Genomic DNA, 72089 nt, shown 5'->3' on the forward strand with positions numbered 1-72089 from the left:
AACAATTTACTGTTGTTTTTCTCCTCGATAAACTCGATAAACAAAAAAAAAATGCTGTCGTTTTGATACAAACAGTGATATATCCAACCTCTAATCTTCTTGCTAAATCGATTAATCTTTTGTTTGATATTTTTGCTCAATCTTTCCCTAAACGGTCCCATAAATTTAAATGCATGGAGAGACGATTGTTGCATATTGAAATAAATAAAAATATGTTAGATATTAAACTTCATATAAATATTGCCAATGTGTTGCCGTATGCCTCTAGCCTATAGTCCTATAGTTCCATTTTTTTGTAAGTTTAATTCATCCTCCGATACCTACAATTTATTTTATATGTATTTTTTCCAGCATATTATTTATTTTATTTTTTTTGTTAACAGTTGAACTTTATTACAAAACATTCTTCCAGATTTGATATTTTTGTGTACCATTAATAGACCATTAATAAAAAAAATTGATGGTGAAATGGTATTGAAATATGTATAAAATGAAGATTTTATGTTACATATAAACTGAATTATTTTACTTCTATAGCGATTCTGTTATTTCATGTTAAATATTAAAAAAAATCAAAACTAATGTTATGTGCCCTTTCAGACAACTAGAAACGCTTTGATTTTTTTCAGTTTTTAAGTTTATCTTCATTGGATTTTTCTGTGAGCAAAAATTTCTTTTTAAATATCTATTGCATTAAAAACTAATTCTAATTATTTTTTTTTGGATCATTTTTGTGCTGCCATTTTTTAAGGAAATTTGTAATAGTCGAAATTTAGAGTCATATTTTTTTAACGAATCCAATTAAATGAAAAAAATAGGCGTGGAAAAGAAGTATGCAACTAACGTTTTTTTTTATTTACAAAAAATATTTGAAATATTTTGAACTGATTCGAAACACAAACCCAAAATTAAAAACAAGGCTAACAATATGTGTTGAAATAATTTTATTTTGATCACTTAAAAAAACTAAACTTTTCATTCTTTATATGTGAACGTCTTAAGTTATCTATACATTAGACAAAATCATACATGATTTTTTTCTTTTACATCTATTGTTTTTTTTTAAAAAGGTTCTATAAGCTATTGTCTTTCATAGTTTTATAGGGCCTTTTCGAAAAAAAAAAATTCTAGATATGTATTGTAATACAAACAGTAAAGAAGAAAGTGCTACAAATTCATTAGTAAAAGTGACCTTTTTAGCTGTGTATACATAATCGCTATAATTTAGCCTGTCTGACTTTTTCGCATTTAATGAATTGATTAAAATTTGAGTTTTTGGATGACTCAACGGCCTAACAACAACTAAGACCGAGACCAAAGTTTTACTACTGAGAACTACATTAAAAATTTTGTATAACTTCGCACATATTTTTTTGTTTTTTTTTTAATATAAACAGAGGTAGACTTAATACTTAATTAATACATAATTATTTCAAAACACGAAGAAAATAATATGAAAAATGCCAGAACTCAAATAAAATTTATTTATGTTTCCTAGGGTTAATTCAAATTCGAGCTTCTTCGGAACTACTCCCTGAAATCAAAGATTGACACATGGATATATTCCAAATTTGAGCTCATTCTGACCACGGGTTCCTAAAAATATGGTGTCTTGAGGGAAGTAAAATTAATGAAAGTTCTACATCTGAGAAATGGTTAGAATCGGATAACTATTGCGCCCTCCACGGGTAAAAAAGTGAAACAGTTGCCATTCTCTATACATTTTGACGATTTCTCCCATACAAACTTCATACGATTAGATGGAGGTGGTCAGAATGAGCTCATATTTGGAATAAGGGACAGCGTTTTTTAACAATAGTCAAAACCTTGGTAAACAAGCACCTTCAACCTTTTGAACACCTATTTGTAATGTTTTTGCGACAATTCTTAAGTGATTAAAAAGAATAGTTGGTAAAATATTTGCATATTTTGACAGTAATCAAACTTGATGTAGGTCTAAGAAGATTAATTCTGAATTTGTAAAATGCTATGTACAGTTGGGTTACTCATATTATTCAAAGAAACCGTCACAGAAGGATTATTTTTTTTTTTTTTGCAAACCTCACCGGTAAAATATCTGCAAAAATCTGCAACAAAAAAGTTGTCTGCAACAAATTTCGGAAATCTTCAAATTTGCAGAGAAATCTGCAAATCTGGCATCCCTGCTATGTAGGTCCCTAATATCTCGGCATTAGTACAAGGGAGCGTTCTTTTATTAAGTAACGCAAAAAATCGGATTTTTAGACCCCCCCCCCTCGTAACAAAATTTCCATACAAATTTTAACAATTTTGTATGGAGCGTAACACCCCCCCCCCCTATCTGCGTTACGTAATGAAAGAACGCTCCACAACTGTGCTCATACCAACCCTTGACATTTTTGCCGATTTTGCAAAATAGTAATAATAATAATTATGCTAACTGGATAGGACTCCCAATGAGCTTAGTACAAGAGAGCACAGAAGCATCGACAGGTTTTTCCAGGAAACGTTTTACGTATCGTAATTCATTTACTTTTACTAGAGAGTGACGAGCGGATATTCCCGGGAAATCGACCATTTTTGGACCTCTCGTTTCTCTTGAAATTTGGTCGAGAGTCCCGGAAAATTGTATACTTATAAATATCGAAGCAAAATTTTATAAACTAATCAGAAAAACATTCGAAAAATTCGAAATGGTTTAAAACATTGGATGTTAACTTGTCGAATGTTCGAATGTAACTAAAATTGAGAGAAGCCCAAAAAATGTTAACCCTAAAATTTACCTTAAAGCATACTTAGCAGCATACTTAGCAGAGGGTGTTTCGGCTGCTGCGGGAATTGATTTGTCAAGTCCCAAGCCTCCCCAAAACCTATCCCATCCAATCTCTTGGACGATCTGTTGGCGACTGAGTCTGAGCGTTGAAGAACTCTGGCACAATACGCAGAGAAGAGCTTCAAATGCTACTTTCGACTCGGTCACATGCTCTCAGGCAAAATTCTAGCTGAAGATTGGGCTATATGATCGGTAACGATCTCTAGATGGGTCAAAAATAAACGAGATTTCCCCTCAATCTCGCTCATCTCCACGTCCTCGGATCGGTCTCTCGTGCTCGTGAGGCATGGCATTGGGAGATTGGTTTGGGGAATGAGAGGGGGCAACTGCTCGAATAATTCGTCAAAAACAGTCTCGCTCAAACAATAGCGCTACGGAAGACGATCGTTCGGCAGGCTGTGTATTAGGTTTTACAGCGTGACGTCACGAGCGCACACGCACAGCCAAGCTGTCAAATTTCTAACCTAAAAACCGAGTCGGCGTAAAACCTAATAGTTAGCAGCAAAACAGAAAACCTGAGAACAGATCATACTACAATAGATACGCAAGTGTCGCAGTGGTCCGTGTATGTCCACAGTAAAAAAATAGGAAAACCCTTTTCTAAAAGTTCAATTTCCATATCCTCTCTCGAGCATAACAATTTTATTTTTGATGTCAATAAGTCATTTGGTGTTTCGCATCAACCTCAATATTAGAATATATATTGTGAGAAAAATGTCTGGCAATTTGTAAAGATGTGAATTGTGAACATTCGGGGTTACCTGATAAATGTTAACATTTCTTCAAAGAATAACTTTTGAAAAATCACTCTGTGCGAATTAAGACTCGTAAACATTTTAAACTACAATTTAGAGTCCCAAAAAGCTCAAAAAACGATCTTGTATTTGCAGATTCAGAAAAAAATCTAAAGGTTGAAATAGTTCCTTGGAATAATGAGACTACTTAAATAAACGTTTCTTTTAATAAGTATGAATAAATTGTAACTGAATTCATTGTAAAGAAACAAATTTATGACCTTTCCTTTTAAATTGTTAGCACTATTGGCATACTCGGAAAAAAACTCCTGGGTCCAGGAATTCCGGAAATGGCCAAATTCAACTCTCGATCCCCGGGAAATTCAAAATCTCGAGAATCGTCACCCTCTTTTTACTAATTCTGGGCACTGTTTTCAGAAGTTTCACTAAGAGTAATTGCATCAAAAGTAAATGACACAATATAGGTCCTTTATGATTGTTTAATCATTTCAAGCATTATGCACATTTGCTAGGACATGTGTCGAGCAAAGATGCGAACGGGTAGCAGCGGGAGCGAAAACAAGCCAGTTTGTAAAGCTATGCTTTCACCCCATTTCTTTGGAGGTGCGCACTATGCCTCATGGAATAAGCGATATTTCCGTAGTAACTTTTCAATAGGGCGAAATCATGATTGTTAACAAGCTGATTACGGATTTTTTAAGGAGCCGACTGATGTTAAAAGAAAAGACTAATATTCTGCTTTGAAAATTCGAGCGAAAAACCATGTCAATGATGGAAGTCCTTAAACTTGAATAGGTAAAACTCTTTTCAAGTTTATCAGTACAAATGTTGCTAACTAACATAAAAAAATATTTTGAGAATAGATTTGTGTCCAAAAAGTTTGTCTGCTGGCTCACTGTTTGATGTGATGCAAGAAAAGCGTGGGGTTAGACTTGAATGTTTTCAGCCAGCTCAGGGTGGATCCAGAAGGGGTGGATGGTCGGTGTTTGGCCGTCCAGCAACATTCGGTGGAAAGCCGCCCAAGGAAGGGTGATGCTGTAAAATATCAGTTGGGATGGGGTGAGGGGAACGTAAAGGCCAAGGAAGGGGTGCCAAGCAACTGGGCAGAAGGATACTGGAACGATTTTGTGGACCAAGACAAAACTAGAAGGACATAAAATAAGCAAGTAAAATGCTAACGAACGGGTGAGGAAGTGTGCGTATATGATGAGTGGAAAAGAATTTCCCAGTGTCCTAGAGAGCGCAGATAAAGCTGAAGAGAATTTATAATGTTTAGGTAACTGTATATTCTGTACATAGCCCTGGGTGATGTTTTCTCTATACTTTCGAACGAGAGTTAGTTCACATTCTCGACCATCATGTGTGAGTACTTTTAAGAGGATGGTGAGTTTTCGCATTTTAGATTTTGGTATATGTGGGAACGGATATTACACACTCATGTCGCTTTTGCAAAGCATTTGAGCAAAGTAAGAAGCTAAAGTCTATCAAACTGGTACTTTTTTTGCCATTGTAGAGCATGTTAACGATATCAACTCTGAAAATCCACTGTGCATAATTTATACTTCAATTAGATAGTAATTTCAGCGTTAATTAAAAATTCACGATTAAGTGTATCAAAGGGCATAGCGCTGACTGTGACAGTCTTGACAAGTTTGTATAGTTTATAATTAAGTCACCTAGCACAATGTTGTACCCAATCGGCTCGCGTTTGATTAATGTAAATATATAGCACGGAGAAAACAATATGCCAGAGGCGCGTCAATCCTAATTTATATCCGTGCCTGTGAATGATTAACACTTTATCTAAAAGGGTTGAACGGAAGGTAATTGACTTTGCCTGTTGGATTCAGTTTGATAATTTATATCAATGAATTTTCTGTGATAAAAAAGAATAAAATTGTTCGATTGCTCTAATTTTTTTTTCATCATCCTTATTATGTTTATACCAACAAACTGTCGACTGTCGAAAAAATAAATATATAAAACAAGTTTGAATTTCGCTGAGGATTGTTTTGAATGTATCTAACATTACAGAATAACTGTACATCTTATTTCGCGACGCGATACCGGTAGTGATTCCTGCTATCGTAAAACAGATTTCATCTCGAAATTGCAGCCGGTCACAAAGAGACCACCTCCGTAGGGACCATGTCATACGAGGCGGCTACATAAAAACCTGTGTCCTTACATTCAATCATAAGTGTTTGCGTAGTAAACTTTTACGTCCCTTAATTCGCGCAGTTTATTTCGATTGAAAAGGACATACATTCCCAAGCAAAATGCCTTGTCGCATGCGATGTTACGTGTCACACCTTTAACCCTGCAAATATTCCAATATGGGTCTATTAAAACGGTCATAAAATGGATCAATCAGTGAGGAAAACAGAAAAAAGACGTAATTTCCGTATAAAAATTCCATATTTATGGCCGAGGCTGTAAAAGGGCGCGGACACAAATTGTGGCATGTGAAGGCGTGTTTTAGCGAGGGCGAGTTGGAAGTTATTTTTTCATATAAATCATATTTTATTGTGGTTTTACCCTCGTAAGGAGAGCAAACTCGAAACTGATCGAAAACCACCAAAGGCAATAGCGAACGAATATGAGTGCAATGTAAATCCAACCTGTCAACTGTCCATCACTGGCGTAGAGTTAATAATAGCTATCAAATTAACCCACTATTCGATTAGAAGTTGATTTTTCAAGTTATGCCCTGAATGCGCTCTTCGCAAAGTGTGAGTTATCATGGGAATGCCCGATTGCCCCTTGCCAGCTCAGTAGAGGCATTTATAGCAGTTTAATCTCCTGTTTATAACTTTGTTCTAGGCACCTCGGCTATGAACAACCAATAAAAACAGTCACGCGAGTTCAAATAGCTGCTAAACACGCGATACGCCCAAGGCGTCGTAGAACTGGTGATGGTGGAGTGTGGCTCTATGGAAATACTCATGTGTGGTGAGCATAATCGAGAAATCTTTCTGCGGGGGATGCTCAAATCCTGATTGATTCAAGTAAATCAGATGCAAATAGAAAAACAACAAAACGAATTGTGCTTGAAACAAGGCGAGTTCAAAATTTATTTAATGCTTTGTCGATGGGCTCATAGGCAATAAAACATCCGAGTTGAAGCTTTTTTTTTACAAAATTTAAGTGGCCTCAAAAAAACGAACAAACAAGAACTAAGATCCATGAGGTGAACTTGGACAACTGTTTTAGCCACGGTTCTTGCACTATATTTTTTATATTTTTGAATGATTTAAGATTGAACATCAACTGAACTATTAGGGTAGAATAGTCATCAATGAGACACGGGGAACAATGATAAAATGGCTTTCACAAGTCGTAGTTTTAACCAATCAGGCTCATATTTGGGGGAAAGTTGTGTGTACTGAATATACCTCTGCCATAATAGTGGCTTTGGTTATGGACGCTTCTTCGAAAAGTTATTCATAAATGTTTGATTCTAGTATAAAAAAAATTATGGACAAAAATTACTTTTTCGCTCGTAGGCTGCCATTGCCTCCAAAATTAATATTTCTTCAGATTTTTTCGACATTCCATAGGGAATAAGTTGGGCTACAATATCCTTTCATTAGGTTTGACCAAAATTAAAAATACACCCAGAATCCAAGGTTGCCTCATTGTTCCCCAATTATTTCAGCCCATGGGTAACAATGAGACACTTTGGTTTTTCTTCATTAAACTTTTCAAAATCTATGTAAATCTCTTAAAACATGAATTGAAAGTGATTTTTGACATACTTATGGAGTTACGTAAGATCGATCTCATAGTTTGGTCAATGTTAGAATACATAAAAATATATACATTAGGATGTAACAAAAATGACTTTTTGGCGGGCATTCAGGGGTTTGTTCCGGTGGGCATACTGAGCCTAAATCCCAAATATGAGCTTGATTGGACGTAACAGGAGCTGGCGCTCCGCCCTTCAATTTTAAATGGGATTTAACCCGTAAAAAAAGATTTTTTCAAAAATGTCACTTTTTGAGGCATTTTGGCCACCAATGAGTTTACCAAAAACATCACTGGCGTGTAGGCCAGATCCTTGCGCATCTTTTGGTATATATAACATTGAAGTTTGGAGCATCCTGGAGCTCGGTACAGACCTTCAAAGTTTGGCATATTTTCGAAAAATCGGTCCCAGCAAAATCAAATGGCGTCTCGGGCGTCGCGAGGTGCGACGCATATCTTTTTTGCCGGGGCCGATTTTTCGAAAAAATGACAAACTTTGAAGGTCTGTATCGAGCTCCAGGATGCTCCAAACTTCAATGTTATATATACAAAAATATGCGCAAGGATCTGGCCTACATGCCAGTGATGTTTTTGGTAAACGCATTGGTGGCCAAAGTGCCTCAAAAAGTGACATTTTTGAAAAAAATCTTTTTTACGGGTTAAATCCCATTTAAAATTGAAGGGCGGAGCGCCAGCTCCTGTTACGTCCAATCAAGCTCATATTTGGGATTTAGGCTCAGTATGCCCACCTGAACAAATCCATGAATGCCCGCCAAAAAGTCATTTTTGTTACACTCTAATATACATACAGAAAGCTCATTAAAACATGCTGCAAAAACAATACAAAAATCGTTGAAAGTGTCTCATTGATGACTATCCTTCCCTACATTCATTTCCTACGTTCAAACTTTTAAGTGCGTTAAAAACTGTTGTCCCGATTCACCCCTGTTGGTGGTACCCTACATGATAAAAAAAAAACAGAATATAACATTAGGGATTCAAACAAAAATACAATTGGGATCACAGATCTGAAAAAGAAGTTAAATCCCTTCCCCCTCTCCCAACATAACTTCACAAAATCAAATTATTAATTAAATTTGTACTTAATAGGTACATTTGAAAAAAAAAAAATACTTTGCTACTACAATGTTACCATAAACGAGACAATAATAATGGAAAACGTGCAAGATTTTACTCAAATGCTCTCTGTCTTGTTCCATATTCTAGAATAAAATTTGAATGTTTGTTCTAGAGAAAAAATGTATTGAATAAAATTTTTAAATAGCTTTAACTCAGCATAAATACTTTTTTTCTTGGCACCATAATGTTCAACAAACATCCCTAAATCGCTTGCACATTGCATGCAGCAAAACTTCACCCTCCAAAAAGTGTTAACGTTAGTTCAAACAATGATTATTTCACAAACAAACTGCAAACTGTTATCGCATGCAACGTTAATTAATGTGCTGCGCTTTTGTGATGAATTAGTGCAATGATATAGCATTATGCGTTGCCTGTGCCACAATCCAGGTCCCTTTTAATCACTGTGGACAGTAGTTAGCCTTTGTGGTAAGCAAAAAGTGGTTAAATCTATGCCACAGTCGCATGTTTGATTTAAATTATGCAATCACAGTTCCTCGGTGCGAAGACAGTTCCACACATAAGAGGGTCCCGCAGAGTCTCTCTTAAAAAATCATCACCATATGCTCTCCACTTGTTTCCGACTTTACGCCTGAACGGAACACACTTGTTACTCATGTTTATATAATAGACACCGATTTTCAAGTCAGCGCTTCTAGCTGGTTCCTTGGCTTTCTTTTTTTCAAATATTGAAATGAATGGATTTCCATAATAGAATATTGCAAATCTTGCACCATGTACCGCTTTATACTACAACCCTCCTACCATCACTTTTTGCTCACGATTGCTGAAGGGGAAGAAAACGGGAAAAATGGATCGACCCTATAGAACACTTTTCTGTATTGCCGGCTGTCTGGAACAAATAAACGGATGAATAATTTAATGCAGTCATGCTGGGATTTGTGCGAGACTGTGTCTTTCTTCTTGCCACCCAACATATGGGCGAGCAATGTGGGGCATCCTCCGGCCTGTTGTTGTGGGAGTTTTAAACACGGATAAGGAAATCCTTTCAATCGTCAGTATAATCTAGGCGATTGAGTTTTTTTAAGGCAAGCAAATCGACAAGTCAATTTTGAAAATATGTACGTTTGGCAGCTTCAGAGCTAAGGAGAAATTCTTTCGAATATTGGGATATTTTAGCAAAATATTAATATCAATCAATTTGAATGTAATGGACATGTTTGTGTAAATGTTAATTTGTGTAGGCTTCTAAAATAAGTTGAAAATTGATTTCAAAGTGCCTGTTCTTCTGCACCAAACCAAACATCCTCATTTAGTTTGCATGTCGATTTTCGATTCATCCGAACCCATGACAAGCTCTGCTGTAATATGCTTTATGAATATTTACTCGACTAATTTTCATCTAAGCTAATATGTGTGAAATTGATTTTCTTTATTTGCGTAACTGATAAAAGAATCCAACAAGTAACAATAAAAAAGCAATTAGTTTATCACAAGCAAAGCCCGTTCATATGATGTTACATATCATGTTCGCTGTATGAAAAATATTCTATTAATTTTCGAAAAGGAGGGGAATAGAAAACGAAAGCAGTTATTCAAAATAGGCCAAACGAGTCGGTCCTTGCCGATATTTTTTTAGGCAAGCAGTCAAGTGGCTGGTTGAGTGACGGCTTGAACCTATTTTCAAATTTATTGATTATTTTTGACCGCGTTCAAAGCACTATCCAGCTGTTCCTAGGCCGAGGTTTGTGTTTTAAGGTATGTACTGTTTGTACATAGTTATTTTCACTGCACTAGCAGCACCGTTGATGCATTCAGTTGGTTATCCTTTCCTTTCATGAAGCATAATCGCGTTTCCTCACTTCGTATACCAGTGTTCTCCAGTTCATTATGCATAGTGCCTGCAGAAACAGCACCTGATGTTGAACCTTCAGCGATATGCTTGTATCAGGGAATGTACAAAAATTCTCGATCCGATTTTTTCAGCACAAGTCGTACATTTACCCAAAGAGGTTTACCGAGTTGGGTAAATAAGACGAGTGCTGAAAAATTCAATATTTTTTTGCAATTCCGAAAAACGATTTTTCAATGGATTTGTATAATTGTATCTATGTATAATTGGACTTTTTTGTTTAATTTTCCATCGAAAAATAATACAAGAATAATTTAAAAACCTCTGTCCTTTCTTCCTTTTTTTGTTGATTCATGTGTATTTTAGACGATGGCTTGAATTAATTTTCTAAACAACTTCGCACAGTTTGGGAACGATTGATTTTGTCCTCACTGTGCGCAAAGCAATTGAATTGTGAATGAGAATTAATATGGGAATAACTTTTTTTTTATTTTGCTGTTAAAAAATAACGTATCTATACTAATACCGGGTCGGGAACCGTGGTATAGGGGTAAGCGTGATTGCCTCTCACCCAGCCGGCCTGGGTTTAATCCCAGATGGACCCGGTGGCATTTTTCGAGACGAAATTTGTCTGATCACGCCTTCCGTCGGACGGGAAGTAAATGTTGGCCCCGGTCTAACCTAGAGGGTTAGGTCGTTAGCTCAATCCAGGTGTAGGTGTCGTTTCCTGGGTCCTGTCTCGGTGGAGTCGCTGGTAGGCAGTTGGACTAACAATCCTAAGGTCGTCAGTACGAATCCCGAGGTGGATGGAAGCTAAGGTGTAAAAAGAGGTTTGCAATTGCCTCAACAATCAAGCCTTCGAACACTTAGTTTCGAGTAGGAATCTCCCAATCGAGAACGCCAAGGCAATGCTGTAGAGCGAATAATTTGATTTGATTTTGATACTAATACCGGACTTGTATTCCGTTGCTCTAGAACAGGTGTTACCGTTGCGGCTATATGCTCTACTTTGCCCCTTAATCAGTCATGGGCAAATAGGAGGATTTGGCAAGCTTTACATTAAAATTAGGGTATCACAGATTAGAGAGTTTGTGTAGTCTTTAAATTAAATATTGTCAAGTAAATAAAAGTAAAATAAATATCACAAACAATATAAAATCAGAGCACAGCTAGGAATCATAACTATAAAACACACTGTTATTGCAAACCGCAGGAACAAAGTTTGTTAACACACTGTACAAACCTACATTGCGGGATTGCTACCAGAAAAGTACGAAGTAGTACTGTAAGGAGAGGACTAGAAGAAAAAAGGGAATAAAGGGGCTAACAAGAAGCGAGAGAGTACTCTACTGAGGGTCAGCGTTGACTAGGAAGATCTTTTCCACATTGACCAGCCCGCTAGCAAGACCTTCAAACCAAAGAGCCAGCAAGTATCAGTGCCCTTGAACTTGTACAGTATTCAATAGTGGAAAACTATAACACGCAAGCAAAGATCGGCGAATCAGGTACAACTCGAGTGAAATCGATAGTGAAGCCCTCTAAGCTGCCCCAGTAGTACTCTAACCCCCCCCCCTTTCCCCCTGTGTTCTCACTCGAAGGACCCAAGGTTTCCGCTCAAGAACCAGATCACGGCGACCGCGAACGATCGCCACCAGCACGCCGAAGTGACGGACTTGACGCCGAAGGCAATCCGGCGAATGTCCATCCAAGAACCGCCTGAAGACTCGGCACGTGACCACGTGGCCTGGTCTAACCCACACCCAAGATGTCGGCCTGCAAGGCCGGAGATACGAGCGCCCCCTTCGTGCGTGGCGTGGGCTTACCTGCAAAGAGCATGCCAGAAGTTCCAGAACCAGGTTCCGGACGCGGTCGAGGGCGATCGTGGACCTCCGGAGCAAGCCAGCCACGAGAGTGTCATCGGAGGTGACCAACAGCAGCAGATGTAGCAGCCAACCTGCCCCGCACTAACACACACACATACACAGCGTGAGTCCAAGAAATACAGTGCTTAATTTAACTAAATAGTGCCTTGATTCCTTGAGCTTCGAGCCGACCCTTGAAAGAAAGAGCTCTTGCTTGACTAACCCCGCCAGCGCGAAAAGAGGCCCTGAGCCCACCCCAGTCCGGCCGTGGCTCTAAGACCAACCGGCTGGGGCGTTGTCAGGGTCCTTCAGACCAAGTATGGGGAAAGCCCGTAGTAACACAGGCCTGCCCAAGCTTTTTGGCTTAATTTTCACATTTTGTATTGTCAAAATAACAATTGTTCAATTTTTCATGGTTTATTTGATGAAATTTGTTCTCTGATGACCAGTAAACATAACTCTGCCAAAAGCTTCACAGCTAAAAAAGTAGTAATCCAGCTGCGTGTAAAAGACCTGGGTGTAAAATAAATATTGCATTATTTTACATTTTCAGGGTGTTTGCAAAAATGTACATGCAGTGTATAATTTTATGTGTTTATTTTGACGAATGCGATTCTACCATCGGATTTTTTGCTGTGTTGGATAAATATTTTTTCTAGTCGTTTTTTTTTGTAAGTATTAACTAAAAAAGTGGTCCAGCCCGAAAGCCGGATTAATTTTTGACGTAAATGTAGATTACAACGATTTTTATAAATATATTTTTCAAACTTATGGCAAAGATGACCAATGAGGTCATCTTAGAACCGATTCCATCAAATAAACCAAAAAAAAAATGTTATTTTGAAGATCAAAAATGTGAAAATTGATCCAAGAAGGTTGGGCAGGCCTGCTCTAGAAGGTGCTCTACAAATTTCCCAACTAGATTATGGTGCTAATTAGCTCCTAAAAAAAGATACAGCGTTTTCAAAACTGGCCAAAAACGCGTTTTTTTTGCTCGAAAATCACGTTTTAAACCAGTTTTCAAATCGCTGTATCGATTCTCGACATTTTTATTTCCCGGTAATGGAGTGTTGAATTTGGCCATTTCCGGGAATTCTCGGTCCAGGAGTTTTTGACTATGCCAATAGTGCCAAAAATTTAAAATGAAAAGTAATAAATTTGTTTCTGTTAAAATAATTCAGTTTCAATTAACCCATACTAATTCTATAAAACGTTAATTTAAGTAGACTCACTATTTTGAGGAACTAGGTGTATGAAACCTTTTGATTTTTTCCTGAATCTGCAAAAACAAAATCGTTTCCTGAGTTTTTCAAGACTTAAAATTGTAGTTTAAAAAAATTACGAATCTTAATTCGCACTGAGTGATTTTTCAAAAGCTGCACAAACTTGTTATTAGATTTTTGTAAAAAGATAGCTAATATAGCTAATATATTTCCCATAATTATAGTAAAACAACGACTCAAAACAATGAATTAAACTTTTGTTTTGTAATGGGTAAACTGTAAATAATAATTGAAAAAATATTTATATTTTTAAAAGTTTATATGCCTCAACTCTGATGAATGTCGAGGGAGGGGGCAAAAAAAAAAAAAGTGAAAAATTTAAATAACATGCCATGGTTTCAACATTTCAATAAAAAAAGTGTTTCAAAATGCATCATACACCTGTCCAGTTGTTATGTAACCATTCATTTCAAAAAATTCAAAGAATTGACGATTTTTTTTTGCGGTGCTGTACGTTGTAATTTCATAAAAGTTCAAAATATTTTTCAACCAGTCCAAACATGCTAAATATGATTTTCAATGCAGAAAAAGGCATTTTAGATTGTTCTCAGTTGATTAGACTCCCCCCCCCCCCCCCTGATGGCGACATAAACTTACAGTTATCAGGAAAACCCAAATGATCACAAAAAACTAGATTATGAGGATTGCTATGCTCGAGAGAAGATATGAAAATTGAACTGAACTTGAAAAAGCTTTTCCCTCTTAGAAATAATTTTAAAATAATATTTGAAATTAAAACATTTGTTTTCATTTCTGGAGTGTAACTGGTAAACTTTTTTCAAGGTAAATTTTGGGGTCCACATTGTTTTTGGCTTCTCTCAATCAAAGTTATTGGAATTTTTGTCAAGTTGAAATTTACACTTTCTGAAAAAGAAGATTAGAGAAGCATTGCTTAATTCCAACTTGAACATCGAACATTGAACATTCAATGTTCTAAACAATTTTGAATTTGTCAAATGTTTTTCTTATTAGTTTATACTTTTTTGCTCCGATATTTATTAGTTTTAAATTTCCCGGGAGTCTCGACCGAATTTTCCGGGAATCGGGAGGTCCAGTAATGGTCGATTTCCCGCTCATCACCCTCTAGTTAGCACCATACTCTCTTCGGGTATGTTATAGAGCACCTTCTAGAGCAACCGAATACGAGTCCAGTTTTAGTATAAGTTGAAAGGTAATTTTCCTATAGAAAATTTAATCGCTTTCCGCACAGTGAGGACTAAACCAATCGTTTCCAAACTTTGAGAAGTTGTTTAGAAGACCCCAAAAGGAACTGAAAAATTTCTGTGCTGGAAAATCGATTTGCTATTGGCACTACAGTTATTCGTTAGACTTATTAAAATATGTTTATTTTCATGGAGACGCCAAGGTTGATGACTTTTTTAGCTTCATACTAAGTATAAACAACACTTTGCCATGATTTGGTATTGGCTGGCACTCGGGAATCGACTGAAAGCGCAATTGATTATGCTTGAAAGGATAATTTCCACGGGCAGCAGAAGGTGCCAACTCGCGAAAACCAGTGCTGGAACAATTTCATCGCATTCCGCTACTGAAGCTCGGTGCAGAACGTTGCTCTTAACAGAAACGATTTCGGATTAACGAACGTACTTAGTTAGTTAGTTGGTGTAGGGGCTGAGCGTTGTGCAGCTATTAAAAGGTGGGGTGTTTTCGAGCTACAAATTCCGCAGCTAAATTATATTACCGTTCTTAATTGCGACTAAATTTAGCAAATTCCTTTTGGTCCAGCGGAACCGCGCTTACAAGTATCGTAATCAATTTTTAATCAGGCTGTCGATAGGAATTTCTCGCAGAATCGGCCCAAATATTTAGAAAATAATCAACGAAATTGAAACTTAAAAGGCTCACTGTAATTATCATGAAATATTAATGTGAGATGAATATTTCAGCAGCATCGAATGAATATTTCAAACTTTCCAAAACGATTGGGAATAAAACCAAGGAAAATGTGAGCTTTTATCGAGCCATTTCGTCGCCATCGTCTGGTTTCGTTTTCTCCGCAGGCCAACCAACCAAACTTTACAGTGCGAGTGGGAAAGTCTCGAAAGAAGTGTTTATTTTAAAGAGTAATGTTACCGCTTGGGGATTTCGCCACGATGTAACTCTTGCCCTGTTCTCCCCAGCAGCAGCAGCAGGAGAGGCCAGGACGTAAGTGGCAGAGCGCTCCGCTGTTCAGTGTCGAAAAGGAAACACTTTTTGGCGCTTTGCTGCCCTTTTTTCCGCGGGAAAGCAAGTGGACCGTAAGAAATGTGTTTATAAAAGTCGGATAACCTGCCACTTCCGTTCGTTTCCCCACCCGCTGTTTGTTCGTGCGACCACCGGCAAAGCCTTCGAGTTCAACGAGAAGCAAAGAAAGGAGCCCCGCGTCATTTGCCTGTCGACTTGATTCCTTCGGTGAGTATTTCTCCTTCAAACCTCGCGATTCAACAGAGTGCCGCCAAATACACACAGCGATCATTATGGTAAATTATTTTACCGAGATTTTGGCTGTGGAGCGTAATTGGGTGAGAATGAATATTTAATGCATTGTTATTGAACCAATTTAGATATAGCTTTACTCTAAAAAGAAAAGGGATCTCGTTGAGTGGGAGCATCCTGGTGAGCGAAAAAGGCTTAATGGCTTAACCACCAAGTCCACGTGAAACTAATAGTGCGGTGATAATGGTGATGTTTAATTCAGTGGCGAAAAAGCGACATTAAAACACTTATCTCGCAAATTGGAATCCTGTTTTGGAATCTAGTTACAATTATTATTTTTATTTTCAAAATACACAGTCCACCAAAAATACATTGATTTTGTGCCTCTTTATTCGTCCCATTCCTCAAAATTGTTATCATTTGTAAACATCTGAACAATGATACACTGGGAAAAATCTATACTATACTTTCCTACTTTGATTAACATCCGTCAAAAATTTGCTTCTGATAAACTATTATGTAAAAAATCAAAATTATTCGCTCTACAGCATTGCCTTGGCGTTCTCGGTTGCGAGATTGATTGTTGAGACAATTGCAAACCACTTTTTACACCTATGCTTCCATCCACCATGTGATGCATTGGGAATGCTGTTTTTACACAATGTTTGGATATTTTTTATTGGTTTTGGTTAAAACAAAAAAATATTCAACTGATTTATGCTCACTGCAAAAAGGTAATTTATAGAGTGTTTGGGACCTTAACATTTTGACTGCTGTTTTGATGCTTCTTAATTCTACACAGAGAAAAATGAGTTCCCAAAATCGTGAACAAGCGTTCATGAAAATGGGAACCACGAACAAAGTGTTCAAATTCCATGGTACGTTTTTGAAAATCTTACCATGGGATTTGAACACTTTGTTCGTGGTTCCCATTTTCATGAACGCTTGTTCACGATTTTGGGAACTCTTTTTTTTCATGTAGCCGGGACCGTGGTGTAGGAGAAAGCGTGGCTGCCTCTCACCCAGTCAGCCTGGGTTCGATCCCAGAAGGTCCAGGTGGCAAATTTTGAGACGAGATTTGTTTGATCACGCCTTCCGTCGGACAGGGAAGTAAATGTTGGCCCCGGTCTAACCTAGAGGTTAGGTTGATAGCTCAGTCCAGGTTTAGGAGTCGTCTCCCTGGGTCCTGTCTCGGTGGAGTCGCTGGTAAGCAGTTGGACTAACAATCCAAAGGTCGTCAGTTCGAATCCCGCGATGGATGGAAGCCAAGGTGTAAAAAGAGGTTTGCAATTGCCTCAACATTCTAGCCTTCGAACACATAGTTGCGAGTAGGAATCTCGTAATCGAGAACGCCAAGGCAATGCTGTAGAGCGAATAATTTGATTTTGATTTTTTAATCCTCTAGAGAAAATGTTTTTAGGCCAGAGATCGAACAAAGGCGTTAAACTTAGGAAATACATTATTTTCATAAATTCTTGGATATTTTTCAAATGTAACATAACATACATAGCAGAAGAATAACTGCAATAAGGTTAACGTGAAGACTTCCATCATTGCCATGATTTTTCGTTCAAAAATATAAATTTTGCGTCGCTATCAATATTTTGACAAAACTCCTTCAACAAGTTGTTTAGAATAGTGCCCTGCACATACTGATTCCTTTTGGTAATGATTATCCCATTCCTTGCAAAGTTATAGAAATCAATGATTGCCAACTAGGATGTCAATGGTTGATTAGATTAGGGTGTCAATGATTGCACCACAAAATTATATAAATTTTGAAAACCATTTGATTTAGACCATTGATTCTCAACGGGGGTACCGGGCCTACTTGATTTACATAGTAGGGGGTACCGGCGTAGAAGAAGGTTGAGAATCGCTGATTTAGACCAAAATTCCTTCAGTGCCTTCAAGAAGGCAACAACTTGCACATGCTGATTCATTTTGGTGCAGAAACTCGTTAAATTGAATTCAATACAGAAAATTTTAGAGTGATGATCAATTTTCTTCGAAAATGATCAACGGCTTCACCTTACAAGAATTTAATTATACGTTATACAGTATACTCACAATTAAAATAAAAGATTTTGAATTTACTTTTACTTTCGCCTTTTGACATCAACCAGCTAAAAGACAAAAAATAAAATGAAATGTGTACTAGTCCTATTAGAAATTAAATAAGTTATCCATAAGGGCAGTGACATGTTGTAATTGTTTTAGTCATATCCAGGGCATTTTTTTTGAATGACTTAAATTTCCATTTAAAATTACTTACACTTTTTGTGACAATGGCATCATGTTTTGGAACCAGAAAAGAAGCATTTAAAAAAATAATTATTCATGTGCATGTTATGGTCCTCTAAAGAATATGCATACAACGTTCTTTTTAAGCAGTGATTAAACGAAAAGGATATCCTATAACATCACTTAAGGCATGGATGGATGGCATGGAAATATATTCACCTGCACGAACAAATTTCGCATAGAGCACACATCGTGGGAAAATACACAATGTTTGTGGTGGGGGAGAGAAACATGACACCTATGTTTGTTCCACCGAAGCCAGGAAGCGCTTGTGTGCTCAAGCAATCGTAAAGTGCATGATCGAAATCAGCAATCAATTTTGTTCGGCCGGGTTTTATTTTTTCATCCCCTCCCTTTTGGTTGGTACTTTTGTATACACTTTGCTTGTGCCGAGTTTCCTCTTTTTGCCGAGCTTCGCTCGTCCTCGATTGTTTTCCTTTGCCCATTCCTATTCTCCGCACTCCATCATCGTCATCGGATCCAGAACGCCCGGAACAATGGCACGCCGAGCATAATCTATTTTGGAAATTAAACGAACGAAAAAAAAACTATAATCTTTGCTGGTTTTCTCACAACTGCAATCTAGGATAGTTTTCATTCGTTTTCTTCTTCAAAAATATGTTCCTTTTCCAGGAATTTTACGTTCAGCTGTTCGCATATTATTTCCACTAAGGGCAGGGCCTCATTTAGGAGGAAAGCAGGTTATTAGGGAGCGCTCACTATGATTTTGGGTCGCATCATCATCTTCTATGATGAATCCTGACCAAGCACCTTATCCTACTAACACATTTTCAGGTTCCTGGTGCTTGTGGGGTGTAAGCACAGAGTAAATCAGCTGCCCTAGTAGCAACCTGCGCTAACTTACATTTCCGTCCCTTAAAATCGAGGTCTACAAACCGACATGGCGGGCGCCGTTGGTGGCCAATGACTTTTACCTATTCGCAACTGATCTAGTTTTGGCAATCATGGTGTTTTACCTTTTCAGCGCATTCATACATGCTGTTGATAAGGAAAACAACACTAGATCGTCGAAACCTATGATCAGAAGTGCTGAAAGGATATTACGGTGGTCTCTCATGCTCATGCTCTCATGCTCAATGAGGAAAGGCTATTAAATCACTCGAAAAATGAATTTCTTTATTAGACCTCGTAGACCCACCTTCACGTATAACTTAACGTTGCCGTTTAGGCCGTTGCAAATATTTTTCAAAGTTTTCCCCTTTTTCCTTTCAAAATTGATCCGAAAAATCAGAGGTTAAAAATATTTTTCAAAAACATCAAAATTTCAATGGAAATAGAAGTCTAATCAACTGAGAACAAAATATTTTGAACCTTTATGGAATTACAATGTACAGCACCGTAAAAACTTTTTTTCTCGCAAAATAAAATTTTTGTCAATACTTATAAATCTTGGAAATTAATGATTGCAAAACAACTTGAAAGGTGTAAAATGCATTTTACAACACTTTTTTGTTAATAAATAGAAATGTTGATACTGTGGCCTGTAATTTACATTTTTCAACTTTTTATTATCTTACGATGGGACCCATATCTGAACATTTTTCAGATGGGACCAGCAAACTTGTCGTTGATTTCTGATTTTTAATGATGTAGCACAAAGTTACACAATAAAATAAGCTATTCCAGTATTAAACTCAAAATCGGCAAAAATGCATAATGGACATTTATGCGAGCATGGGCAGTAAACTTCGAAAAATATTTGCAACGACCTTAAAATCGCGGGCCAAAATAATAATAAATTTGTAACCGTTTTATTTCAAACGGTAAGGCTTGTCTCAATATTTATTAGCCCGGGTCAAAAAAATTAAAATTGCTCAAATCAAAAATTAAATGAGATTGCCCGAAAGAGTACTCAAAATGGGGCTCAGGCCAAAATTTCAGCTCATTTGGTTGAAAACTGGCTTGCCTTGAGCAGGAACAAGTTTAAATGGGAATTAACCCGTAAAATTGGAGCATATAGGTAAATTGCTCTGTACACCCAAAATTCAGAGTCGAGATAATCGTTCTCTCAAAATTTATTGAGGGCTCAGTGCCAAAATCGATAGAATAATGGTACCAACTCACACCATCATAACAAATGAGTTCATTCGTTAGTTGAATCAATAAATCTCCAACAAGTGTCATACATCGACTTCTGACTTCTCCTTGGTCACCAAGCTGTGGTGGCCGAGGCAGCTAAGTCATTGGATTGGTTTGTCAAAGGTCTCTGATTCGATTCCCGTTGTCGACACTTTTGGTTTTTTGTTTGACGGATGAACTTTTTTTGCAAATGAACCTCGAGAGAATAGTTCTATCGCCCATCTCGAGCTGTGTTCTCTGCGTCCGTGAATGGTACCACTATTCTCTCGACTCGAGACCATCATTCTCTCGGACTAGCGCTGCCAGTTTTGGGTGTACAAGTCAGTTGATAACAAATGATGACTTTTGCATACCATGGGGTCCTAGGGGATGGTCTGGGGAACAATTCCTCCGAAGGGTGCAAGACGATCCGAGGCCCCTGGTCTTGCCTTGAACCGGATTCATTCCGCCGTCGCAGAAATTCTCATGGTCCCAGCAAAATGTATTGGGAAAATCAAAGAACACTAAGAAGGCTGCCTCGATCAAAAGACGTGGCAGAAGGATATCATATTTTTTTGCTTTGAAAGTGTTTTGCAATTTATCTAAATGCTTCAATTTTACGGGTTAATTCCCATTTAAACTTGTTCCTGCTCAAGGCAAGCCAGTTTTCAACCAAACGAGCTGAAATTTTGGCCTGAGCCTGCATTTTGAGAACTCTTTCGGGCAATCTCATTTAATTTTCGATTTGAGCAACTTTAATTTTTTTGACCCGGGCTAATATTTATATTGTTGAAATATGTACTGTACTGGATGTTTCGCTAAAAATTGTTATTTTAAAAACAGGATTGACTTTGATAGTCACTGTGCTTCTTACAAACATCAGCCTAAGAGTGTGCAAATTGAATTGATTACGTCAAAACTACGGGAACTGTATTGTATGTATTCTATTGCTCACTAAACTGCTCACCAGTGAAAAAACGGCTAATATCCACTTTTGGCAAAAGCGATATATTAGCACCTGGTGGTAGAGGATGTTCCAACGCATCTTCTGGAACTTGAATTTCACTAAATTGAATTCACTTGACTGCCGATGCGAAAAACAAAACGGCTAATATGCCACTCTTATGGGAAATTGCCTTGACGGAGATTTTGTGACAAACACTAAAACGCGTTTTTCTTGGAATACTTGATTTGGCATAATAGCCGAATTTTCAATTATGGACAGTAAAGGATATTCTGCAAAGTTTGGCTTTTTTAACAATCAAATTATTTGAGGATTCGGTCTGTAAATGTAACAGTTGAGGAAAAAGAATACAACAACTTCCGCGGTTGCTGTGCACCCGTAAGTAAATAAAAAGTTCAAAGTTCGATGAAAATTCACTGCAGATTTTTTTTCACAGTAATATCAATTTTTGCTGTCTTCAAAATCAATTTTGAATCATGATTGAAAAATCCTAATTTTACTATTAAACTTGTTCTGCTAAAAATGCTTATAAACTAGAATATTCTTTTGAATGCTGGTTCCATAACAATCAAATCTTTTAAGGATGCACAGCAACCAAGGAAGTTGTTGTCTACTTATTAAAATAAATGACAAACTTACGGACCCCATCCTGCAAAAATATGATTGTAAAAATAGTTAAACTTTGTTGTAAATTGTCTTGAATGCAGTACTTGAGGGAGAATAAAAAATTAAATTGAAATTTTCCGTAGTTTTGAAGATACTAAAATGTCTGTAACAGAAATCTTGCTGCAACAGCTCTGGTTGATGTGCTCCGTAAACTTAAAAACTAAGTTTTTCGATGTAATGTTTTCATAATTATAGTGTACCAAATTAAAAAAAAAAACTGGAAAACTGCTTCATGAAACAGGTACTTTGAGTTCTTTTTTGCAAGCTCAGTATGGTTTCATACCATTCTGATTGTATTCAATTCGTTTTATTCATTTTGCAAAAAAAAAAAATAATCCAGAATGTTTTCCTTAATGTGGCCCTGTTTTCTTTTCTAGTGCAGACATAATAGATAAGTATAAAATCACATTATGTGAAACATACAACGAAAGATGCTTCGAAAGAAGATGAAGATTTTCGGCATATTTATTTTTTTTTTCGCTACACCTCTCTCTCACACTCTGTTCACTGCTCTGGGCAAATGCAAAGGATAAAAGCATAAAAACAACTCCTACAAGTTTCGCCGTGCAGCGTTTTCTCCTCGGTTCCAGCCGGTTCCTCATGCAGTTAAGCCATGCCAGCCAGGCGTCGCGCCAGCCAAAGTCGTCTATAGTGCCGAAAAGAGAGAAAATGCGAATAACCGTAAAAGAGGAAAAACACATTAACAGGACTCAAACGGCAACCAAAGCATATAAACCAAAGCACAACCAAGAGTTAGCCGAAGAAGAGAAAGAACTTTTAGAAAAATAGTCACAAGAAGATGCTTGCGATGAAGTGCGTTTTTCATTGTCAAAGTAAAATTCCGAACCAGCCACACACGCACTCGGGCTCGATAGAAATCCTAGGCGAGTCCTGAGAAAATCGAGAAGCCTGAAGCAGAAAAAAAAAATCTAAAGAGAAAGATGAATTTAATTGCCAGTTTGGGAACGAAATATGGTTTGGATTAGACATGCCACAGCTGGAACTCGAATCAAATCTTTTGCTCGGTTTTGTGGTGTTGCAACCTGCGACAATCGTGACTCGAAAGTAGTTGCGGTGCAAAGTGATTTTGAATTGTTCAATTTGTATCTGTATGTATTGGCCCATCTTTTTATCATTATGAAATGAATCAAACAAATGAATCATATTATAAAAATAGGGAAACGATCATGAAGAAAAAACACTTAATTTAAAATACATTTTCAAATCGCTTTAGAAATTTTTATCGCTTTGCTAGATACTTCACTTAGAAATAATATTATTATTATCATTAGATTTTTAAATATTATTATAATTAGAATCATTTTAGCGTATTTTACCTAAATTATCTAAATCATAGTATTCATTCAAGTAAAACGACCTACCGCAGATATTGACTTCTCGTAACAAACCAGTTGAATCCCCCAATATGACATAAGAGTCTTGAGTTTCCTATAGAAAAAAATAAATTGTACACTTCGTTTGGACGCACCTTTATTATATTACATTTTGCCATTTGTCTCCTATTCCCTACGCACCGCACTTTCCCGACTGTTGCTGGCAATTGTCAATTTCGATCTAACCAAATTAGCGCAGAGATGATTTCCATCGAATTAAGCCTTCGCTTTTAACCTGATACCATCGCGCCATGAATCTCGTCGTGGTGCTACTTGACTCGTGGAAGCAACGTGTCCGACAACGCCGAGGAAGACGTCGGAAAGGAACACCTGAATAAAGTGTCCAGAGATTTGATTAGCCATATCGACAGCAGCCTTAACCGGAGCCCTCGGACTGTTTGGTAACCCTAGACGGCGTAATGGTGAATTTTACACACGATCTACTGTGTGTATGCACAGAGTTGGCTGCGACGTTGGATAGGCAAGGGAGAGCAAAGTGGTCTCTTCAAAGCAATGTATTAGGGCACTGGTGAAAAAAAAGTAACTCGATATCGTTGATAATTTTTTATTCTAACCGACCAAGCGACAGCGATAAAATATTTTCAAACCACCGTGCTTGACAAGATGTGCGCTCACACTGTATAGTAAGGCGCTAGAGATGTCTTCTGTTAGTTTTGATTTAGTGTGAACATTTTTGTTATGTATTTGTTAATCTGAAGTTCTTGCAAGTTTTCAAAAAAATGCTACATATTAAACCTGGTTACAGAGTCCAACAATAATAGCTCAAATATCTTTGTTTGATCTAGGGATCATTTTCTTGAGTATTAGAATAAATGAAACTTGGTAATCCTCAAACGATTACAAATTATTGTGATCGTTCTATCTTGTCACACGTGCATTTTGGGATATATTAAGCCGAGGATACGTAGTAGAGTAGCTTTCAATGCCTCTCCTTTTGATCATCACCGATCTTCAAAATAAGATTTCTATCCTGAGATAATCTACAAAACCCCAAAAACTTCGTGCAACATTGACACTCTTCATACAAAATCAGAGCCGCGCGATTAGCAGTGAAATAAATTTTTCCCATGACTCATGAAGAGTATCGGGCCGCATTTACAAAGCGGATTCAGTGGCTATTTCTTAACATAATATTAATATGTTAAGGCTATGGATTTTAGCATTAACCTTAACATGTTAACAAACCATAGGTCGCCTTTTATAAGGTCCCTTTACTGCCGCTCGAAGCTAGTCTGTCCCATATGTAATTTCGTCAATGTTGAGGTAATGATGCAGTTTGGTTCGAAATCATGTAAATTATCAGAAAACCCAATGACATTTAATACTTCATTCTAGAAAACCTAAGAAAATCCACTTTTTCGTAAAATTCTAACACATAGCATTACGGGACATCGACAAAAATGTAAAATAATCATTCAGTGCTTCGCGGCATGTTTGAATTTCAATAAAATCTAATGATTAAAAGAAAATGTCGGTGATTTCTTAGGTCATGAAAAATCATGAGATACAATTTTCGCCCAAGGCCAAATCTATTAATGTGTTTTGAAATTTTACCTAGAGCCATTAAACGAAAGTTTACCATCAAAACTTATGCAATCGCAGTGAAAAGTACTTGGAATTCGAACATTGTAGATTATTTTTGACGGTAAATGCGCCCTTTTCGATTGTCGCTCCAGATCTGTCATGCTCAGGAAAAACTCTGGGTGTTTTGAGCTTTACATTATTGTTCGGGAAAGTGAAACGCTGTTTATGCTGTGTCCGACGTTTTGGCGCTGATTGGGCCCTTTTTCAGGGGAAACAGCTTGACGTTTCACTGAGCGATTACGAACTTGAACTCTCATTGATTATAAGTATTTTTCAACGCATAGTGCGTACCAATAAAAGTCCAGAGTTTTTTTTTGTTTTGAAAAGGTCCTATAGGCTATTGTCTTTCATATGTTTATAGTTAAATTTGGAGTTCACAGAAAAAAATCAATTCCCGTAATCGTGAATTAAGTTCACGAATGTGAGATCCACGAAGGAATTTATTCATGAGTATGGTGCATTTGCACCATAAACGTGAACTGACTTCACGGTTTCGAGAATTGATTTTTTCTGTTTTTTCCGCAAAAAGCTGGTTTTGTAAGGAATTTACTAAAGTATCGGAAGGAATAAAATTAGAAATACATTTTTAAAATATCTATCATCCCTACTTCCAACTGTTAACGAGAATACCACCGGGGGTACGTGTTGGATTCAGCTCGTGCTTGCCGTTTGGGTCTAACTCAGCTGAAACTACTTTGTCCGGCAGGACGACATCCAACGAAGCTGTTGCTGCTGCTGCTGGACACTGGACAGCCGTCTCCGATGGATGATGACTTAAAGTCGCCCATGCTGTTGACGTATTATGATTTCAATCTTTTCTCCACGGAAAAGCAAATCTGATTCCACATTCATCCATCCATCCATCCAGCAATCAGCGGCCACAGCCGGCAGCCGGCAGCGGTGGCACATGTAGATTATATACGAACAACATCGTGGTCCTCGGTGGCACCCGACCGAACGAGGTCACGGCGTTAGGTGAACTTTAAGTTTGAAAATTGATTGATTGACATGGTGGAAAATTTACTTTAACAAGTAGTTCGATAATAGTGGATTGATTTCGCTTTAGAAACAGACAGTGATTGCAGTTTTCTCCTTCCTGGTTGGTCCGCTTCCAGCCAACATTGTACGAGAAGTCGCACTGATGAAGCCATTTGGTTGCTCGTTTGTTTTGCAGGTCCGTCCATTTTTTCCTGGAAGAGAGAAAATATTGCTTACCAACCAGCCTGCCTAACGAGATGCTGTGCCGCAGGATGCGATTGACCGAGCGCCACATCCAGCCGCCCCGTGAACCCAACGAAGGGCCAATCATTCGTCCTTGCACCGCGCGAAAATTAGAAGGGAGCGACAGGGACAGGGATTCTTCACTTTTCTCGGCCGGACATCATGGGAGGTAAAGATATTAAAGTGCTGCTTCTCACCACCACCGCTCGTTTGCCACGGAGCATCATCATAGTGGAAGCTGGCCGTTGATAGATGTTTAATTTATGTATAGAAAGATGCCCGCAACCGAAACTGCTGCTAGCTTCTGTGGTTGGTCCTCCGTGTGCACTACTCGCTGTCAGCGCGCAACACTTTTGATAGCGAAAATGTTTTATGATTATGACAGCAAATAAAATATTTTGATTAACATTTTAATGGCCATCGTCGGTCAGAGGCGATATTACAAGCAGTTGCACCAGAAAGTTCATTTTGGTTGCTATAAGACCTGGTATCTAACCTACCGATGGTAATGCAATGTGAACACATTTTTGAAGCGTTCTTGTCAAACTATTAAATTATGAGAGAATAAAAACTGGTGAAAACAGTTCAAGATTGTAAAATAATCCTTGAACTATTACTATTAGTGAAACTAAATTGAAGCGTCGAACTAAAGTTTCTTAAAATTTGCACAATTTAAACAAATTAAATCATCATTTCAGTTTCATTATATTTACTTATCGAACACAGTTTTTTGGCGGAAGTAATGAATGATGTTATGGAATACCTAGTACGTTTAAACCAATAGCGTGCCCAGCTTCTCGAGGAAGGTGGGGCAATAATATTGACGTTTTGAAAATTGCGTCTTTTATGGATCCTCCCTGGCCAAATTTAGAACATTTTTTTTTTGAAGATGGTGGGGCATCTGACCCATGTTGCCCCACGCTGTGCACGCTAGTGGATGGGACATTGTATTTCCACGAATGTCCTGGACACAATTTACCGTGGTTATAGCGCCACAACTCGCTCAACAAGATTGAAGCTTCTTCCATATGAATAGTGACAAAAATGCACGGATTTTTTTCGGTTTTTATTGAATATAATATTTTATCAAATTGAAATTGAATTTGAGGTCAGTGAAAGTCAAAAGTTGAGGCACTGTGAGCTGCACAAAATGACTTTCTTAACTCAACTTGGCCCAAAATGCACATGTGACAAGGTAGCACGACAGCGACGAAATGAAAACGTGTTGCTTTACGTGTTGTGTTGTTACTGAAAAAATTACGCAAATATCACTTTTTATCTTAATGTTTTCTTTTTGTTTTTGAGATCGTCTGCTGTGTGCTATCTTGTGACAGCGTACACACGAAGGAAACCCATATTTCAGTTCACTACTAGCTTGCCTACTGTGTCTGTTCAAACACGTAAATAAAGAGATACACTCATTCATTTCGTGTCATATGACAGACTCGAAATGCTTCTTACAACACTATTTTGACTATTTTTAAACAATTGAATGGTTCTAGACTGTGCAAAACACTTTTTTTTAACCATAATTAATGTTCAAAATCATATTGCCACGCATACATAATAACTTTTTGTGTAAAAACTTGTTTCTTCTTTGTGTGTGTGTTAAGGTGGTCCAAATCCGGGGTTTTTTAGGCTACCCCCTGAAATCATAGATTGACCTATCACTAGGCTAAATTCCAAATTTGAGCTCATTCTGACCACGGGAACCCCTCCCTTCAATCGCTTAAAGTTTGGAGCGCGTGCGTGTCCGAATTGGAAATAAACATCGTTGTTAGGTACACCCAAAATTCAGAATCGAGATAATCGTTCTCTCAAAATTTATTGAGGGCTCAGTGCCAAAATCGATAGAATAATGGTACCAACTCACACCATCATAACAAATGAGTTCATTCGTTAGTTGAATCAATAAATCTCCAACAAGTGTCATACATCGACTTTTGACTTCTCCTGGGTCACCAAGCTGTGGTGGCCGAGGCAGCTAAGTCATTGGATTGGTTTGTCAAAGGTCTCTGGTTCGATTCCCGTTGTCGACACTTTTGGTTTTTTGTTTGACGGATGAACTTTTTTGCAAATGAACCTCGAGAGAATAGTTCTATCGCCCATCTCGAGCTGTGTTCTCTGCGTCCGTGAATGGTACCACTATTCTCTCGACTCGAGACCATCATGTCAGCTGGCCGCGCAAAAATGGTCAGTTTTGGGCGCTAATAACTTCGCGGGAATAATCCTAAAAATATGGTGTCTTCGGAAAAGTTGTTCAAAATTTAGTGAAGGTTCTACATTTGAGAAATGGTAAGAATCGGATAGTTATGGCGCCTTCCACAGGTACAAAAGTAAAACAGTTGACGATTTTTCCCATACAAACTTCAAGCGATTGGAGGGAGGGGTTCTCGTGGTCAGAATGAGCTCAAATTTGGAATTTAGCCTAGTGATGGGTCAATCTTTGATTTCAGGGGGTAGCCCCAGAAAAGCCCGGATTTTTACCACCCTAGTGTGCGTGCAACGTCGAAAGAGCGTTGGTCGACTACTGCCACGCATTGCAGCTGCTCAGTGAGATAGGGCACTCACAACTGCGCCGGGTTTTGTTTATGTCACGGTTTAGCGACTCAGTGAATGGTGATGAAAAATTCGTGTAAACGACGCCGATTTTCGCGTCATGACCCTTGACATTTTGAGCACGTGATGACGTTTTGTTTAACTCAACAAATTCTTGTTTTTGTATCGACACTAACGACATGTCTCCGATTTTTACTTTAGGGACGACATTCGAAAGAAACGACGACTGTTGGTATCCAACTGATCCACGAAGCGAAAAAAAACCACCGGGCTCCAGGCGGGAATTCTTCACTCAAAAAAATCCACACGTTGATGCTACGTGAAAAATCATGTAACCCCGATTCCCCCCTCGCTAGGCTCTTTTTACGCGACAAACGTAAAAATAATGGGAAAGCGTATGAAAAATCGTATGAAAATTGATGGCGAACGGTAAAGGTCTGCTGAAGTTGTGCTCGCCTAATTTCTTTTAAAATGGAACAGACGGTAAGTTAAGTTTCATTTATTTTAGTTCAAAAAATCAAACCATCCACATTAACGACCCCCGGGTCTTTTGTGGTCTCTATTGCAAGTTTCTGCTCGAACCTAGGAATCCGAAGGCTTGAATGGGGAGAGCACCCAAACCTCTTTCTACTCCAAGGAACCTTCCACCCCAGTGTTTGAACTGACGACCTTTGGATTGCGAGTCCAACCGCCGCCAGCGATTCCACCGGAGTAGGCTTGGTTTGGTGTGTTGTTTGTACTTATGGCATTTTTTTTATTTTAGTTATTGTTTATATTTATTTTTTTTGCAGAATGTGACTCCTGGAAACAAGCATTTTCTTTCTCGGCGGTCACCGGATTTCATTCTAACCTTAGCGGCCGGTGTTACCGTGGTGCTTAAATCCACCAAAAATTGCACGGACTGACTAACGGGCTTTGCTGAGTGTGCTTCGAAAAAAAACAAAGCAATCCACTTTAACGACCCCCGGGTCTTTTGTGGTCTCTATTGCAAGTTTCTGCTCATTTCTAGGCGTCCAAAGGTTATGTGTGGTGAGTCACCCAAATTCTCTTTTACGCAAATGGACCGACGTTTCACCTTCCCATTCGATAGAAGGCCAGGAGGATAAGGTGGGAATCGAACCCGCGCCCCACAGCAACTTAGGGATCGGCAGCCGAAGCCGCTAACCACCGCGCCACGAGGCCCTGTGTGATTTCAAAATTTCGAGTGTGGATTGCACAACTAGTTCTTGGGCATCCAGCTGGTGGTCAGATCGTCTACGCCAAATGCGTTGCGGCTGTCGATCCGTCGGTCGTCCCCAGAAGGTCAGGCTTCCGGTGGTGATTCTGCGCGTGGCCAAGAGACTCGACCATTCGCAGATTCGTCGGGAAGTCGTGGTCAAGCACATCGCCGAGGTGCCGAGGATCATTGAACACGACAATAGCAGCACAGACATCGCAGGATCATCAGCCTGACTCCACCGGAACAATCACGCTACGGTCAACTTCGGTTCAAACTGGATGCTCAAATTCGACACGGGGCATCGCAAAATCGTGAATTTGAATTATTTGTAAAATATTAATAATAGAAGAATTCAATAAAACATTGAATTGAAATTAAATACTGCATTACTTTATTTCTCATTTTTAACATCAGAAAAAAGCTCTTAACCTCATTAGTACTAGAAGACTCTTATAACGATTACTTAAACGTTCATTTAAGAATTCACCAGCTTATACATTTAGCATTTACGTGTTAAACACGTAGAATCAATGTGAAATGATCTGGCCAAGCAAATTCCGTTTCTACTAGGGCCACTTCGTAGAAGTTACGTGAAAAGACTAGTGGGAAAAAGCACATAGTTTTTCACGTAACTTCAACGTGAATATTTTTTTGAGTGTACAAAATACTTCAAACCGATTTTGGAAATTTGCTTCCGTTTCCTGAATATCGCAATACACACTTGTGACATAGACAGTTTTCTCACAATAATGATCGTGCTATCTTGTGACACGTCATACAAATAATTGGAAAATGCGGAAAATTTCTCTAATTTTTTACCAATTTTTGTTGATAGGGGAAGGGGGTAGAATGGGCCACCCTTGGATTTGAGCTTTAGAATGAATTTGGACCAACGATAAGGCAAGGGTCTTATGCATTACCAAACCGAAAACCACGTTTGAATTCATTGTATTTTTCGAATTATGATAAAAAAAAGATAGATTGTTTGAAAAACTTTGTTCAATGTTTAGAATGTTACCAGGAGCTATTACGAAGGTAATCAAACAACAACGGAACCTTCAAATCATTTAGAGACTTGGTAGTGAAGGTATTAAATTAAAATCCACTTGGGGCACAATGGGCCACCCTTATCCTGCCTTATAAAAGCAATCAAAAGTTAAGTAATTTGGATTAAATAGATTATTTCGCTTTTGGTAGCTTCACAAATCACATTTGTTGCAACATAAGTTGATTTTTTAACTGTTTTGATGTTTATTTGTAAAAATATTGTCTTATTTCGACATATTTACACTATTTTCAAAAATCTTTGTTTTGTTAAGTTACTTTTTTTTATAAAAGTGATAAAATTTCATGGAAATTATTTTGGAAAGATCCCTGAAGTTATTTCTTATCATTTTTCAACGTAGTATTAGAAAAAATGGCTTGTTTTCTAAGGTGGCCCATTCTGCCCCGCACCCTGGAAAGTTAGTCGAAAAAACTTTTTTTTAAGTGCATCAAAAATAATTTTAAGTCGCTTTTTTCATCAACCAATTATATAACATTGATGGGAACATTCCAAAGCATAAGCCAACTACACTGGATTCATAAATTTGTATGTTTACACAGGCGGACCATTCTGCACCCCTGCCCCTACACATTTTTAAACAGCAATTACATTTTTGTTTTTGAACATGTGTAAGTCTCTACCAACTCACACGAAATCGGGAAAAGTTGCCCCGACCCCTCTTCGATTTGCGTGAAACTTTGTCTTAATGGATAACTTTTGTGCCTGATCATAAATCCGAGGTCCGTTTTTTGATATCTCGTGACGGAGACCCTTTTCATTTTTGAACATGCGAAAAAAGAGGTGTTTGTCTATAATTTGCAGCCTGATCAGATAGAAAGTTGGTGTCAAAGAAACTTTTATGTAAAATTGGACGCCCGATTTGTTGACGTACTCAAAGTTTAAAAAAAACGTATTTTTCATCGAAGTTTAATGTACTTTTTGAATCTTTATTAACCCAGAAGGGTCATTTTTCATATAGAACAAAAATATTCATTTTAAAATTTCGTGTTTTTTCTAACAATGTTCTACAAAATTGTAGAGCAGACAATTACAAAAACTTTTATCTATAAACATAAGGGGTTTGCTTATAAACATCACAAGTAAGCGCGATTTTACGAAAAAAAAAAGTTTTGCTAATGTTACTTTTGCGTTTCTCTTTGTTTCGTCGTCTGTGTCTGTCGCGGGTGACCATGAACGGCTATGATCAATGACGACCAACTTTTTCTAAACTTTTTTTTCTAAAATCGCGTTAACTCGTGATGTTTATAAGCAAACCCCTTATGTTTATATATCAAAGAAGCAGAAACTCCTCTACTACTTTGTAGAACATTGTTACACTCTGAAAAATAACAATGCAAATTTCTAACTAACACGAAATTTTAAAATGAAAATTTTTGTTCTAGGTGAGAAAATTACCCTTCTGGGTTTGAAAAGTACACTAAATTTCCCTTGAAATGACATGTTCTAAAAAAATTACAGTTGGGTAACGGAAAATGGTAAATTTTTTAAAACTTTTTAGTGTTTTGTGAAAAATGCATTTTTTTCGGAATTTTCAGTACGCCATTAAATCGGGCGTCCAATTTTACAAAAAAGTCCATTTTACAGGCTGCAAATTATTGAAAACACCTATTTTTTCGAATATTCAAAAATGGAAGGGGTCGTCCGATTTTCAATGTTAAAAAATGAAACACTTGTGAATTTTTCTGATCTTTTCGAAAACAATTTTGAAATTTTTTTAACCAAGACTAACATTTCAAAAGGGCGTAATATTGAATGTTTGACCCTTTTAAAATGTTTTCTTGTTTCAAAAAAGGTGCAGGTGGTTATCTTACACATGACCAGTATAAAAAGAACTTTGCAAGATGATTGTTGAAATGTTCGATTAGAATGTCCGGTCCAAATTTCCCCATGATTCCCTTATAATTACATATAACTAACTCTTTTGTGATCAATTTCGTGGCCCTGAACAGGCTTTTTGTTTTAAAAAGATTAAAGACATAATATCAACGTCCTATCAAACTAAGGGGACAGAAATTGCAAGTGGAGCTGAAAAGAAATCAAGTTGAAATCGACTTTCCCTCACCACTCGAAAGTTACCAAGATGCGGAAATGTTTTTGCAAGGCTGTTGCAAGCAATCGGCGGCAGCAAAGTAAACATTAAAACTGCCCTTTTCATGGCTCTAATTGGTTACGAAATAGTTATTCTAAATTTCCAGAAACAGGCACAAAAAAATGCATCGTAGTAATTGATATATCACTTCCGGCCTGAAATTAGCGATTTATTTTAACTGCTTAATTTCTGATAATGGCCAAATGCATCTTTTCATGTCCAGTATCAAAAACCATAAAGTTTGATACCCATACTGCCCCAACTCTTATGGTTCGGCAAATGTCCCCCCATCGGAACATCCCCGGGGCCTTCGGCCACTCCGGATTGTGGCCACTACTGCCGAAATGTCAAATTTCATGTCCAGTATCAAAAACCATGAAGTTTGATATGTCCCCCTATCGGATCTCCCCCGGGGACTCCGGCCACTCCAGGTGGTGGCCAGTTCCAATGATCGACTCCCGCTCATGCCAGCTGGCATGTCTTGGCCGGTCCTTGCCTCCAGGCATCTGCTCCCGGACTTCGCCACCCTGGGCTCCTAAATGTACGAGAGTATGGCACGGAGCAACGGCGTCGAAAACCCATATTTACACAAAGAATTTTAGAGCACCCGCCGCGGGATTCGAACCGTCGACCTCTGGATTGCGCGGTCCGATTGATCAACACGGGTGGAACGTTACAGTTGTTTAAATATTTACATACCATTTTTGTATGGACACTGGATAGCTACCAAAATTGTAAAGGGACTTGTATGGGGGAGCCAATGACACAAAATAGCTTCTTTGGTCATAAGGAAGGCCCCCACAAAGTTTGAGCCAATAAAAAAAACAAAAAAAAAATGGTCGAAATCGGCCGATTTCGTAGAGAATTGCTTATGTACAATTTTTGTAAACACATAAAAAGTTGAAACCGACGGGACTCAAAACAAGCACCAACAGTAAGGACTGGCGCCTTAACCCGCTTGGCTATAAGGTTCCCCATGCTGCATATTTCAAGGTGTAAATTTACTTAAAATTTCCTAAAATAATGCAAAATTTATTTTACGCCCAATCCTTTTACACGCAGCTGGATTACTAGTTTATTTGCTGTGTACACTGATAGGGAATATATTTATGATTTTTATATTATTAAATTTTGCGCTAAGAACATTTTAAGACTTTTTTCTGTTGAATTCATCTTTCGCTACATCTATTTTTCTAACGATTGAGAGAGATATCTTTCTAGAATTAGTACCCATCTAGATCCAGTTTCATTTGTCCGGACATATATCATTTCTGCACAAGCAAACCATTTTTCAACGCGTTTCGTCGCGGACAATCCTCAACCAGATAGCGGCGGCGGCTTCGTTTGATTGCTAATATTTGATAGCCAATATAGCGCATTCACATAATTAAAAAAATATATGTAAATAAGTTTTGACGCGGTTGTAGCCCGTTTGCGCCGCTCTTTTTCCAAGAAATCCAAAACAGCCGTCAGGGTCGACTAATGAGAAGACATTAAATGGAGTGTGCTGCCTATTGGTGGCCAGCAGCAAATTGAGCACGGGAAGACTGAGACAACGCGCGTGTGTGTTTGAGAGCAACAAACTGATGGTTGGTATCAAGCTCAGCACAACCCCCCTTCGAAACCTCAAAGGATAAAAGAGACGCAAAAAAAAGAATCAGCCCCAAACACACATCATGTTGCATTTGTTGTAGGTCAACGCGAAGACGTGCAGACATTATGAGTCACTTTGGTGGTTTGAATTGGAGAGAACCCTGCTGCTGCTGCCGCCAAGAAGAGCTTGAACAAGAAGGAAACAAAGGAGTTGATACGACCAAATTATTTTTAATCTACGAGGCGCTAGCAGTTTGTGTTGATTCACGAAACAGCGTGAAACAACTTTCACACGCTATATGAGAACCCGGCACCGACATCGAGGACCAGCCTCTGATATATTTTAATTCAGTGCTCTCTAGTCGTATAATTTATGTTTCTTTTCTTGGTTCTTTTTTATTCCAGAAAACCGACTGAACCCGCAAAGACTCCACTGGTGATTGTCAATCTGAATATTCCGCCCGGGATACCGACACTGGCACCTAGGAGTGCGAAGAGTCCCCGCAAATTACCACCCTTTTGCACTCAGCATCTGGCAAAGACAAACGGTCAAAGTCAATCTTCCACGACTCCTGAGGAGGCATCTGCGTACGCTAATAGAACCATTCCTCAAATCTTCATCCAAGGATATGAAATTCACGACAAGAAAAACTCACCACCGGAACCAGCCGAGCTCCAGGATCAGGAGTGTGAGATTCGACCCATCACCGAGAATGAGGAAGACAGCTTTGCAAATATTCTACTGGACAACATTTCAAATATATCACTGGATATGATCAATCGACACCAGCAAAGACTTTTGGGCACGTCCAATACCATCAAAACCACCAGTAGAGCTTGTGGAACGTCCAGTTGTGAAATGTTCTTGAATCTGGACTCTTACGAAATGGACGACTACGGCCAGTTACCAGAACGTATAGACTCTCGGGAAGATTCGCCTCCCATCCCTCCGGGATACAGATCGTTATGTTATCGAACACCTAGTCCCAACACCCGGCAAATTATTCGAGTAAACGTTACCATGAACAGAGATAGGAAAATCAATTATTAAAGTACTTCATTTCACGTTGCATCCAGTATTATCGATATAGTAAAACGCCTGCAGTAGCATTGTTCAAATGTTTAAAACAATCAATAATTACATTTGTCAATAAAATGTGCTGTTTACCTATTAAAAAATGCTTTAATGTTCATTTGGTCCCGGAAATGAAAACTTTATTTACAAGGTTCGTTAAACTTTCACTGGTATATGAAAAATTTCTTCCGATAGTTTATAAATCGTAGTATAATTTACATATTTGAGGAGCATAATTTCATGATCGGCTAAGCACATTTAATAACAGTCCAATGCATGATATATAGGCAAATGATACCAATCAGTTCAGAAAACTGGGCGTTTTTATGGCCCTTAATTATATATACATATATATAGAAAATGCAGCCAAAATATCTCTATAGAAAACCAAAACTGAAGAAGTGAAAAATGATCGAGCAGGGCACACGAGAGCATTTTTTTCTAGTTGATGTGCCTCAAACTGGGATGTGACTAATAATACGATTACTATTCAACTTTGACTTATTAAATTTAATTTAAGAGTGCGCTCAAATTTATACTTAGCAGTACCGCAACAATTTTTAGTAGTAAAATCGAAATAACAGTGCAAGTGTTGAATCCCCGAAACTGCTCTGAAGAGAATCCCTGCTGTTAGCAGGACAACTGGCGCCAACGATCTCAACCGGGACGGCTTTAATTCTCCCGCCAGACAGTTTTCACCTCGCCTGCGATCATCCATTGGGAGGGGATAGACAAAACGAAAGAAACTTAAGCAACCCAACAGCGTGTCTGGTGTTTCTTATAGCATTATCATCATACAAGGAATTAGCCCGAAAGTCATCTAGGATTTACTTTTTATAACAATTGTCTTGTTTTTCTTTCATATCAATAGTCTAATTGGAAAAGGCTAGTATGAAATAAAGTCTTATCAAACATATTGGAAATTACAAGAAAAATGTGTAAAGTTACTACTTGATCAAAAAGTATAATATTTATTTGTGTGACTCCTAACTATAAAAATTTGGAAGATTTTATAATGGAATTACATCTGAGAAAATCCACCACTATAAAGATTCTCATCAAATAACTACAAGGCATTGAGAACACGACTAGTGCATTTAGTCGCACTCGGTTCGTGACAACAGCACCGGTCAGGTTGGTCCGAAACTGCATCTTATTAATTCTGGCACTATGAAGCAAAAACAAATGTGTCTTGCTTGAAGTCGACGCGTCGTCGGTTTAAATCAAAATAACAGCCGCCTGCATTTTTTGCAACTGCGTCATTAATCATGAGACACACACACGAAAGATGTCGATTAGTTCAAGTTTTAAATCATTTTCAGCCGCCGTGTTTCTGGCCAGATTGAGTGGCAGCAATCCAGTTTCCAGCGTTCAGTGTACTCTAATTCGTTTCTACTCGGAGATATAAAAAAAAGAGCAGACAGTTAATGAGGTACGATTACACGAAAATAAAAGTGTTAACTTAATAGTCTTTTTATAACTTTATTCCGTTTTAATTTCTTATCTTTAATTGTATGCAAACAGCAACTGTGGATGACGCGATTGTCAATGCAAGAGACACGTCGGGATCGTAATAGCAGGAATGAGTTGGTCAATAATTGTGTGTCCGGTTGTGGGAAAGGTGTCTCTGTTATATTTAGTGATTTGTTGTTCACATGCGGGGAATTTAAATGCTGTCGTGATAGAGTTTCAAACATGATGTTAAATTCTAACGTAAATCACTCAAAATCTGAAAATGTTATCCAAATCATTCTCCGATGAAACCTGTGTTGTATTGTGTAATTCTAATCCCTGATAAATAGGAAAATATACCCTCTGAGTTTCCCGTTATTGAGTAACCGTAAGCTGGAGTTAATATGGGTTACTTTTTTATTTACATAGCAAAATTATCACGGTCTGAGTTAAAATTAAAATAAGAATATGCAAAATCTTTATTTAAAGTTATGTGGGCACCGATAGATTAAGAGCATAATCAAACATTTAACTCTCTCTCTCCAATTCTGAAAGTGATAAAATACTGTAAACCAATGTAGGGTACACATTGAGTTATCAAAAACTAGTCGGTTGTCGGAGGATTAAATTAATCATTTCGTGTTTACTACGAAAATTCAGTATTTTTATTTTGATGAAAAAATATTTTAATAATAACACCTACTTACAAATTGTCTGCACATTTTCAACTCATGGGGAAGTATTTACTAAAACGTTCACAGAATCACGTGAAAATTGATGTTGCCAATAGGATGTTGACTTGACTTGAGTTGACTCCAGCATCAACAAACTACCCTAACTTTTCGTACAAACTAGGTATTAGGGTGGGTACGGATTTTGAAAAGTTCTCAGATCAAGTTCTGGTGTGGTTCCCCTTGTAGGGCATACCCATAGGGACCCTCACGCCAAATTTCTGCTCATTTGGTTGAAAACTGGCTTGTCTCATGCGGGTTCAAGTTTACATGGAAATTACTATGGGAAATTTTGAATTTTCGTTCATTCGCTCCTACAGGCCTGGGGAAAACATGTAGAAACTTCTAGGATAGCCAGAAATGAGCGGAATCGTCTGGAGAACAACTTTCCCTAAGAGACCAGGTCGATTCGTTCAACCTCCATCGAGCTCAACGGCAATACATCCGGGGTTTTCGGAACCAACGGTTTCCCCCAGAAAAGCATCAAATTTTCCTTAGCATGCTATGAATGCTTGATTAACACCGCGACGCAACATGTCAAACAGCTACCACGTGATTGTAAAATTTGCACCATAACAGTTTTTTTTTTCTTATTTGGAGGTTCAGAATACAGCTAAATAGTATCAGGATCGCCATAAATGATAATTCTATAGTTCAAAAAGTTATAAAAAGTATTTTTTATAGGCGATGCTAGTCCACGTGGTAGCTGTTTGACATGTGGCGTCGCGGTGTTAATCAAGCATTCATAGCATGCTAAGGAAAATTTGATGCTTTTCTGGGGAAACCGTTGGTTCCGAAAACCCCGGATGTATTGCCGTTGAGCTCGATGGAGGTTGAACGAATCGACCTGGTCTCTTAGGAAAAGTTGTTCTCCAGACGATTCCGCTCATTTCTGGTTATCCTAGAAGTTTCTACATGTTTTCCCCAGGCCTGTAGGAGCGAATGAACGAAAATTCAAAATTTCCCATAGTAATTTCCATGTAAACTTGAACCCGCTTGAGACAAGCCAGTTTTCAACCAAATGAGCAGAAATTTGGCGTGAGGGTCCCTATGGGTATGCCCTACAAGGGGAACCACACCAGAACTTGATCTGAGAACTTCTCAAAATCCGTACCCACCCTACTAGGTATACAAAAAAAATATTTGGCATTCATTAAAAATAACGTTACTGAATCCACCTTTAGGTGGTTGGTGCCTTCCTCTCATTTATATAGTGATTCCAACCCCCCAAAAGTATCCACATGGTTTATGAATCTCCCCTAACGTGATCGCAGCACCTAAGAGGTCCTTATAAAAATAATGAAGGTAGGTCTAGGAGGTCTAACTAAAAAGTTCATTTTTCGAGTGATTTTATAGCCTTTTCTCAGTACGGTGAGGAAGGCAAAACAATTTACAGTTCGACGTCGTCGTGCTATCTTGTCGCACTCGCCATTTCAACGTTCCGTGAAAACGCGTTTTAATGTTTGACCTCGAATAAACCAAAACGAAAGCACGCAATGTAAACAATAACAAACACGTTTTGTTTGGCTGACCATTATGTGCATTGTCCCGAAGTTTGGTTGAAGTTGGTTGCTGGAGTCCAGAGTTATAATTAAACATGTTTACGGTAGTCTAGCTTGTACGTGCGGCAAACGCATCCTGACCTGAAATCCCTTTGCCTTTTGTCGCACTTACATCAATTTTTAGGGAGTGACAAGATAGCACGACAGGATTGAAACTTCTTTTATATGTAGAGTGACAAAAATTTTCGGAGCTTTTTTGGTTTTCATTGAATATCTCAGGATTGAAGTCGAATTTTGGGGATCTGTGAAGATCAAAAGATGAGGCATTGTGAGCTGCACAAAATTTGGCCCAAAATGCACGTACAACAAGTTAACACGACGGCGACGAGTTGAGAACCTTCCAGTTTTTTCTCTTTATGGATTGAGAAGCAAGCACTTTTATCATTTTTATTCAGATTCGCTTGAGTATTCGATGATGACTTTGACCAATTTTATTTTATGCTCTGAAAATATACCACAACATTTCTCTACAATTTTGAATTACAATGTGGTTATACAGCAATTCCCCACGAAAACAGCATGGAAAAAAAACAGAAGTCCTCGGATCGGGCTCAAAATTTGTCTGGGGTTCCATGGCCGAAATAATTAGACCCGTTTTTTTGTTTGCCATTAGACCTACGTCGTGTTAATGGCCATTTCGTCGATTTTAAAACCACTTTTTTCAAAAAATCATATCTCCGCGTCATTTCATCCGATTCTAGCTGTCTTAGATGCAAAAGAAAGGTGATAAGTTGGTCTTTCAAAGAAAAATAATAAAAAGTTTAAAAAATCTAGTCTAACATTCGAAAAGGGCGTATGAAACATTAAAATGCCGTTTTGACGGTGTCTGGACCAAAAAGCCTATGTCTGGAAATATTTTTATCGGATTCCCCGGACATTTTTACATAACATACTAAAACATGGGAGGAGTTCATTAACAGGATTCCGAGATATGATTTTTTGAAAATAAAATCCGTGTCGCCGCGCGCAAGAACCGGAAAATGACGAAATCGGCAAAAAATCAACTTTTTTCACTAAAACTGCGATAACTTTAAAATATTAGCGATGACCTATACATGTCTGGGTATCAAAAGTTGCGTCTTTTAATTACAAAAATGTTGGTACCCAAACATCTATAGGTCATCGCTGAAATTTTAAAGTTATTGCAGTTTTAGTGAAAAAAGTTGATTTTTTGCCGATTTCGTCATTTTTTGGTTCTTGCGCGCGGCGCGTCGAAAAACACGGATTTTATTTTCAAAAAATCATATCCCGGAATCCTGTTAATGAACTCCTCCCATTTTTTAATATGTTTTGTAAAAATGTCCGGGGAATCCGATAAAAATATTTTCGGACATAGGCTTTTTGGTTCAGACACCGTCAAAACGGCATTTTAAAGTTTCATGCGCCCTTTTCATATGTTAGGCTAGATTTTTGAAACTTCTTACTATTTTTTTTGAAAGGCTGACTTATCACCTTTCATTTGCGAATGAGACAATTGAAATCGGTAAAAATGGCGAGGAGTTATGATTTTTCGAAAAAAGTGGTTTTTGCGAAAATCGACGAAAATGGCAATTGTTCAGACCACCCTAACACGGCGTAGGTCACCCTAATGGCCAGACAAAAAAATACGGGTCTAATTATTTCGGCCAAGGAACCCCCAGACAAATTTTGAGCCCGATCCGAGGACTTTTGTTTTTTTCCATGCTGTTTTCGTGGGGAATTGCTGTATATGTATAATTTCGTCAAGAACAGTTCTTTTGGGATTAAATCGCAGTAATTTAAAATAAGTGCAACAAACACAGTTTGTTTAAAATAAAGGCATTCCTCAGAATTCATGGATGGAGCCGTAAAATAGGGAGTGATCCAAATTTGATGCATGTTGTTCATGCATGTTATGGTAGTTATATTTAAACTCAATCAAAACGAGTTGATTGCGAATGCTGATCCGTTTGAGCTAGAATAACCCAAAACAGCTGTTTGGTTTTGGAAAAATCCAATACAAAAATACATGTTTTATTTCAGTAATGGTGAAGCTTTTTACTCTAGTATAAATTATAACATAAATCAATATTAAAACTAAATATATGAGTTTTAAACTGATTTTAAAGATATAATACAGCTACTAGTTCACTCGAGTGAAGAACCTGTAAAATTTATTCAATAGTTTCATGAAACCTTCTGGTTTTTTCTCAAAGTTATTATAAAACACTTGGGATTGGCGGACTCTAGCATAGCTTTAGCATGTGTTGGATGTTTTTGGAGACCGGGCCAAATTTGAAGCTCAAATGAGCTTGCGGGCCAAAATTACAAAAGAATATTATTACAAAAAATAAATTACGGTATTTTAATCTAAAAGATTTAATTTCTGTTATTTAAAAAAATTCAATATAATGAAAACCACAAAATAACGGTTTTTTACCGGTATTGTCGATTTTATCATTTCAGGTATGGCTTCATCCATAAAATACGTCACGCTAAAATCGGCCAAAATTTACCCCCCTTTGTCACGCTTTCCTATACTTATAACACGCAATGTCACACTTTCTCAGACCCCCTCCCCCTAGAGCGTGACATACTATATGGATGACGCCTATTTGAAAAAATATTTTTTAGCTGAATGTACCTGTGTTTTCAACAAAAAGTTGAAGTTTTGTTTTTGGGTAATTCTCCGCCAACTCACACAGCAGTTGCCCCGACCCCTCTTCGATTTGCGTGAAACTTTGTCCTAAGGGGTAACTTTTGTCCCTGATCACGAATCCGAGGTCTGTTTTTTGATATCTCGTGACGGAGGGGCGGTACGACCCCTTCCATTTTGAACATGCGAAAAAGAGGTAATTTGCAGCCTGAAACGGTGATGAGATAGAAATTTGGTGTCAAAGGGACTTTTATGTAAAATTAGACGCCCGATTTGATGGCGTACTCAGAATTCCGAAAACGTATTTTCATCGAAAAACACTAAAAAGTTTTAAAATTCTCCCATTTTCCGTTACTCGACTGTAAAATTTTGGAACATGTCTACTATTCGATTCTACATTGAAGAGGTTTTTCTAACTTTGCAGGGTTATTTTTTAGAGTGTAACAATGTTCTACAAAGTTGTAGAGCAGACAATTACAAAAATTTTGATGTATAGACATAAGGGGTTTGCTTATAAACATCACGAGTTATCGCGATTTTACGAAAAAATTTTTTGAAAAAGTTACTTTTGGCGTTTCTCTTTGTTTCGTCGTCCGTGTCTGTCGCGGGTGACCATGAACGGCCATGATCGATGACGACCAACTTTTTCAAAACTTTTTTTTCGTAAAATCGCGATAACTCGTGATGTTTATAAGCAAACCCCTTATGTCTATACATCAAAATTTTTGTAATTGTCTGCTCTACAACTTTGTAGAACATTGTTACACTCTAAAAAATAACCCTGCAAAGTTAGAAAAAACACGAAATTTTAAAATGAAAAATTTTGTTCTAAATGAAAAAATGACCCTCCTGGGTCAATGTAGAATCGAATAGTACATTAAATTTCCCATAAAATGACATGTTCCAAAATTTTTTACAGTCGAGTAACGGAAAATGGGAGAATTTTTAAAACTTTTTTAGTGTTTTTTTCGATGAAAAAATACGTTTTTTCGGAATTCTGAGTACGCCATCAAATCGGGCATCTAATTTTACATAAAAGTCCCTTTGACACCAAACTTCTATCTCATCACCGTTTCAGGCTGCAAATTGTTGAAAAACACCTCTTTTTTCGCATGTTCAAAAATGGAAGGGGTCGTACCGCCCCTCCGTCACGAGATATCAAAAAACGGACCTCGGTTTCGTGATCAGGGACAAAAGTTACCCCTTAGGGCAAAGTTTCACGCAAATCGAAGAGGGGTCGGGGCAACTTTTCCCGATTTCGTGTGAGTTGGTAGAGAATTACCCTTTTATATTTTGAAAATGGTGACATTACATGTTGTACAATTCATCTAAAGACGTAATTTTATCTATAAGTTAAGTGTAGCTAATGAAAAATCGTTGAAAGCCAGAATTTTGTTATTTCAATGAAAAAAAAATTTTAGAAAATGTTTAAAGCTTCCGTATAGTTAAACTGCAATTATTATTTAAAAAAAAAGATTCGGCAACAAAAACATTTAAGCGTTTATTTATTTCTTCGAAAATTCACTAAAATTCAAATTATTTTGAATTAACCCAAACATGCTCAAATTATTCTAAATGCAAAAGAATGCATTTTTAATTAATTTCAGCTGATTGCACTTAAATTTCATTTTTTTTAAAGTTTCTGAAAATATAGTTTTGCTCCTGGTTTTTCGAACCAACTTTTAAATAATGGGGGAGCTGATTGCACTTTAATTTCATTTTTTTTAATGTTTCTTAAAATATAGTTTTGCTCCTGGTTTTTCGAACCAATTTTTAAATAATGGGGGTTGACCGATGAAAGCTTTGTAAAATATTTTCAACAAACGTGATCCTCCGATTTCCACATTTTGTCTGCCTGAATCGATTGGTAGTCAATCAGATTCGTTATCTAACTGTAATGAGTTCGAATCCCGATGGAAGTGCAATGTAAGTTTGAGGGTCAGTTCATAAAAAGGGTCATTAAGACTTGCACATTAATAAAGAAAACTTATATTTTTGCAACTATTACAGAATTCTGCCTAAGTCAAACTTGAACGTAATTTGAAAGTAGTATGACAAAAAACAAACCATCCACATTAACGACCCCCGGGTCTTTTGTGGTCTCTATTGCAAGTTTCTGCTCGAACCTAGGAGTCCAAAGGCTTGAATGGGGAGAGCACCCAAACCTCTTTCTACTCCAAGGGACCTTCCACCCCAGTGTTTGAACTGACGACCTTCGGATTGCGAGTCATACTTTGGTCACCCCTGTAGGGGGTGCGACAATCTTTAATTCAATATTCTTAGACAATTTGATTGTTAGTTAGCGCAGGTTGCTACTAGGGCAGCTGGTTTGCCCTGTGCTTACACCCCACGAGCGCCAGGAACCTGAAAATGTGTTAGTAGGATAGGGTGTTTGGTCAGGATTCATCATAGAAGATGATGATGCGACCCAAAATCATAGTGTTTGTTGAACGGTATTATGTATTATTCTCAAGGTAGGCAATCGGGTGCTGCGGATGAGACATTTCCCGTTTATCGGTTATTAAATTTTAAATGAAATGGTTTTATCTTAGACAGCCAGCTGTGGAAAGATAGAACCAAAATCATTTGTAATTAAATGATGAACAGTGTAACTTTTCAATTGAGATGTTTTTACGAATTTTACATGATTGATGTTTAGGTACTGATTAACGAAGCGAACGACGAGTTATGATGTTTATCGAGCTGAAATAGTATGATAAGGTCTTGTTGTTGTTGCACACCGACGACGAAAGCGAAAAAACCCTGCAACCCGACGGAAATGACAACCGGAGCCTTCACACAAACACACGCACGCGAAAAAACGATAAACACACCGACGACGAACGCGACAAAAACTCTGCGACCCGACGAAAAGGCATCGCAAATCCATTTTTTCAAAAAGTTCAAATTATCAATGAAAATTTTAGTGCAATTAACAGCTGTGTAAATTTGTCTCATTTGTCCCGATTCCCCCCAGATTACGATAGTTGGGAAAAAAATTAAACTTCAGATACATAATTCACAGTGCCGTGATTGCTATTGCTTATTAAGCTGAATTATACTGTGCCATGTTAAGGCCTAAGCAAGTTACATTATTTTTTTGATAAATTAGAAACAATATTCAAACTGGAATACAACTAAGCAGCCATCCAATCTAGACGTACAAGGCTTTGAACGAGCAAATAACTGATTAACATCCATAATCCGGAAGCGTAAGCTCAAAGCTATGCAGACATATTAGGATTCCTGCACGAGCCTTAATGATGATTACCAGGATGAAGAAAAAAGAGAACCAACAACGAACGAGAAACACATGAACCTTGCGGATTTGGTGCCGATTTAAGTTTAGAGGGATTATTTATTGCACTTCATAAAGTATACTATTATTTGTGAGTGTGTGTCTCTTTCCCTCTCTCTAGCTTAGTTTCCTCACTACCCTTGCTGTGTTTATAGACAGCAAAATATAATTACCGCTACGGTATTGTTTGCTTATTGCACCTCCAGACACACTCATTTACTCAAAACCGGCGAAATGTTTGCCAAAGAAAGGCAGACAATAATGGGAGTTCCAGTTTTTACTACTGGACTCGTTGAACAGAACTGGCTTTGCTAGTCAGCAGGATTCGTTCTCTACCTCGAGCTTGTTTAATGATTTAATTGTTAAAATTACCGATTGCTACCCCGCTGCAACACATGTAGATGTACGAATCTACGCCCCGATAATTTTACCCTAATGAAAGAGTGGGTGGTCCAGCCCAGGACAACCTCACGTTGTAAAGTGACAGGCTTCTGAAGCTCTTTGATCAACTGCTTGCCTGGGATTGGAATATGGAATAACACAATAACACAATGATGGATGAGCTAGTTTTGTTTGATGGAGCAAGCAATTGTATGACCCCGAATCCTTCAACTGTTGGAAACAAAATTTCTAATTCGCACCGAAATTAAGTGACCTCAGGCATCACCAGAGACGCGCAAACTTAATCGCACATTACGTAGAATGACGAGAAAAAAAGGGAACACAAAAACAATCAAAAACTGTCGAGACATTCTTATAGCTTCGTAATTATTTTGGGCAAGCTCGAGAGTTGAAGCATTTAACATGAGCGCGGTTTCGGTTCGGTTTGATCATTTAGGTTAGCTTAGGTTAGGTTAGGTGTGCTCCACAGAGTAGGAGGGGATGTTTCAATCTAAAGCGTCATTTAAATGTTTAGCATGCGATAAGACAAAAAAGTGAGTTGTGTGTACAGTAAATAATACTATGCTCGTTTCTGCAGCTAGCGATGTTGACTGAAAGGTCGATGTTTATGTGAAATGAAAATATTATAAAATTATAATGCTTCGCGTTTCGGGAGAGAATCGAAACGAATAATGTCTAGTTTTGTGGAGTGATTTTGGGCTGGCTGGCTGGCTTTCTGCAACCCATATACAACCGGAGGGAAGTTTGATTTGCGTTTTTTACTAGCAGAGTGCCCTCCTCTCATAGAGATAGCGAACCATTCTTCTTCACTCGAGGCTGATCAAATCTGAAAATGCTAATTTTGACAATTTTAATTAAGGGTGTTACGGAGATCGTGTTTTGCGAGGAACTTTTTCAGCGGCTTTCTTTGCCAAGAGGCGATTTCCTGTAAATTCTCACGTACGTTCAGGATAGTTTATGACGGACGCGCCTCGAGCATCACAATGACCCGCAAAGGGAGTAGAAATAGATTTTGAATCACCTTAACCAAAGTACAATAAAGCTGCGAGAGCATTATGTACTCTGATAATAACTACAATTTGTTCCGGACTTGGCGTTATCAATCAGGGCAGTGGTAATAAACCGACAGTTACGGCGTCATATATTTTGTGTTCGCATGAATTTCTTATTGAATTTCATAAATACCGTAAGGAGCTTAAATCAGCCAATCTTCATGAGTATTAAATCATGTTGTGTGAAAATATCAATATTAATAAAAATGGCTCTTAAAAACAATTGTTTTCTTTTGTTATTGGAAAACAGCATAATTGGTATTTCTCTAAGATTTATCATATTGCAGACCGATAGAAACCATGTTGTGGTACAAATTTGATGTTAAGGTTGAGTGCCCCCTTCTATGGGTACTATGGGTAGTACTAATGGCTAGTATCGGTCCTTTTGCTGCAAGGACTACGACAAGGTAGAATTAAAGTACAAGGGGAGTTGCCAAATATCAATATCTGCATAGATTTTATTTTTACCGTTTTAAAAATTTTTAAATTCATCAATTCATTCATTCTTGCAATTCATAACATCGACTATGTTTATTAATAACGTAAACACAAAGAAAGTGAAATTATACAAAAAATCGTATGATGAAAGAAAAGTATTATAATTTATATGTTTTCCAAAAGAAATTAAAATCGCAATTTTCACCGAAATAATATTTTTAATCGTACATAATCTTAGTCAAACTTGCGTTTATGACAAACGCGAGCATAGCAAGTTTTCCATGCGCCAGTGACAACGCACAATTAGATTTAAGCAGGATAAATGTCCTATGTCACAAAAGTTTTTGCATAAACATTGGATAGTCATGCAAAAACGGACCGAGCAAAAGAAACCGAAAAGCTACGATATCTTACATGTTGTAGGAAACATCGTAGACAAGCTACTACAAACGAGTATATATCGAGCCACAAAATACAACTTGACAACTTTTCGACTTGATGACGATGCAGTGGGATTTTTTTTGCGAATTTTCCAATTAAAATTCATGCTGAATCGTCATATTTACGAAGATGAAAATGATGTCCAGCCATAAAGTAAAACCTATACCTTTCTTTAGTAAGAAAGGCTAAAAGTAAATCGTTCTAAAAATTGATCGGGATTGCCGATAGATATCGAATTTGTATCTGATGCTCACTCATGGTTTGAACTATGAATGTAGAAAGAAATTTCGGATAAAATTAGGAACAGCACACCAGCTTTCAAATGCACTTGGAACAATCAAAATCAAAAATAGGGGAGCCGAGGACTACGTGACACAAAGTTTTGCGAAATTTTACCACACACGGACATCACTCGAACTCCACGGTATTTATTTTCTCAAAATTCGAGGGTTGGAGATAGACTAGTTCTGTCAAGGTGAATCGATAGAGCGTCGAAAATCGATGCAGTGTGATTTTTCAGCGATTTTTCCGATTAAAATTTATGCTGAATCGTCATATTTACGAAGATGAAAATTATGTCCATTATGTGTAGTAAGAAAGGCAAAAACGTGTGTAACTTAGTCCAAACATTTTTTATTTTTTTTTCTTTGTTATCTACAATGAGTTTGAGTCAATTTTGCACAACTTTCTAGAACAAAGCTTTTTACCCACATGCTGACGAGATACAGGCTTGGGATCAAGTCTCCCCACTGTCCCCTACTAGAAATTTTGATAGTGATATTTGTCACTAATCATTAAAATGCAAATATTTCGGCTTGGCGTGGACGTAATCTGAATGCTGAAAAACGGAAAATGTTCACCGTGAAATTTTCTAAAAGCTGCATGCATTAGTTTTGGTTGTAATTTTTTTGGCTCATTTTGTGGAGTGATTTTTAAAAAGAAAATCACTAAAAATACTGTGCAATAAAATGAAAACAAAGAAAAAACAATCAAACAAAACTGTTAAACAGACCTAACAGCTTGAATGTAATATTAATTTGCTCCATTACTCTTCTTGAAGTGCAAATCAGATGTAATCTATAAATATTTTTGGATGTAATATTCGTTAATTTTGGTCAAATTTCGGCATGTTCTGTGGTGAAATTTAGTATTATATAAGTATATTTGCGTCACAAATAAGATAAATTTACACCTTCTATGAGGTTTAATTACACATTTTTCTGATATAAAAGATGTACTCATTCCCAGATGTAATTTTATCACACTCACAAAAATAAGTTCGCGTAAACGTGAACAGAGTTCAAGCCACCGGGAACCAGGAAGAAAACTGTTCAACTTTTATAGTGCATTGCACCATGAAAGTGAACAGTTTTCTTCCTGGTTCCCGTTGGCATGAACTCTGTTTTCTGTTTACGCGAACTCATTGTTTTGAGTGCACGTTTTTTTTACTGTGTAGTCTAGACTGCAAAACAAGCTATGTCTTTTGGTAATGGTAATGTTAAGGTAGTAGTTTGAAGCGATAGAGGATTTTTTGGTTAATCTGTTAAAATTTTTCAATTTCTTTTTTCAGATTTTACCACGAAAAGATATAGTTAACAATTTGCTCATTTTATGACAAATGTGTTTTTTAATCCTTCCAGACATGATTTTTAATAATTTATTTGATTTATTTATCCTTCTTCTCAGTAAAAGTAAAATTGTAAATGAAATTGTTGTTTAATTGAAACTGCTAGTTAACACTGTATATCAAGGCAAGGAAGCAATCAAGAATGAAATTTTGTGTTAAACAAATCAATCAATTTATAAACAAAAGAAAAAGCTTAGCATTTGGAGCGAGTTGTGGCGCTATAACTATGGCATATAGTGTCCTAGGCATTTGTGGGAATACAATGTCCCATTCCACATGGAGAAAAAAGAGTTCCCAAAATCGTGAACAAGCGTTCATGAAAATGAGAACAAAGTGTTCAAATCCCATGGTAAGATTTCCAAAACGTACCATGCGATTTGAACACTTTATTCGTGGTTCCCATTTTCATGAACGCTTGTTCACGATTTTGGGAACTTTTTCTCCGTGCAGAGGGTCCCGAGCACCAAAACTTCTTAGCATGGTGGCTTCCGACGATTTATTGCTTAAACAAATAGGAACGTGAGCGGGGATCCCCACGTTTCTTCCTCCCTGTAGATTCAGAAATGTATTGTTGTTTGAACATTCGTGCTCAAACTCAATCCACTTCAATGAATCATCTTTGCGGTAAACTTTACGCAGTTGGCCTGGCCGCTTTAACGTTTGTGATGTTTCAATGCAATGGGGCACTGCAATTGTTAATAATGACAAGAGGATGCTAGGCGTTAATCAACCTAAGGCATTTTCCAGGATGCCCTCGAAAGACTGGCTGCGCTACACGGAGAAAAAAGAGTTCCCAAAATCGCGAACAAGTGTTGAAATCTCATGGTACGATTTTGAAAAACGTACCATGCGATTTGAACACTTTGTTCGTGGTTCCCATTTTCATGAACGCTTGTTCACGATTTTGGGAACTCTTTTTCTCCGTGTAGGTTTGGATTAGATTAGATTAGATTAGAAATGAAAAAGCTTAGCATTTGATTAATATATAAAAAAAGGTTTTTAATCACTCAAAGCAATGCAAATATTCTTCCGTTAGTAGTGTAACCTTTATCCTGCATTTCTTTGAAGAAAGGCTCACTATTTTCGATAGCTCCTACTCGTTTGGTTTCTATACTCAATTTCGTAATTATTTGCTTAGGACCACATGGATGCTTTATTAATATAATAATATTTATTCAGCAAGAACGCTCGGTGAAAACATGACTTTTGTCTGGCTGCTCAGCAGGTCACATTGTGGGTTTAGTTATTTATTACAGCCCAGTAGAAACAATCAAGACGCAAGTCAGTTAGCCATCTTCATCGCATAATCAGAAACCCCTGCAGGTATTTCCCATACAAATACACATATAGTCATACGCAAATAAAAAGGGTGGACAATTGATACGAATCGATATATCTATCCCCTGCAGAATTCAACTCTCCGTCTAACGTCTCTTATGATCAATGTACTCATCAACTGCGGATATTTCAGGTTTTTTTCCTAAAAGTTACTAAATGAAACGTAACACATTGCGAAACCTATTTTGAATTCGGCCATAAGTTTAATGTCTCAATCGGTGCTTCTGGCTAGTTTTAAAGCTTTCTCATTTCCACTATCTCAGTTATCATCTGCGCTCTTCATTAAAATTTGAAAATCAACCGAAAACCGAACGGAGCAGATTTCCGTTTACAATTAACATAGAAACGCGATGAGATTTGAATAAATATCACATTAACACACATACGACGTATTTCCGGTGAAGCAGTTTTTGATTAATAATTACGTTCAATCAATTTTGATAGCAAACAACTTCCCATGATGCTGCCCGACTAACGCACCGTGGCAGCAGATTTGATCTTTTAACATTAGCTACTCTCATCCGAAGATATATTAATTATAAACGGTGCCCTGGGTAAGGGCTGTCGCTGAAACATATTCCCAACATGACACAAACGGTGCAATATCGCCTCAGCCCCTTTAAAGAAATCTTCTGCCAGTTCCGATTTCGGATGATGATAGTCGAATTTGTACCAGGTGGTAGTCGATACGATGTGTTTTTCTCCTTTCTTGGTTTTTTTTTCATCTGTGTTTTTTTCTTCTCATTTTCCCCACAATCATCGTGACCTCTTTCGATGCTTCGTGTTCCTTCTGAAATCGACCAAACGGTTGCTTCTGGCTGCTACTGCTGCTGCTGCTGCTGCTGTATCACATAAGTGATTATTATCAAGCGCACGAAAATAAGGAAGAGAAATTTAGTGCGAACCCTTTTCCTATTACCAGACAAACACAAATAATTCCTCTTTTCGCACTCTTTGGTCCTGTGTCTGCCCCGAGTGGCAGCATTTTCTACATTTATATATATACAACGGTTTTGGGGGAAGGGAAAGTTTAGGTGTCGTTGGTCTAGGGACTCTGAAATCTTTAAATCGTGCAGAAAGGTCTCCTAGTCTGATCGAAGAAAGGGGTGCTCTTTTTGGACTAGTTTTTTATACACCAAGAGGAGGTTCGGTTTTAGCACTTTCCAACGGTTATTTTTGGGTTTTCACATGTGTTGTTTTCATTGATCTTTGCTACTATTAAAAAAAAACTGGCATATATTACTTGTATTGAAGTTTGTAAAGTCTGAACTACAATGAACTTAAATGAATGATCAATGATTTATTGGTGATGTGAAAAGTCTTAAGTAATAGAAAAGCTTGTTAAATAATGAATAACTAATACTGAATAAAAAGCTGAAATTGCTGCCTGGGAAGTAGAAGAGTCGAATATAGTTAACAGCTAGAGTAAGAATCTGCATTAACAGTAGCATTTTTGAGGAACTGCAGAAAGATATTTTTTATGATGAGCCAAAGTGGGAATCAATATTATTTTTTAGATATATTATGAAATGCTTTGGGTGTATTAGATGAACATTTACATTTCGATAGCGTTTAAATCACTTTAATTTGGTTATGATAAACAGTGACAATTTGCAAACAATTCGTTTAAAGATAGGATAGCTAGGCAAATTTAATTCAAAAAGAAAAATAGAAACACTATCCTATCCATTCGTACATTGTAAATCCATGGCGCATAGGCTGATTTAAAAAAAATCTAGAACCTTTGCAACCTATATACAATAGGATTTCTCAGAAAAAGCTTTATTAATTGTGCAAAGTTTTATTTTATTTTTAGTAGAATTATGTATTGGAGCATTGCAAATATTTTTAAGGTTTATGTCCCCCTCCTTTTTACCTTTTAACAATTTTACCTAGTTGTGTATTTTCTTTGAAACTTATAAATTTAGTTTACTAAATATAAACATTGATTTTTTTCTTAAATACTACATCTGCAACCTAAGTGATGGCGCATTTGACGTTAAAATGAAATTTGAACACCTTAAATCTGATTTAAACAAGAAAACTATGGCTATCAAAGTCATCCCGGAATTCAAATCATGAATATTCAACGCAACAAATTTTTAAACACTATTGAAATTTTTTTCAAAAATAGTCCATGAACCTTGGTGGCCTACCTCAGTACATGTTTTAAATATATAAATGGTGAGAAAAACCTTACCGTTTGGATAATATTCCAAAATAAATTCAAATCCTATCAATGTCACCCCGATTTACGGTACCTTAAGTTTACGAACCATTTCCACAACCAGCGATGAAAGATTTTGCAAAATATTGAATAACCTTCAGTTTGCAGCATTTTAAAAGAGCGGGGTACATATCCCAGGAATTTCGGACGGGTTACCAGTGAAACATGTTCTTTACATTTTAATTCAGTTTTATTCGTGTTTCTCCATGTAATTTTAACCTTGGTTTGTCATTAAATTCACATTTTCATGCAATTAATTTATACTTCCATAAAAGTGATAAACATAATCTCATTCTGTTACTCTTACGCTCATTGTTTGAACTAAATTAGTTTGTACACAAATTAAATAATCTCTACTCTCGAAAGAAACTGTAACTAATAACAATCTTATTGGCTAATGATTCTGTTTGGAACATAAGGATGGCAACGTAATTCAATCATCCGGTCTTTATGCGTTCTACTGCACTTACGTGAATAAAGTTTTATTCCATCGGAATTTGATGACGACGATATGAAAAAACTTAATTTACAGGAAGATCCGTTCGATGGTAATACAATAAAATTGATTTGAGCAAATAATTTCACATCTTGAAGACAAATTTCCAATATTTACCACATTACATTTTATACACTGGTACTCTTTCGCAACGATCTTTCGTTTTCCAAGAGTATTAGTATTTTATTGGTTTACTTGCTTATCAAACACACATTCAGTTATTACAACGATTTTGAAATGATTTACTTTCCGGTTTTATGTGTGAAAAAAATTCAACTCAATATATGGGGCATAAATTAGGAAATTTTCCGCTATTTCCTAGATTTTGTTTCACAAAGATGGATATGTCATTCTTATACACCGTTATTGCGAACTATTTTTTTTTGTTGCTTGATATTATTGTTCTTTATGATATGAAGATTCAATCAATGATAAAATAGGGATAGTTTTTTGTTCTATTGGTCTTAATTGAAGAGTTCACATTTGCAATTTTCTTTCGTATAAACGGTTGGCATCTAATTATGGCTTCCAAATCAAATTGTTTGTTTGTTTGAAAAGAACCACATGAGCTTCAGGATACTGTTTGGCACAATACATTTATTTACAAAATAAAAACAATAAAATAATCTCCTAATAAAATAAAGTCAAGTTCTAGAAAGGAATAAACCATAAAATTACTTACAGAGTAATGGTAACTGTTTTGTTTGTGTTTTTAAAAACGACGTGATGCAAAGTAACTCAACAAAAGATTAACTAACAAAACTCTCAACTGGTATATTGGAAGATCTCGTAGTGGAGAGAGAGTTAATACAGGTAATAATAATCACTTAATAGATGCCACGATACAGCACTCAAACCAAAGTGGTGAAATGATTGTATCACTTCTCACGACAAAACACCAAGTTTCTGGGGTAGAGGATGATAAGGTGGGGAAGAATCATAACATAGACGGAAGAGGAAGAAACATAAACGGCGGGAATCCACCTCTAGATGCTCGCGCGACCAACATCGATCAACGAGAGCCGTCCGTCGGCGGCAGTAGTGTGAGCTTATTTCACAGAAAGGTGGCGGGAAAAGGAGCATGAACACAAAACCAACCCCATGCCATGCCCCTGCTTCGGAATCAACCGAGGTACGAGACTATAGGCATCGAAAGTTGAACTAAACAGAAAGCGTGTAATCCTCAATAATAGGTAATTAATTAATCTAACACAACCATTTCTTAATACAGTTTCGGTACGTAGGATTGTATGTCTTCCTTATAGTTTGGCTGGTTCTGCAAACATTGTTTTTACTATACGGATGTTTATGTGGTATTTTGTTTTTCTTTTCGGTAGACATGAGTAAAACTTTTTATTCTAATGTCATTTGTCTTTTATTTTGCAACAACAAGAATTAATCTTCCGTATATAGCATTTTCGGGGTTTACATTTAACAGCATTCTGCATTTTTTTTTGTACATTGTTTGTATTTTGTTTTCACGCTCGACCTCGTACGGGCTTTGCACATTTTCCGCGTTTTCATCTGATGGGATAATTGTTTCACATGAGAGGTACTTGCAATTGTTTTGTTTGTTTGTTTTACTGAGTTGTGCTAATCTGTTATATGTTTAGTATTGCTTCAAAATAATATTTAAAATATGTTTGTTTACTTCCATTTGAACCATTGTCTCAGCTATTCTTTTATTCTGTTTTGTAATGATAAATACATTTATTATATTTGCTTTAGTTTGCGTCATCAGTTTATGTTTATTGTAAATATCATTTTCATATTAAAATGTATAACTTTGTTCAATTGCTTTACTCATTCTGCGACAATTGACCCAATATGTGGAAACTTGTCACACAATAAGAATTAAATAACTATTGAGGTAGGTTCTGTGTCGACTTATGTTTATTCTTCTGCTATTTCAATATTTAATTAAACTAGTGATTGGCTATTTGATATCAGATTGTTTCATTTTGTCATTTTTTATTTTTGCTGAGGTAGAGTACTGCACCTGATTTTGGCTGTAAAAGTTGCGTAGGTAACTTTGTTTCTTTCTATAGGAGGTGTGATTTTAACAAAAAAAAATAAAACTATACATAAAATAAAAATATAAACTAACATCATGGCTTGTAGTTCTCACCAATACATCCTGGGATGGATCATCATTATGGCTCCGGTGTTGAACATCGGATTTTCTCCCATCGTCATTCGTCACCAACGATGGCGGCGATCTTAGAGTTGGCATGCATACCGAACTTACCAATCGCTGCTTTCTTGGCGGCGCTGGAATTGGTTCTCTTCCGATGAGTTTCGCAATGTTTCAGCATGTGATCCTTGCGGATAAATCCTTTGCCACACTGGGTACAAGCGTACGGCTTGGAACCATTGTGGAGACACATGTGGCGTCGGAGATCGGTTTTGTGATTAAACTGCTTAGGACATAATTCGCATTTGAATGGTTTTCTCCGCCATGTTTGGCCAGGTGTTCCGCTTGTTCCTGATCGCAGGAGAATCTCTTTCCGCAGCGTTGACATTTGAACGGTTTGTCACCAGAGTGGAACGTTTTGTTGTGTTGGGTTAGATAACACGCTTTGTTGAAAACTTTATCGCACTCCTCACAACGGTGCAATTCGCTGGGACCAGTAGCGCCGGTCGATGAAACCCTGGGTGAATTCGGCGGCGGAGATAGTAGAGGGGCCGTCGCTGCTAGTTGCGGAGTTGGAGTTGTACGGAGATCGTTGTAGTGCGAGCTTGTTTGCTGATAGTGCTCCGGTACATTTGGTGAAAAGGGGGGCGCCGTATCGCCTTGATACATCTCGGCGCCCCCCGGATATCGAGGAAACCCCGATGAAATCGGTGCTACTGTACCAGTGACGTCGGAGGTGGTTTCCTCGCCATCGTAGCCATTGATCGGAAAGTACTGATCGTTCGATAAGACGTCATTAGCATCGGATGATATGCTTTGATTACCAATAATATGGTGATAACTCGGTGCCTCCGGCAGGATGGTTTGGAATGATGGGATGCTGGTGTTGATAGTTAAAGGGCTGGTGGTGTGGTGGTATTGCTCCGTTGTACTGATGATGGGCTGACTGTGCAGCGGTGATGGGATGCTGGTGGTGGTGGTGGTGATAATAGGCATTTGTTCCATTTGCTCCTGCTGTTGCAGCGTTTGCATGCTGCTGTTCGAGAAGATCTGCAGGCCCCTCGGTGGGGAGGCTCGGACGGAGGGACCTGCTACCCCGTTTGGGGGAACCGTTGATGAAGTTGTTTGTAGGTTGGAGGTGTACTGGTGGAACCCCTGGTTCGGACCAACTTGATGAACGGACGCCGTTGAAAACCCCGGCGCATTGTATTGTGACCCATAGTCGGGACTTCTGGGAGGATCAGGTGGTGGAACCGGTTGTTGTATAGGCTGCTGAATTTGAGCTGTCGTTCCCCTTCTTCCTTTATTAGCATAATTGGGATCTCGTCCTGGGTGGTGATGAACACTGATTGGCAAGGTAGCCGGATCCGGTTGACCACTGGACTTGACGGCATTTTTATGCAAGGTGGTGTTGTAGTGTCGCTTCAAGTGACCTGAACTGGTGAACCACTTGTTACATGCGGTGCAATTATATGTTTTTGGTCTTCTAGCTTCATTCGATTTCCACGCCGTGCCCTTCGAAGGCAATGCATTGTTCGGCAGGGACGAAGATGGCGGCTCAAAATTTCTAAACTGCGAGCCACTTTCCTGAGGTGTCGTTGTGCTCGGAAAGTCCGACGGACTCGTTGCTAATTGATTGTTCTCACTAATATCTTCCGTAAAAGGCTTCACGGACTGATTGGGTTGTGGCACCGCCGGCGGCAATGTCGGTGCAATATTGTAATCATTTTTAATTGGCGCAGGTGCCACAATTGGACCGTATTCGGACTTTACGTGCATCGCCGCATGTTGCGGGTAGTCTCCCTTGATCGATGGAGTGGTAGAGTATTCGGATTTTATTTGAGGGTGGTAATAAGCTGCCTTCAGATCATGTGGTGGATGTGGTGGCATGAAGCTATGCGGATCGTGTGGCCACATCATAGGATGACGCTGCATCGACTGCAATGGATGCAACGAGTTCATTGGTGGCAACACAGGTTCCGGCGGGTACACCATTTTCTGGGAATCGAGATCCAAAATATCGGATGCCGGAGGTTCCTCCTTCACAAATGGCGGTGGATTATTGCCGTAAGGATAGCCACTTTGCATGTCTGGTTCCTCGCTTCTGTTCATGCTGTTACTCTCAGAAGATTGTTGCGACGGTGGTTGTTGTTGTTGCGGCGGCTGAGACTGAGACTGGTGTACCGTCGCGTCGTGCTCGTTTAATGCTTCGTCTGTATCGCACACCAATCCACATTTTTCGCACTGAATTGGGGTGGGAGATGGCGTGGGAGGAATGTGAGATCCACTATGTTGGGGCGATGATGTAGTGGTTGACGATGCTACCGTTGTCGCTGCTTGTGTTGTCGGATTTTGAGTACTGCTGGAAGAGCTTACCACTTGTGGGCTCAAACCAGCATTGTGAAGTGGGATTGCACCGTTTGTTGTACCATTGTTTGGATTGATTACTGATACGTGGTGATGATTTCCGTTGCTGAGATGGTTGTTGTTATAGGGATGGTATCTGGCTGAAGGCACTGTTTTGTACTCTGGTTGTGAATGACTGCTGAGAGGATGTGGTGGAGCAAGTGGATTGCCGTAGTCGATGCTTGTCGGATGATAGTACGGATCGTACCCGTGAATATAGGTAGGGTAATGCATTTCTGGGGGAGCAATGAGTGCCGCTGGTTGCTGATATGGTGATGCTCCGCCAGTAAAACTTTGTGGCGTACCTGGTTCTGGGAGCGTTGGTGGCTGGGGTGTCGCTGGTTGATTATCACTCGAATCAGCCGCGGCCGCAATCGTTTGATGCGGCGATGATGGCTTGATGTGCGGCTTCAATGATGGTTGGTTGTTGTTTTCCGAGTCGGAAGTTGGCGTAGACGATGTCGTCGAGCTGGGTACACTTCCCGTCGAAGTTGGACCCCAACGGTTCATGGTTTCATGGTGATAGTGCATATGCACTTGCAGTGACGACGAACTCTCGAAATAAAGTCCACAGTGGGAGCAACTATGGTGCCCACTTAGACTTTGCTGTGCCTGGGTAACCCCATGTAGAGTTCCCCCATTACTGGCCATAACTTGAAAACACTTCGCCGCACAATGTCATTAATTCGTCTGCTAGCCACTTGATTTTTACAAAATTCATATCAACACCAGTTTACATTATTGAACACACAAAGTTTTTTTTGTTGTTTCATTTAAGCTCCACAAAGTTCGTTATTCTTAAGATTTCCCGACGACTCGCAGTATTTCACAAATCACATTAATTAACGAAAACGAAACGAAAAAAATGTTTACACAAAACAAAGGCTTAAAAAGGAAAAAAACTAAAACAACAGTTCCTTTTCACCGAAATTTACATAGAATAACAATAAATTTTAATTATCACCACAGCACACCACACGATGCTACGATCCACGAACGCACTGCCCAAAGTCGATGATCCTCACTCTGTGCTCTCTTCAGTCTTGAACAGTTTTGCCAAAGCGGAAAGAAATCTAATTCACGTTCGTTGCCGCCGAGGACGCGTTGTCAAATGAAACCTAAATTTAGCTTCGAAACAAATAGAACCGAACGGCTCAACAACTGGACGTCTCCAAACAATTTAAGCGAAAATATGTTTAATCTTCTCCATCTCTACACACACTCGCATCCACTTACTCTTTCTATCATGCACTCACACACATTCCCTCCTCCAACATAGCATCGCATCGCATCGCATCATCTTACGGTCAGGCAGCATACTTTTACATAGAACTCCAGTGGCCAGTGGTGTCTTTATGTACAACGAAAGAGTAAGAGAAGGATACCAACACACACACAAACACGAACTCAAGTTGCCTACCACCGTCGGACCGGCTGCCTGTGCTTTTTTGCCTGTCCAGCAGTTCATTCCGTTGGTAGTACATAGCATAAAACTAGCATACCACCGACTTACCACGTTGAGAAGGGAGTGTTTGTATGCGTGAGAGAAGGTGACAGATTTTCCTTTACCTTAGCTCTGAAATGCGCCGTGGAAGGAGCAACAGTGTAATTCACGTACCTGCCGACAACGAAGATCTCTTGGCACAGCCAGCAACGGCCCAACGGCGATCAGAGCAAGACCCTTTCGTGGTGTGAGTGTTACGAAGAGATGCGAAGAACAACTTCATAGCAAAAACATCTCAACCACGTTCGACGGATGCTGAGGCTCAAGCTTTTTTCGCGCGCTCTCTCATTCTCTCTCGGAGACAACCACGTGTTTCGAACGAAGGGCGGCTTGCCGGAAAACGGGCGGCGAGGAGAACATATATTCTACAATAAGCATGATTTTTTAGAATGTATCAAGTTGATTGTCAACATTAAAAAGCTAATGAAGCCTGATCTAATACTGTTAATGCTCCGTGTACAGGGAATTTTAACATTAGAAAAATCCGATCGACGGGGACAAGATATAAAATGTAAAATATAATTGCAATAGGCTAAACTTGATTGCTATATTCAAACGAATATTTAAGTTATGTTGAATTTTAACACAAAAATGGTAATATATAAGAAGATTTTCAATGCAATTGTTTCTACCTTTTTACTCAAACAAACAATATATATATATATATTTTATTTTAAATCAAATGCCAAAGTATCTGTTTTTTGTGGAAATTTGATCGTTTTATCTACACTTTTGAGCAATGCTTATTAGGGTGGTCCAAATCCGGACTTTTTTGGGGCTACCCCCTGAAATCAAAGATTGACCCATCACTAGGCTAAATTCCAAATTTGAGCTCATTCTGACCACGGGAACCCCTCCCTCCAATCGCTTAAAGTTTGTATGGGAAAAATCGTCAAAATGTATGGAGAAAAGCAACTGTTTTACTTTTTTACCTGTGGAAGGCGCCAAAGTTATCCGATTCTTACCATTTCTCAAATGTAGAACCTTCATTAAATTTAGAACAACTTTCCCGAAGACACCATATTTTTAGGATTTTTTCCCGCGAAGTTATTAGCGCCCAAAACTGACCCTTTTTTGCGCGGCCAGCTGTAAGGGGCTACCTAACAACGATGTTTATTTCCAATTCGTACACGCACGTGCTCTCTCTGCCTGCCTGCCTGCCTGTTTACCAACAAGCGCGCGCTGTTTCTCTGCTTGGACTTTTGTCGTCGTCGTCGTTTTCGTTTGCTATCCGCTGCGCTGCGTTTCTGGCATGTTTATTATGATTTTCAACTAAAATAGCAGGATTGTTTTGAGATATAGGGGAAATCTACCCTTTCCAATCAAATACCTATCTTCGTCATATGGAGAGTTTGATGCTCGATTAAAGCTCCAAAAATACTATTTGGGCTATAAACTTACCAGCAACAGCACCGCCTCGAGTAAGCACGCAAATGTATGCCACTTACTGGTCAAAAAGATCACATTTAATGCACTTTTGATCATAATTTGTATTTTGCGAGACCACTTCTCATCATTTTGTTGGCACACACAGTGACACACACGAGAATCCCTCAAACGCTTAATGAATATCGCCAAAATTAACTTTTCACTTTCGCTTACTTTTTCACGACGCTTCAGATATGAAATTGCTTCCAACTACCGGCAACATGTTCTTTTGATCATTAGTAAGGCACTCACTTGAAGAATAATCCCGAAAAATGTTATAAATTAGCAAGCGCCATCAAAAAAACAAACGCGCCAAGTCGTTTGACGTTTCAATTTTCACTTTGCATTCCACTCGAAGGCTGAAGAAAACCGAGCGAGAGACGAAGGCAAAAAAGAACAAAGGCTGGCCGTCAACACCACCAGCAGCACAGCCAGTGATGCCAGGAAACTTTCCCTATAAATGCCACTTTTCGTGAGTGCTCGTTTGAACTGTGAGTGCAAATGGCAACACTCGACAGAGTGTTGGAAGAAAAAAGAACTAAGCCGATATTAGAAAAATGGGCGTGGCCCAATGCATTCGCCTCGATTAGAATACCCTTGGGATTTTTTTTTTGTTAAATGCTTGGTAAAGAAATAGAACAACTTTTAGTGAAAGTGAAAATAAACAGAAATGTTCACAAAAACTTGCTCTACTCGTTGGTGTTCTTGGTTTTAGTAAAATTCAAGGGAGACTCTAGATTATCCAGCATCATTCAAACACGACCGCTTATTAGGATTAAAATGGGTAGATTTCCCCTATTTAGCATATAAATTCTTAAATTATGACAAAAATAAAAAAAAAAACTGCGCTGAAAAAAATAGTTTAAAGAAAAGACAGCTTAGGCTCGATCAAAAAATTACAGCAAATGTCATGAGAACAGGGTTTGTTTGTTTTTTCGTATATTCTAAAGAAACATGATAATGATTCAATTATTTAAAAAAAAAAAAAAAACTTCAGGTAATATAAATGTTGTTCCTTTAGGTAGTTTGCTTTAACAAAAATATACTTAGTACAAATCAAAGCAATTTTACAATTATTGCTGCAAATTTTCATTCATACTCTCTAAAATTATTTTTTTATTCTTTATGGAAATTTCTTTCTGTGTTCCTAGACCACCTGCAACAAATTTTGCAACTGTTTATCATTTTTTGTCAGTTTACCTGTAAATTTAACGATTCAGAAAACATCTCTTTCTGCACAATCGTAAACTACCTTCAGATCTTGCAGTTGCGGCCTTCCTTTCCTTTCAGTTTAAAAAAAATCTAAAAAAGATTCCTTCATTTTTATTTAAAAACTGCATGGTATTTCTTGTAACAAGAGCAGATAAATTAAAATCCAAAACGATGACGATTCATGGATGAACTTGGGATGAACTAATTCATCAAATTTGTATTCTCCTCACACGCTCTTATAATATAATATCTTTTGTTGATCACATATTACATTAAATTTTATATCTCAAAACAAACCTGGTATTTTAGTTCAACATTATAATAAACATGTCAAGAACGCAGCGCAGCGGATAGCAAACGAAAACGACGACGACGACAAAAGTCCAAGCCGAGAAACAGAGAACGCGCTTGTAGGTAAACAAGCAGGCAGGCAGGCGAGCAAGCTCGTGAGAGAGTTTGAACCTGAGAGAGAGCACGTGCGTGTACGAATTGGAAATAAACATCGTTGTTAGGTAGCCCCTTACAGCTGGCCGCGCAAAAAAGGGTCAGTTTTGGGCGCTAATAACTTCGCGGGAAAAAATCCTAAAAATATGGTGTCTTCGGGAAAGTTGTTCTAAATTTAATGAAGGTTCTACATTTGAGAAATGGTAAGAATCGGATAACTTTGGCGGCTTCCACAGGTAAAAAAGTAAAACAGTTGCTTTTCTCCATACATTTTGACGATTTTTCCCATACAAACTTTAAGCGATTGGAGGGAGGGGTTCCCGTGGTCAGAATGAGCTCAAATTTGGAATTTAGCCTAGTGATGGGTCAATCTTTGATTTCAGGGGGTAGCCCCAAAAAAAGTCCGGATTTGGACCAACCTAATGCTTATGCAAAACTATTCAACATTCTTTAAATCTTGTCTTTGTTATCTGTAACGTCCTCATTATTAAAAAATATCCACTTCCACATAACATAACTTTTCAAAACATCCTTTAAGGTGCACCGTAACATTTACGCGCGACTTTTCATCGTTTTCGGCGTTGAGAAAAGCTCTCGGCTTGTGTTGAACGGATGCATTGAAGTATCTCTCGTACTCTCAGCGCAACTGTGCAGAGAGGCAACGGCGTAGAGTAGGACCACTAGATGGAACGGTTCCTGGTTTGGGTATGCTCGCGCTCTTTCACAATCCTAGCGAGGATCATATAAACATACAGCAGCATTGAAATTATCCTCAGCATCCACAGATCTGGCCTAGTATGGGTGAGAAAAATTCCGCCAGAGATCAACAAGGACCTTCGAATTGTACGTCCGGCTGGTTCAAAACTAAACCAACACAAGCACATTAATTAGTTGCGTAGAGTTTTTCCGCTCGATATGCATGCATTCTTTTATCGAAGAAAATGCAACATAACAAAAGGTCGTCTCACTGTTTTGCCGGCTGGAGTCTGTAGGTCAACATTTGTGTATACTAGAGGGGCACTATGTCGTGCTAGCTGGGTTAGTTGGGGAAGGATTATTGTAGAAGTTAGTTTTTGTTTCAACCTTGTATCTTTTTCGAACCTGTTTCAACAATACGTTTATTTTTTTTATGTTAAAGCATTCTGCAATAGGTCTTAAGCGCCACTAAGCAGTGCTCGTTAAATTTACGAATAATTTATTTCAAAATGCTTTAGATTATCCCGTAAATCGTTAAATGCTCATTACAGAAAATTTTCCCCAAATTTTCCATGGTTGTTGATTCTATCAAAACATGCAAGAATTCCGAATTTCATTGGAATCGGACCACCCCTCCCTTTTTGTACCTCCCCAAAAAATCGACTTTTTGACGATTTTTGAGCGAACTTCCATGTTTCAAACGGCGGTAGCTCAGGAACCACAAATCTTAGAAGGTAGGTCTTTAACTCAATTTTGAAAGAATGAAGATGTAGAATCCATTTCCATTTTTATTTTAATTTTTCAACCTGTATTGCGCAATTGAAAACTTTAAATGGCCGTATCTTAAAACACATCAACTTATTTTTTTGACCTCACCATCGTACTCCCCGGCCAACTTTACCTAAGAATCACTTATTGACAGAAATGAATATGTTTCGTTCCAGAGATATCAAATTTTAAGGTTTTGAGTTTTTGAGATCACTTTATCAGTTTCAATCGCCGCATTTGCTAGAAGCTAGAAGCACAGAGGCATCGAACTGCTAAAAAAATAAAAAATATAAAAAATGAAATAACAGTCCATGGTATTTACATTTGAATGAAAAAAGTGTTTTAAAATGCATTTTAGACCTGTCCAGTTGTTATGCAATTAATAGTTTTCAAAATATCCAAGTAGTATTGAACAGATTTTTTTCGCCGAATGTTTTAGGAGTCCTACGTCAAAACATACAAAACATACAGAAAATGACATTACAAGAAATTTCCGGCATACCTGTTTTCTGTATCATTCACATCTCAGCATATAAACGAATCGGCTTTGATTTGGTCTGCACTAGTACAGTCGACTCTCTGGTTGTCAATATCCAAGGGACCGTCGAGGAAGAGAAGCATCAGTTTACAGAACGATGCAAAATGAAGACTCGATTGAAATTTGTTTTTTTTCTTGCTGACCAGCTATGGGAGAGAATCATGGCAACAAAGAAATGTCAAACAACCTTCAAAGCTTCGTTTCTCAAAGAAAAATGACTATGCAAGCCATGAGATAATGAAATTATTGACAACCGGAATAGATGTTTAGAGCAAATAGAATCCAACGGACCGTCGAGGAGGAGATCCTTCAAGCAAGAGAAAATATCGAGGAATAAAGACAATCGAAGTTTGCAGTTTGAAGGGACTGAAGAATTCATCGGTACATGGAGCGAAATTGATATCGAGAAGATCGACAGCCAGAGAGTCGACTGTAATCATTTATTCAATCATTTCCGGGTCCACCTCCAACACAATCATCTTCCCTATACTCATAGTGTCTGGCTTAACTGGTGCCTTATGGATAATCTTCTTCTCAAAAGGCGCTTCATATTAAAACAGTCGTGTGCTGCGGACAGTCCGAAAATGAATCCATAAAAATTTATGAATATAATAATTTGCTTCATAATTTAATGTCGACGTAAATTAATATTATTTTTGTCTACACGGTCCACATTGCCAACCCCCCGATACATATATTCGAAAATGTCCGTGCACAACACATGGTTAGAGGGCACATTTCTCTATTTTGCTGCCGCCGTTTTTTATGCTTTCGTTTCGTTTTGAAACTGAGAGATTTTTCGGTAAAGATATATGTGCTCGTCGGTAACCTTTTGATATCGTGTTTGCTTTCTATATTGTTCTAATTTTCTTTGCGATTTTTGCGCGGAACGCCCGACCCGTTGCCTTATGGCTTAACGTACAATTCGCGGCGGATAGGTTGTAAGGTTTCATAGGAATCATAATGACATTAATTATAAGCTAGTCAAATTTATGCTCTTTTTGGGTCATTCGAACTGCTAGTCGTTATTTCGGCAATGCAGTCAAACTCACGAGTTTGCTTCGAATTAGCCAAACAATCTTCAGTATAACATGCTGTACTTTTGTTGGAGTTTTGCGACAGAGATACAAAAGCTGCACCATTTCAAGGTCTTGTTTCTTTCATTTATGTTTATAGTTTCTAGCATAACACTCACACTCAAACACACATGCATTGGCTGGAAATGTAATGATGCCCTACAGACCGAAACTGAGAAAATTTGACAACGTAGCTTCTTTGCAGTCCTCTTTGGGCCAAGCAAAAGAAGTAGGAAACCCATCGAAAAGGATTCCTTTGGTTCGGTTGAGCCATGGTATGGCAACAAATACATTCATGTCAACTCATAGTCCTAGAAGCAAACCATTCAGGATGATGTGTAATTCGAAAATGCAAAAAAGGAAAGCTGCAGCACCCAAGCAATGGTAGCTTGGTAGAGAAGTTTTAATTATTTTCAACATTTTTCTTTAAAAAACAATATTTATAACAAGCACGCACATTAATGATTTGGAACTGACTATTGAAAAAATTGCACATCCTTATTGTAAACATATCGTCTGCTGAATGCTTTCTCGTGACATAGACCGTTTTGGTCGAACATTAGTTAATGATGACGTTTTGCTATACTTAACAAACACTACCAGATGCTTTTACCCGATTTTGGAAACTCGCTTCCGTTTCCGGGATATCGCAATACACACTTGTGACAGACAAATTTATCAACAAAATGATCGTCATAAATGTTGTTGGAAAATGTTGATACACACTTTCTAAAGGCAATGCAATCTTTTGTTTTTGAAAATATACTGATTAAGTCGGTAAAACTATTGATTTAAGCATATTTTAGTTTGTATGGGAATTCTGTGCACACTTGTGTCACGTTGTACAATTTTACTTTCGAAACACACTTCTGACACGTGCTTTTCAGATTTTTGTTTACATAACTTACTGTATCTTTTCACTGGTGTAACCAAATTAGTTGAAACTTGGAGCGTTTGTTAAGCGATAGTATACAAACCGATTGCTTTTAAAAGTTTGGCTTTATCATTCATAGTTTTGAAAATATTTATCATCAAACTTTAAAAATCGATTTTCTCGAAAAGTACTAAATGGTCGTTGTCACAAGATAGCACACAAAAGACGATATACTATAACATAACATAATCATGTGTGTTTACAAAAAAAAAAAAAAAAAAACAACAGCTAAAATATGCATCGCTTTGTTCTACAGAACTGGACAGCCAATCATCATAAAAACGGCTACTGGAGGATTAAGACTCTTCTGAAACCCGAATTGGGTCCTAAAATGAAGCTTAGATTGCTGATATTATTGTTTACAGCGATAAAGCTTATTTATCTGAGTACAATGACCCTTTGTACGACCACAAAGAGTTTAAAATGGATTTTTAAATCAATTTTGAAAAATTATCCTCGCGGTCCTTTTTGACAGAAAAGCTCCTACTTGACAGCTCGTTCCAAAGAGACTATAGTTGATCCATCGAAAAAATGTTGTCTTGTCAATTTTTTTTGCATTAAAATGAAAAATAGGTGATCAAAATGGTTTTTCATCGTGTTTCTTTACCGTTGTACATAAAAATTGACATAAGGCTTTAGTACCCAATTTCGCTAAAGCGATGACTCTTCCGCAATATAAGCGGTAGATCAGGTGCAAATCCCGGCTCTGATCAACACAACTGGTATTCTTATCCGTTCTGGATTCGATTGCTTAGCAAAGGGAGTATATCATCACAAGCTGGACCTTATCACAAAACCTAAGGGAAGGCGATCTATGAAATGTTAACATTAACCTTAACATGTTAATATTGAGTTAAGAAATAGCCACTGAATTCACTTTGTAAATGCGGCCCTGATACTCTTCAGGGTCATGGGAGAAATTTAAAACAAAGTCGTTTTTCGATCAGTTTTCAAGCAATTCACGAATTATCAAAATAAAAAATTTGGCATTCTCTGCAAAGGCGGTGTCTGTATGTTCTTGACAAAAGGAGCAATTCTCTACGAAATCGGTATTTTTTCTTAAATTTTAATTTTTGTATTTTTTAATCCGACTGAAACTTTTTTGGTGCCTTCGGTATGCCCAAAGAAGCATCATTAGTTTGTCCATACAAATTTGGCAGCTGGCCATACAAAATGATGTATGAAAATTCAAAAATCTGTATCTTTTGAAGGAATTTTTTCATCGATTTGGTGTCTTCGGCAAAGTTGTAGGTATGGATGTGGACAACACTGAAAAAAAATGATACACGGTAAAAAAACTTTGGTGATTTTTTATTTAACTTTTTGTCACTAAAACTTGATTTGCAAAAAAACACTATTTTTAATTTTTTTTTTATTTTTTGATATGTTTTAGAGGACATCAAATGCCAAGTTTTCAGAAATTTCCAGGTTGTGCAAAAAATTTTTGAGCGAGTTATGAATTTTTGAATCAATACTTATTTTTAAAAAAAAATCGAAAAATTGGTCGCAAATTTTTCAACTTCATTTTTGATCTAAAATCAAATTTGCAATCAAAAAGTACTTTAGTGAAATTTTGATAAAGTGCACCGTTTTCAAGTTAAATCCATATTTAGGTGACTTTTTTGAAAAAAGTCGCAGTTTTTCATTTTTTTAAATAAGTGCACCTGTTTGCCCACCTTTGAAAAAAATATTTTTGAAGAGCTGAGAAAATTCTCTATATTTTGCATTTTTGAATTTTGTTGATACGACCCTTAGTTGCTGGGGGGAAAATTGATGTTTTCTAAGTCCCACCCAAACAACACACCATTTTCCAATGTCGATATCTCAGCAACTAATGGTCCGATTTTCAAAGTTAAAATATGAAACATTCGTGAAATTTTCCAATCATTTCGAAAAAAATATTTTCAAAATTTTCAAACCAAGACTAAAATTTTAAAAAGGCTTAATATTGAATTTTTGGCCCTTTTGAAATGTTAGTCTTGGTTTAAAAATGTTGATAATATTTTTTTCGAAAAAATCGGAAAATGTCACGAATGTTTTATATTTTAACATTGAAAATCGGACCATTAGTTGCTGAGATATCGACATTGGAAAATGGTGTGTTGTTTGGGTGGGACTTAGAAAACATCAATTTTCCTGTTTTTAAACCTTTGCATGGCAATATCTCAGCAACTAAGAGTCGTATCAACAAAGTTCAAAAATGCAAAATATAGAAAATTTTCTCAGCTCTTCAAAAATATTTTTTTCAAAGGTGGGCAAATAGGTGCACTTATTTAAAAAAATGAAAAACTGCGACTATTTTCAAAAAAGTCACCTAAATATGGATTTAACTTGAAAACGGTGCACTTTATCAAAATTTCACTAAAGTACTTTTTGATTGCAAATTTGATTTTACATCAAAAAATGAAGTTGAAAAATTTTTGCGACCAATTTTTCGATTATTTTTTTAAATAAGTATTGATTCAAAAATTCATAACTCGCTCAAAAATTTTTTGCACAACCTGGAAATTTCTGGAAACTTGGCATTTAATGTCCTCTAAAACAAATCAAAAAATAAAAAAATTAAAAATAGTGTTTTTTTTTTGCAAATCAAGTTTTAGTGGCAAAAAGTTAAATAAAAAATCACCAAATTTTTTAACCGTGTATAATTTTTTTTCAGTGTAGTCCATATCCATCCATAATCGATGAAAAAATTCCTTCGAAAGATACAGATTTTTGAATTTTCATACATCATTTTTGTATGGCCAGCTGCCAAATTTGTATGGAAAATTATATGGACAAACTAATGATGCAAAATGGCTTCTTTGGGCATACCGAAGGCACCAAAAAAGTTTCAGTTGGATAAAAAAATACAAAAAAAAAACGAATGACCGAAATCTGAGAGAACTGCTCAAAGGTCTTCAGTTTTATTTTTGTAATCGGTAAATGTCTATTTCAGACGAAATTACTACATAAATAAAAGGAAGGCACCAACCACCTAAAGGTCGATTAAGTAACGTTTTTGGAACGACTTACATCAAAAAGCTATATCTCGGCTATGATACAGTCAACAATTGTTTTGCTATTAGTTTTAAATTAATATTTTCTATGAAAACAGATTAAAAAAGTCTAAGTGTGTTCTCACTAACCCTTCACTTTTTTCCGGTTTATGTGAATGTAACTTCTTAAGGATCATTTATGAAAAAAAGGTTTTGTGCGCTTATAAATTCACAGTAGTGAATATTTTCCGGCTAAACTTTTCCAAAGAAATTTTAGACCAGTTTTTAAAATGCTGTATTTTTTGCCAGGAGCAAGATAGTACCTACCATACTTTCTTGCGGAAAGTTTAGCAAATTTTCACTATTTGAACGGTATTGTGTTAGCAGAAATATGAAAATAAAATAAAATCATTTACCAAAAAACGACGATCAGATAATAGCTGTTCTGATTGAATTGGACAATTTTTGAAGATTTTCCATACTAACATTATGTAAACGGTAGATCGGGGTTCAAATCCCGACTCGGACCTATATAACTGGTGATCGTTTCTCTTCTAGATTCTAGAACAGATACAGATTAACAAAAATAGTGCATCGATTTACAAGTGCTCTAAAACCATATGCTTTTATTCAGACTGTAGTCCCGGTTCGCCCCAGATGACGGTAGTGCATTATCACAAGCTGGACTTTCTTACGACATTTTAGAGAAAGCGACCTATGGAATGTTAATATTTACACCAAAACATGTTAACATTACGTCGCTTGTGTGCTATCTTGTGACACGTCCTATCTTTTTGCAGCATACGTGTCACAAGATAGCACACAAGCGACAATTAGTTGAATAAAAATGAATCCGTTTTGTAAATACCTGCCCCGATACTCTTTAAGGGTGTTCCTCTTAGGAGAACTTGTAAAGATATGCTTTTTAAAATTTTTGTTCTAAGCATGGGCTTATAAATTAAATAAAGTTGACCTTACATATAAAAAAAATAACATTTAACATTTCGTTTGAAAATTGTTTTGTGCAATTTTGCAGAGTTAGTAAAAGATTTTTTTCAAGCAGATTCAAGAGCAATGCATGTGCATAGCATTTACATCAAGCTCACAGTCGAAGGATTGTTCGGGTAATAAAATTTTATGGAGCCTCTAAAAATCTAGGTTTTATGTTTACCTCGAAGAAACTCTTGTCCAGTTTTAGGTAAAATCGATATTTTATTCCAAAAGATTTCTTGCCTGAACCTGTGTCTGTAGTTTAAACTTGTATTAGTATGAAATTTATGTATAAATACTGGACACTACATCAGCCCACACCACACGAGAAGGACCACATACAGAAGCCAGTAGCAACGAAATTGCGTCCCAAACCAGTCTTACGCCAGCAGCTTGACCACATATATTCAAATCATCTCCTCGATTTTCTTATCGTCCTTATTTTCACCACCGCTACCGGGCAGTCAATGCCAAGCCGTTGTCCACCCTCATCCCACTCAAGCAGAAGCATTTTCTCCACCCAACCCTCAACACCAACAATAACAACGGTCTCGAACAGGCGAATTCCACAGAAGAGTGCCGGGAAAGGAAAAGGAAATATCATCCCTACGAGGAAAGTTTTGCATATATTATAGAATATAAAGCGGATTTTCCACACACACTCTCTCTCTCTCACTCTGTCTATCTCCAACACGCACACTTTTCCTCTCATACTCAAGCTGTTCCATGTGTGGTCAGTTGCGTACCATGTACTGGTGCGTATATCATCTTTCGCATCTATACGCATACTTATTTCTCAGGCTATTATCAAATATTCCCCTTCAGGTTCGAGACCCCGTGCCACCTTGCAGCATACGTCTTATCCTTGCACGTAGCCTTTACAGCAGACGGCTATTGGAAACATGAGAAATGCTTTGTCCAAACGAGCGAAATGCCACTTTTTTACATTTCACTTTCTGATATATCAAGACAAGCGCGATTGACTTAAGTCAGGAGCCAAGAATCGAAGTTTAGAGGTTATTTTCTTGATTAATGCATATTTTTTGAACATGAATGAATTTTTAATTTTTAGAGGCAAAGAATTAGAATAAACACTTAACTATCACAAAATAAGTATTTTTCAAAAAATTTCAAATTTTTAAATACAGTTGCCAACATCCGCCGCGTTTCTAATTCTGGTAAAAATATTAAAAGGGTATTTGTCCCTATTTTGGGAATACTAAGCCGAGCGCCCTTTTTATTTGATGTATTCTCAAAGGCTGCTATATAGGCAGCCTTGCTTGTATTACTTGAATAAGTTGGTTTTTTAATGCTAATACTCTTACTTTATCACATTTTTGACGAAAATACTTTATATTTCTGTACAAGCCCGAGAAACTTAAACATTTTTTGTCCCTATTTTGGGGATATTGCTTCTAGCATTCTTTGTGCATATTTTCGACCTACCTTCTGATTGGTTGAAATCTCGAAGCACGTGTCGATCTTTTTTGACGTACGGTTCAGCCCCAGCTCGTACAGTACAGCCGCACAAATTCGATCGACAAACATGCTCAATCATTGTGATGTTTTAAGCCACAAATCAACATTAAAACGATTGATTTCACTTGCATTACGTGCATAG

The 72089-nt window shown here is 37.6% G+C and overlaps 2 protein-coding genes across 11 annotated transcripts; one reads left to right on the forward strand and one right to left on the reverse strand.

Moving 5' to 3' along the window:
- Positions 1-4924: 4924 nt before the first annotated feature.
- Positions 4925-37537, forward strand: LOC119770093. 10 transcript variants are annotated; one of them, XR_005278655.1, is made up of 5 exons: positions 14947-15496; positions 15557-15824; positions 26035-26250; positions 35013-37114; positions 37207-37537. XR_005278655.1 is itself a non-coding variant. In XM_038264319.1 (3 exons), the coding sequence occupies exons 2-3, from the start codon at positions 26096-26098 to the stop codon at positions 35656-35658; spliced, it is 801 nt and encodes a 266-aa protein (XP_038120247.1). In that variant the 5' UTR covers positions 14947-15824; positions 26035-26095; the 3' UTR covers positions 35659-37144. The 10 variants fall into 10 exon arrangements, 1 of the variants encoding a protein (XP_038120247.1); XR_005278652.1 differs by having other exon boundaries at positions 14954-15069; positions 15320-15824; XR_005278657.1 differs by having other exon boundaries at positions 14954-15069.
- Positions 37538-53052: 15515 nt separating this feature from the next.
- LOC6034035 (mucin-5AC) lies at positions 53053-59508 on the reverse strand. The gene is given in 2 exon segments (XM_001844366.2): positions 53053-55812; positions 55815-59508. Coding segments are annotated over 2 exon segments (2997 nt in total). The 5' UTR covers positions 58552-59508; the 3' UTR covers positions 53053-55552.
- Between the last annotated feature and the right edge of the window lie 12581 nt (positions 59509-72089).

Source organism: Culex quinquefasciatus, chromosome 3 (assembly GCF_015732765.1).
Source record: "Culex quinquefasciatus strain JHB chromosome 3, VPISU_Cqui_1.0_pri_paternal, whole genome shotgun sequence".
NCBI classification, from domain to species: Eukaryota; Metazoa; Arthropoda; class Insecta; order Diptera; family Culicidae; genus Culex; species Culex quinquefasciatus.

What these genes read in the sequence shown, in the direction of transcription:
- LOC119770093 (XM_038264319.1), top strand. Translation starts at nt 26,096, where the DNA reads ATGCTGTGCCGCAGGATGCGATTGACCGAGCGCCACATCCAGCCGCCC. An exon ending in TCGGCCGGACATCATGGGAG is followed by an intron (nt 26,251 to 35,012) that starts GTAAAGATATTA and finishes TTTTTATTCCAG; the next exon opens with AAAACCGACTGAACCCGCAA.